The sequence below is a fragment of the Taudactylus pleione genome, unplaced genomic scaffold (genome assembly GCF_031769625.1).
Source record: "Taudactylus pleione unplaced genomic scaffold, aTauple2 ptg000026l, whole genome shotgun sequence".
Lineage (NCBI taxonomy): Eukaryota > Metazoa > Chordata > Amphibia > Anura > Myobatrachidae > Taudactylus > Taudactylus pleione.
In genome coordinates, this window is record NW_028284428.1 from 41,608,298 (window position 1) to 41,680,386 (window position 72,089).

Sequence of the window (72,089 nt, forward strand, 5' to 3'; positions counted from 1 at the left end):
GCAGAATTAGCACTTATCCAGCTTTAATATGCATCATACAAAGTGTATTGTGTGTCGTAATTCCAGCATGTACAAGACCAGGAATCACAGTAAGCCATTAGATGCAGCAGTAGGGCCATCCTGCCTGAGCTGAATGTTTTTATTTTAGATGTGTGCACCATTCCAGAGTATTAGAGCAAGTCCGGGAGTCTGGGGGAGCGGAAGAATAACCTAGCACTGCCCTGGACATATATGTACATATTGGGCTCTATAGCAGCACATCCTTAACAGTACATGTTTTCCAGATCTCCTAGTTGATGCACAGGTTATTTATTAATAGCTGATACATGTGAAAAGATCCACAGGTGGTATTATTTAATTTGTAATACTGAGAATAACATGCAGCACTTGTAAAATTCTATTATATTACTATTTCTATTGTGGTCATGGTGAGGGCTGGGGAGTGGGGTTTCCAGGCAGATGGAAACCCCCCCTGCGTTTGCCTATGGTCTGGGGAGCCCCCAAGCGAGAGGGGCCCAGGACACAAGCCCCCCCTTAATACAACTCAATGATGAAGCATTGTATTTTATCATTCAGCATGAGGAAACTATAAATGCCAAAACAATTGACAATTATTTAATGACACCTGTGTTAATAAATGATTCACGTTTTTGTACTTCATCTTTGATTCCTAACAGTATCTTCAATTATTGAACCTGGCAAGGGTGCAAAATGCTTTCCTAAATATACCATTGTATTCCTGGACTATTAGGTAAAGGAAGTTATATTTGCATTCACTTGTGACTCCCTATGACAAGGGAGTTGGAACAGGGATTGTAGGAGGCAAATATATGCAGCTAAAAGTACAGTAAGCACTTGTTAATGTAAATTGCAGCATGGCCGGCAAAAAGTCACATACAGTGCATCCAGAAAGTATTCACAGCGCTTCACTTTTTCCACATTTTGTTATGTTACAGCCTTATTCCAAAATGGAATAAATTCATTTTTGTACTCAAAATTCTACACACAATACCCCATAATGACAACGTGTAAAACATTTTTTTGTGATTTTTGCAAATTTAATAAAAAAAACCCCTAAGAAATCACATGTACGTAAGTATTCACAGCCTTTGCTCAATATTTTGTTGATCCACCTTTGGCAGCAATTACAGCCTCAAGTATTTTTGAATATGATGCCACAAGCTTGGCACACCTATCTTTGGGCAATTTTGCCCATTCCTCTTTGCAGCACCTCTCAAGCTCCATCAGGTTGGATGGGAAGCATCGGTGCACAGCCATTTTCAGTTCTCTCCAGAGATGTTCAATCAGACTCAAGTCTGGGCTCTGGCTGGGCCACTCAAGGACTTTCACAGAGTTGTCCTGAAGCCACTCCTTTGATATTTTGGCTGTGTGCTTAGGATCGTTGTCCTGCTGAAAGATGAACCGTCGCCCAAGTCTGAGGTCAAGAGCACTCTGGAGCAGGTTTTCATCCAGGATGTTTCTGTACATTGCTGCATTCATCTTTCCCTCTATCCTGACTAGTCTCCTGCCGCTGAAAAACATCCCCACAGCATGATACTGCCACCACCATGCTTCACCGTAGGGATGGTATTGGCCTGGTAATGAGCGGTGCCAGGTGTCCTCCAAAGATAACGCCTGGCATTCACGCCAAAGAGTTCAATCTTTGTCTCATCAGACCAGAGTCCTTCAGGTGCATTTTGGCACACTCCAGGCGGGCTGCCATGTGCTTTTTTACTAAGGAGTGGCTTCCGTCTGGCCACTCTACCATACAGGCCTGATTGGTGGATTGCTGCAGAGATGGTTGTCCTGCTGGAAGGTTCTCCTCTCTCCACAGAGGAATCCTGTAGCTCTGACAGAGTGACAATCGGGTTCTTGGTCACCTCCCTGACTAGGGCCCTTCTCCCCCGGTCGCTCAGTTTAGATGGCCGGCCAACTCTAGGAAGGGTCCTGGTGGTTCCAAACTTCTTCCATTTATGGATGATGGAGGCCACTGTGCTCATTGGGACCTTAGCAGATATTTTTCTGTACCTTATCCCAGATTTGTGCCTCGAGACAATCCTGTCTCGGAGGTCTACAGACAATTCTTTGGACTTCATGCTTGGTTTGTGCTCTAACATGCACTGTCAAGTGTGGGACCTTATATAGACAGATGTATGCCTTTCAAAATCATGTCCAAACAACTGAATTTACCACCGGTAGACTCCAATTAAGCTGTATGAACATCTCAAGGATGATCAGTGGAAACAGGATGCACCTGAGCTCAATTTTGAGTTTCATGGCAAAGGCTGTGAATACTTATGTACATGTGATTTCTTAGTTTTTTTTTTTTTATTAAATTTGCAAAAATCTCACTTCCGGTTCCGGCTGCATGGAGGAGTGAAGTACTCCGTGTTGCTCCCTTCCTCCACCGGCTATAATCAGCAGACAAGACGGATTTTCGGTCTCTATTATCAGACCCATTCGCCCCTGCAACACACCGGGAGGTCTCCCCTCAGCATGGACCTATTTGTGACTGGCCATCCACCGCAGAAAGCCCCGCAGCAGCAACAACAGAAGCGCCGCGCTGATAACAGCATGGCGCCGGACGCTGAATTACAGGCAGCTACACCGGCTTCTAAGAAAGCGGCAGCAGGTCATGCTAATGCTGACTCACCACAGGTACGCCGTGATCCGGATACCCCTGTCTCTTATAACGAGGTGGTGAAGGCAATTCAATCTACAATGTCCCCCCTGTTAAAGTGTGCAGTGACAGAAATCTCAACACAGCTACAGCACCTGACACACAGAGTTGCTGACACTGAAAATCGTATAGGGTCAATCTGCCATGACCTATCTGATGCTCAATATGCTATCCAGAGATTAAAGAAGGATAATTTCCATCTCTGGAATAAAGTTGACGACCTTGAAAATAGGTCTCGCAGAAACAATACAAGGTTAGTCGGTTTACCTGAAAGCATTAGGGCTCCTCCCTATATCAGTTCCTGCGTAACACACTTCCATCGTGAATAGAGGAGGAATGCCGCAACCTAATAATAGAGCGGGCTCATAGAGTCGGTCCCATCCCAAAATCCAACGACAGCCGCCCACGTGTGACGCTTTTTCGATGCATGAATTATCAGCATAAACTGGCATTTTGGACTGCATCCCGCAAATCCAAATCCATTGTCTGGGAAGGAAAAAGGCTTTGGGCCTGATTCAGAGCCGGACGCTCTGACCAGAGCACTCGCTCTGAATCAGGGCCCTCCTCCATGAAAATGGAGCGGCCTCCTGGCCGCTCACATAGCTGTGGGTGACCACCCACAGCATATGCGAGCGGCCAAAAAGATGGTCGCGATGGTCTTGACCATCGCGACCATCGGACTTGCGACGGAGACCCTGCGGTAGGGTCTCGCTGCCGCAAGCCCAGGAGCGATTTTGGCTCTATCAGAGCCAAAATCACTCCCACTGACATCACTAGTGATGTCAGTGGGGCCGGCTTCAGACAGTAGGCGTTCCCATGGGAACGCCTCCGTCTGGCAGGCACGCCCCCGGCACGCCCTCCAAAGGGGGCGTGTTGTCAATCAACATCGACAGCACGCCCCCTTTGTGCGAGACCCGGAGCGATGGGAAGCCCGTCGCTCCCCGGGTCTCGCGCATGCGCACGACGGAGCTCCCTCCATCGTGCGCATGTGCAGTGGGGAACATCGACCCACTTGCGAGCATACTGCCGCTCGCGAGTGGGTCTGAATGACCCCCTTTATCTCTTCCAAGATTTCTCTGTTGAATTAACAAGAGCCAGAAAAGCCTTCTCCCCAATTTGCTCTACCCTTATCAAGGAAAAAAGAAAATTTGCGCTAATATACCCTGCCAGGCTCCGCATCTTCCGAGGGGACTCACACGTGGATTTCACTAATCCTGAAGACGCACAAGCATATCTTAGAGAGGAAAAACAGTCTGGCACGTCAGACATCGCTGACCCCGCTTCTCCCCCTCATTGAGTTGTGTCTGGACACTCTTATCAACCAAATATAGCTAGTCTTTCTTAAGCTCTTTGGATCCAGTGATGGGAAGGTCATCTGCTAACAATTGGAAAATCCTTTCTGCATCCTGCGGGTTCTGTATATATCCCGTTTATATTCAAAATTTATATGCCAATTCTTTTCTTATTTTTCTTTTCTTTCACCTGTTATGATGACTTTTCTACAGTGTACTTATAGATGTATGATGTTCCATGTTGGGGTAACGACCTCCTATATGTAGATTTATGGCTTTTTATAGCTTCCATATTATTACCTGTTCATTTAATCAGCCAGAATGTGTTGGGAGCAATACCAGGATAAGAATTACTATGTGTTTTTCAGTAAGTCTAATTGCATTGATACACCAGAAGTTATATTTCTTCAACAAGTTTTGGCTCTCGCCACTGTTGGGAGCTTTATGTCTTTTAGTGTGTTCTTCCCCCCCTTTTCTTTTTTTGAGTCTATGTTGTATTGTCCCTTTCCTACTGTTTCCTCCTCCTCACCCCATCACTTATTGCATGATATTTGTAAAGGGCTATTTTATTTATTGACATCCTCCACATTAATTCCGATCAATGTCCCAGCTAACATTTGGTACTTTGAATATAGGAGGTATAAATTCCCCCTTTAAAAGGAGAAAATTACTTCTCTATTTATTTCGCAACCTAGACATCGTTTTCATCCAAGAAACACACTTGGTGCACTCAGAGACTAATACATTGCAAATGTTGGGCTGGTCAATTTTAGCAGCTACCCCTTTTAACTCAAAGGCACGAGGGGTAGTCATATTAGTTAAAAAATCTCTCCAAATAACAGTATCTTCTACAGACGCAGACCCAGAGGGCAGATACGTTATAGCTAATATTTCCTACCTAAATACTTCATATATCTAGTGCAACGTATATGCCCCAAACACCTATTCCAAATTGTTTTCCCAAACGCTTATATCCAAATTAATTCCGTCTATAGATCTCCCCCTAATTGTATGTGGAGACTTTAATTTGGTATCTTCTACCATTCTAGATAGATCACATCATACTTCTCAGAGCAGCACCACCCCCAAACTCGGCATACCCTGATTTTCTTCAAGGTTAAATTTGATTGATGTATGGAGAGCACTGCAACCCATTGATAAGGAGTTCACATGCCACTCATCGGTTCACAACTCCTTTTCTAGGATAGACTTCATATTCATATCCAACTCGCTATTTCCCAGAATTTCTGACACAGTGATAGAACCAACAGCATTATCAGACCACGCTTTGGTATCGACCTCTATTCATACAGCCATTGAGAAGGGTTCTTATTCTACCTGGAGATTCCCCTCACACTTAGCCCACTCTACTAAGTTCAAATCTCGTTTAGAATCAATTTGGGATGAGTTTAAAAATAATAACACTTCTCATGCCACCACCGACCCCCTTCTCTTCTGGCAAACAGCCAAAACGGTTATACGTGGAGCTATAATCTACTATGTGTCCTCGATTCACAGAAAATATGCCTCCTCTTACATAATCAGGCAAAATGCCCTTTCGGAAGCGTTTCAAACAGGGCCAGATTATAGGGGGGCGACAGGGGCAGTCGTCCCGGGGCCCCCACACCTAAAGGGCCCCCACACAGCAGCAGCAGCTGCACAAGAGCAGGCACCGTTATTAAGCCCCACCCACCTCGTGGCAAAATGCCGCGATTTGCGGATCAATCGGCTGGAGGCGGAGCCAGTATGATGCATTTCCATTACAATTGTGTCATTTGGCTCCGCCTCTTTCTGATTGACCCGCGAATAACGGGCAAAGCGCGAGGGGGTGGAGCTTAATAACATGGTGCCTTCCTGCCAGGTCCCCTCTCCATCCACAACATGCAGTGCAGATGGTGCAAGGTAAGTGTGTGTGTGTGTGTGTGTGTGTGTGAAATGTGTTTGTGACGTGTATGTATGTATGTTTGTGTGTAATGTACAGTATGTATGACACATGCATGTGTGGTGTGTGTATATATGTGTTTTTCTGTCTGAATGTATGTAGGTGTGTGTAAGTATATAAATATATGCGTGTGGTTTATGTGTATATATAAATATATACAATTATATTGATAGGGACCCCCACAAAGTTGTTGCCCCAGGGCCCCCTCAAACCTTAATCCGGCCCTGGTTTCAAACCTTTAAGTCTCACCCGTTACCTGCTAATAAACTTAAATACCTAACCGAAAAAACATGCTTTGATGAATTTTTACAAAGTATGGGAGACCGGTACTTATTTTTTGTCAACCATAAATTCCATAATTTTGGCAATAAAATGGGATGTCTCCTGACCAACCTATTGAAAGGGAGACACACTCCAATGCTAGTTAATCCTCTCAAAAAACAAGATGGTACATTCACCACTTCTAATGCCCAAATTACTTCTATGATGCGTAGTTTTTATGAAACTTTGTATTCGCATTCACCCCATTCTCCTAACCTAGTTAATACTCCTACGTCACCGACTCATGAATCCCAAATTTGGCAAAGTATTCCATATCCACAACTCTCGCCAGAGGCTGCCCAGTCACTCATCACCCCAATATCCTCGGCTGAAGAAAAATCTTAAACTTGCCAAAGCCCCTGGCCCTGACGGCCTAGGAGGAGAATTCTATAAAATTCTCTCACCACAAATAAGTGATACTTTGGACTTGGTGTATAACCATATCATTGTATCTAAATCTCTCCCATTGTACTACAATATGGCAACCATAAAAGTCTTACCCAAACCGGGTCGTGATTTAGCTTTACCGGGGTCGTATAGACCTATTTCACTTTTAAATTTGGACTATAAGATCTTAACAAATATATTATCAGAAAAACTCAAACCCCTTTTACCCTCCATAATCCATACAGATCTGGTTTTATAAGCAGACGCCACTCAGTAACGAATGTTAGAAGGGTCCTAGGAATAATACAATATATCCAACAATCTCAAAACCCTGATACTAACCTCATCATTTCCCTTGACGCCGAAAAGGCATTCAACCTAGTTTTATGGTCGCATCTACATCATACCTTACACAAATTTGGATTCCCACAACACTTCATAGATATAATTCAAACGCTACAGTGTATCATGGAGCCCAATCCCATATAGTTTGTAACGGGTACAAATCCACCCCATTCTCCATCCAAAAAGGCACCAGACAAGACTGCCCCCTATCACCCCTCCTATTCGCTATAGCGATAGAACCCCTTGCAATCGCTATATGCTCAGACCCTTTAGTAACAGGCATAGTGGTGAGGGACACCGCACAGAAGGTCGCTCTCTTTGCAGACGACATGCTGCTCTTTGTGTCAAATCCATCAACCACTATCCCTGCGATTATGCACCTATTGAATTCATTTCTGGATACAAAATAAATACAGACAAATCGGAGATATTACCTCTATCAGGTTCCCTTGATCTATTAAAACAATTACCAATGCTACATCAATTCAAACTTAGTACTTCTAAAATTAAATATTTAGGAGTCCAAATCCCTTCGGGACTCTCTCAACTATATAAGCTGAATTTTGCAGCAATAATTTCCAAGGTATCACTATTACTAGATAGCTGGAAACTCCTCCCTATATCTTTATTAGGCAGGGCTGCGGTGATTAAAAGTATAAATTTCCCTAAAATATTCTATCTAATGCAGATGCTCCCTATTGCCCTCTCCAAATCAGATATAACTCATATACAAAATATGATTTCTAAATTCCTATGGCAAGGTAAACTCCCCAGAATTGCTATATCTAAATTAAAATTATCTAGACCGCAAGGGGGACTGTGAATCCCTGACTTCACAGCCTACTCATCAATCTTCTTCCGATATATTAGTGACTGGCTCCTGGAACAAGCCACATATACTGACTTGCCATTGGATCTTGCTCTACTTGCCCCGTACTCCCCAGGAGCACTTCTCCACAATATACCCAGGAACATGCCGCCCCATATCCTAAACAATGTAATTTTTCGAGACACATACTACTCATGGCTGTCAATAAAGAAACTAGGCAGGAATCACCTCAATACTCCTCTAATACCCCTTCGGGGAAACACTGCTTTCCCCCTTCTGTCTGGCAACAAATTTAAAATCTTGTCTGAAAAAGGTCTCAGCAACATCTCCAAAGTTTTTGACCTGGGTGGAACAGTAATGCCCTTCTCTAGTCTAAAAACTACTTATTGTATTCCCAATCGGGATTTTTTTATGTACTTACAATTGAGACACTATGTTCAAACCCTTCCTCAGGCCCTACCTCCTCAAATACTAACAGATCATTTAGTCTTGATACTCAAACATATTTCTGGTTCTTCGTATAAGACAAAAATGCTATACTCTATTCTAACAAACCTCCTTTCATCATCTCTATGGGGACAAAATGAGTGTCCTCTGGAGTAGGGAAACCGCATTTGCTCCCACATCAGAAGAACTCTTCCTACATTACGACAGCTCTCTACGTATTCTCCAGTCCTCCTACTTACAAGAGGTACACATTAAAGTAATCCACAGAGCCTATGTGGCCCCTGCACAGAGGAAACACATGGTCATCTCTGAGTCTGGTCAATGTACGAAATGTCATATGTGTAATGCTGGTTTTCTCCATTGCTTCTGGGACTGTTACAAGATTAGAAAATTCTGGATAAAAGTGATCTTTTATGTCAATTCATGTTTTTCTTTAAACCTATATTTAGGTAAACTAGCATGTCTCTGTTTAAATTTTAAAAACTGGGAGCTTGGAGTGAAGAGGAGAAGCCTGATCCCTCTTCTCACAATTTTCCTTACCATAGCTAAAAAAGTAATTCTAAAACATTGGATATCTTCTTCATTCCCGTCCCTTGCCGAGGTCCAACAAAAAATTATCCAAATCCTATAGTTTGATAGGCAGTCTGCCTATATTGAAAATGGAGTAATAAAATTTTACCGTAAATGGGGCATATATATATATATATATATATATATATATAGACACGTTACCTCAACAGTCACAAGACCATATATTCCATATATTTCACTCTACTGATTGGTTTCTTCATAGGAAAATTGTATTGGAAATGTAATTGTATGTTTTGTTTAGAGACGCTCTCAAGTGCCAACGACCCGACTCAGTCACTTGTTATATTTCATGCTCAATACCTATGTCCTAGATAAATATAAGTGCTTTGTTCGCAATTCAGGACATAGGGGAATAAAATAAACATATATATTTACTATGTCCCTCTTTCTCTCATGTTTCTTCCCATAGTCATGTCTTTTGTTCTGCTCTGCCCTCTTTATTTCTGAACATTAGGATATGTAAGGTTCTATATTGAAAGTTCAAGGAATTTGATATCGCATCTTATTACCTACTTAGATTTAATTTTTGCATGGACATGTGGTATGATTTCATGTGTATTGTTCAAATCGATAAGATGAACATGAAAATCAGTGTCTGTAACACTTTATATATCTATAATTTGTATTCTTTATTGTAAAACTTTCAACAAAAAGTTATTACAAAACATTTGCAAAAATCTCAAAAAATTTTTTTAGATGTTATCATTATGGGGTATTGTGTGTAGAATTTTGAGGACAAAAACTAATTTATTCAATTTTGGAATAAGGCTGTAACATAACAAAATGTGGAAAAAGTGAAGCGCTGTGAATACTTTCCGGATGCACTATATACGCCTGTTTGCAAGGACATGAGTACTCAAATACTGTTGAAAGTTGCACACTGATGATGACAAATGCAGACCACGTCTGATTCGTTGACTGTGTCTAAGTCACACATGTTAATGCAAATTAAAGTGCTACAACTGCAATTTAAAAGCAAAATTTTACTGAATACTTCTTTTACAAAATGATGTATGTCTACTACTCATTTTAGGAAGGGGAAGGCTACCCATATTATTAGTGTTGATTTTTATAAAAAATTATGTTTATTTGTGTCTTGTTCAATTAGCATGTCATGTGCTCCAACTGACTTGGGTACTTGAACTCTGAAGCCATTGACTGTACTGTGTATTGTTTACTGCGATTTTTAGCTTCTTTTGTGGTTACATTAAAGTCACACATCCTGTTGTAATTCTGGTGTTGTTTGCAGCCCCATAGGGCTGGTACAATAGGCGGGCGCAGAAGCTGGCACAGGTGGTAGAACAAAAATCTGCAAGTCCGGGATGAGATTGGCCTGCAACATGAGGTGCCATTGCCAGCGTTTTCCATGGCATTTCATCTTCCCCCTCCGTCGCAGCTAATTTATTTGATCCCCAAGATTGCAGGAGAGAGGAGTGTACTTAATGCAGCTCATTTAATTGCAATCCAATGAATCAGGAAATACAGGATTAAGTTGACATGTATGAAAAAATTACATGCCCATATTGGGCAGGCCCAGCGACATGGGGGTACAAAGTGTACACCTGTCCCGGGCCCCGAGGTTCAGAGGGGCCCCAAAGTTTAGGGGCACAAAATGGGGCCTGGCACCTAATAGTTATGTATAAACTAAATAGTGTAGCTGCCCGTCTGGCGCAAGCAGGCAAAAATAAAAAATCAAGCCGTCCCCAGCAACCCTGGCTACCCCCGTCAGTTGGACCGGTTCATTTTGGTACTACGCAGTACACATTATACGGATAACGTTGCAACGTCATTGCTGAGCTGAGCGCCGGCCCTTACCTGTCGCTGCGGGCAGCCCTGTAAACTGAAGAGGAGAAGGAGCAGAGCAGTGAACAGTAAGGAAACACTCACTGCCAGACAACCCCAGACGCAGCAGTGCCCCTGAATGCCTGCAGCCAGGTGTCAATGAAGAAACAAGAGTGTGAATGTACCACGTTGGACATGGTTCCCAGCGGTTACTAGTGTGGTCACTTCTATCTGTATATGGTGGGGTAAGTAGGCTGCTTTTTTACTGTAGGATTTTTTTGTCTATTCTGTGCACTATTTTATTGTCTTGAAAACGGTGCAGGATAGCATCGAAAACGTGATTGCTTAAATTTCTCAATACAAAGTGATCTTTCTATGCAAGACCTGGAGTGCCGTCTGTTTTACTTTCAGTTTGTGCTTGGAGCATCCTGCTTACTTCTGGACAGGACACCTTGGCAAATGTAACTTTGGATATGCGAGTGCCAGACAGCTCCATTTATACCATCTACCCTCTTGTGCTTTTCCTTACTTTAGTGTAATTTACTTCTTACTCACCACTAGGGCACCAAACACTTGGTTGCTTATGCTCTGTTGCTTATCTGGGTGATATGGTCGCTAATGTAGCAATATATATTATCCATGTCCTGTATTGTATTGTTCTGTAAGTCGCTTGTCTACAATTTATGTACTTTGTAAGGCGCTGCGGAACACTTGTGGCGCCATATAAATAAAAGATAATAATATATATATATCCTCCAAAATGCGGCACTCATGGCAATAAATCACCCTGACAGAATCAAAAAAACGTTTCAGTGCTTGTTTAACAGGATGGCCATCTATCTATGTGTGAGCGCGTGGCATGTCTAGGGTGCGGGTGGGCACAGGGGACAATATTTCTATTGCCGGCCCTGATATTGAGTGATGTGGCAGATTATGAAAACTGCAAATCTAAAAGAAAACCAAATTGGTAAAATCTGTATCTCGTCAATATACACTGGTAAACAGTCTATGGGCACGATTCTATTCAACGCGATGTAAATAGCGCCGGGAGTGAGCTCCCGGAACTATTCAATACACCGCGCTGCCAAGTCCGACTAATGATTTCTTCTCTCATCCTTCCGGGTATGAGAGAAGAAATCCGACAAAAGTCCCGGCGCGAGGCTGTTTTCTGGCCTTTGCACCTGGAAAACAGCCTCGCGCCGGGAAGTTAGGTCAGGGAATGCCCGTTATTGCGCCTAAACACCCTGTTTAAGGCGCGAGAATGAGTCTTCCCCGACCTAACATCGCGATGAATTGAATAGCTTCGGGAGCTATCTCCCGGCACTATTTACATCGCGTTGAATAGAATCGTGCCCTATAGTTTTTGTAAATCATTTTTTTATTGAAGTTTTCACAATAAACAGTAAATGGTACAGCAAACAGAATAACAAGTAGTGACAGGTTATCCAAGTCTTTGCTGGAAATCATACAGAGCAAAATATGTCGGGGAACTAGCTGCAAACAGGTCATAAAAGTGAGGACTTACAGAGGAGGAAAGGTAACTGCTGGTATATGGGGTGACAAAGAGACTGGGTTCAGGTAGTGGGAGAGGGTGACCAAATGCTGGAAAACGTGTTATAGTGACTGTCGGGGAGAATATGTTTGGTGGTTTTGTTTTTTTTTCGTCTAGAAACCAGCGAACTGTGATGCGCCACCCTAAGGTGATGTACATGCGCATCACATACACAGCAATCTGTTATCACAACAAAGAAAGCAGCATATAACCATGTCTAATGACAGTGTAGACGCGTTATGGCCGCGCCTCCTGACAAAGACGTCATCCTATATGCGTCACACCATCCTGGGTTTCTCTCTGCAACAGCAGCGGCGCCGGCACTGGGTGTGTGTGTGTGTGTGTGTGTGTGTGGTCGCGGTCCCGCAGATGGCTGGCCAAGTGGCTCTCGCGAGACTCGCGCTAGCTGGGGATAGGCGCGTGTCGGCTCAGACTGCCCAGAGACAAGAAGAGCCGCGAGCTCAGCCAGGTCCTAGATCTCCCTCACACACACGCACGCCATCTCCGTCCCGCCCACTCTCCTGCGCCGACAGTACGCGTCGACGTCACTCTCACGTCGTCTCTATTTAAGAGGACGGCCCGGCTCGCCCGGGCGTTCAGTTGGGAGCAATCTCTCGTACTGTACGCGTCGCAAGTGATCGTCATTGCACTGATATACGAGCGGCAACAATAATCCAATCTACATATTTATTGTGACTTTTTTTGTAAATTGTGAAACGTTACCGAGTGTGAGAAGCCCGAGACCTCCGTAATCGTCATTATCCCCCGTCATCCGTACACCGAGAGACAGCGACCATTTTCCTGCTCGAGGGATCCCGGCTTCCTTACCGCTTAGTTATGAGTCATGTGGCCGTCGAAAATGTTCACGGTCTAGACCAGCAGGTGAGTGTGTGGGGGAGGGGCGGCGGCCGGGGCAGCGGAGCAGACAATGGCGGCCTAGTCTGGCGGTGAGGCGCCTGTGTGCGCACTTACATACTACCCCAGACGGTCACCATCACCGGGGGGCGTCCGCCCCAGCGCTGTCGTAGGGAACCACTAGCAGCCTCCGTGTCCTGTCAGAAATCTGCGCGGGGCCGCCCGGGTGCGTCATCAGGGCCGGGCGGGTGAGTCACTGTCCGGCGACCTGGTGACGCAGTCCCGGGGATGGCGCTCGGCCCCCGGTTGGTGGCTGTACCCGTTTAGGACGGGGTGACTGATGTGCTGCCGGTGAGAGGGAGTGATGTGGAAGTCGGGCCTGGCTGTCGCATCCTCACAATGGCGGCCTTTGTGAGAGAAAAGGGGGAGGGGGAAGACACGCAGCCGGGTTACTCATCCCACATCCCCGCTACCACGCTGGCCGCGGCTCCTAATATGGCTGCCGGCTCAGCTCCCTCACATCCATCGCGGGCCCATGCCCAGCCGTGCGCCCCCGATCCTCCGGCTGGCTTCCCCTTTACACATGTTGTGCGTCTTAGCTGGCCGACATTGCTGTAGTGTAAGGCGGTTTCTGTGTTATTGCCCTCAACGCTTTACATTGTGTTTGCCTTAGTGACGTATTTTGCCTTTAGGTGCTATGTAACTGATGGTGAGGCATAACTTCCTGTCTAGGCAGTCGTGTTCCCTTTATATACCACCTATGTGTTTTTATCACTATAAATCTAGATGCAGTATACCTCGTACATCTTGCTGGTGGTCTCATATGAATGACACTTGTGATCTAAACTCATACAACCATCACGATGCAGTGGGAAGTGGATAGATCCCCTTCAAGTTTTGTACCCTGACGTCATCAGCTACTGTCCAACGTCATTCCTTACCATCCACATGGGCATAGAGGGGGCATATAATATTCATAATAATAAAACGTTTTAAGCCTGACCTAACTTAAACTTGAAGTAACATTTTATATATTCTTCAGCTTTTTCATAATCTGATTAGGATCTGGGCCCTCTAGTGAATCAGCATCATGTTTAGTGTTGGCACCACAATTTATTTTTTATACAGCTCCCAGATACTGTCCACATTTTTTTTTATTTTTTTTATTTTCAGCTTCTACACGGACAGAGTGGACGCAGGTCTACTCTCGTGTTCAAGCGACTGTTCCCGCCCGAACATCGCGCCCTTGCTTTTATACTGGGGGAGGGATCTCTGCCCTCCAGCCTGACACCACCCTGTAATGTGGTGGGCCTGAGCTGCATCACCGTACATCCTACTACCTGGAACTCCCAAGCCCACCCCCCCCCCCCTCCCCACAGGGCATGCGGTGCATTGGGCCGGGAAGTGTCGGGCGTTAGCTGTTTCTTGTTGGGTGGTGTGCCCGCAAAAAGACTGGGGAGAACACTGCTATAATAGATCATTAGGTCAGTACTCTTCAACTGGTCTCAATGGGCTCGATTCAATTGCCTGCAATATAAATGGTGCCGGGAGATAGCTCCCGGAGCTATTCTATTCTGCGCGGTGTTTAGTCTGAGAATGCCCATTCTCGTGACTAAACACCCTGTTTAAGGTGCGTTAACGGACATTCCCAGACCTAACTTACCGGCGCGATGCTGTTTTCTAGGGGCAAAGGGCAGAAAACAGCCTCGTGCCTGGACTTTTGTCGTATTTCTGCTCGCATCCCTGGAGGGGTGCGAGAAGAAAACCTTAGTCGGGCTTAGCAGCGTGGTGTATTGAATAGCTCCAGGAGCTGATTCCCGGCGTTGTTCACTTCGCGCAGAATAGAATCGAGCCCAAAGCCTCTAGGGATGCTACATGCTGCCAAAACTGGTAAATGCTTTTTGAAGTGTACAGGCCTTGTTTTTTGGTTGGTGTTTAATAGGACTTTTAATTGGACTGTTAGACCACATTTACAAAAAAATGTTATATTACTATAACACAACTTTCCCTAAATGTACCCAGTAAAAATAAATGGCTAATATTACAATTTAATGTTTCTGGAACGGTAACGTGTCTTAGACTGAAATGAGATGCTGAAAGGGACCTTTAGCATAGTACGGTCACTGTAGTGTTGATGCTTGCTGGTGTCATGAATGGTCAAAATTTGAAAATGAGTACCTCAAGCTTTCAGCTAACTATCTGGTTTCTCTTGTCGGGTGCGGTCAGCTGCTAGCGCTCAATTTCAGCTCGCTGCCCCAGAGGGGTGCGGGCTGAAATCGGCGAAAAGTGTCCTGTTTGGGCGCCCAAACGGCACTTTTCGCGATCGCGCCCAGCACTTTGGTCGGGGTTAGCCGTTTTACGCGGCTAAACCCAACCACTTTGGGTGCGATCAGCGTGAAACGCTGGCACAATTGAATAGCGGCCTGCGATTTCCTGTCACTTTAGACGTGATATGCGGGCCGCGAGATCAATTGAATTCCGCCCTGTATGTCTTATATTAATAGACTGCATTATTAATCACTCTGACAATGCTGCATCATGTATTCTACTGTATGTGCCCAGTAAACCTTTAACATCCATGTATTTCTGTTGGATCTATTAAGTGGCAGTCTTGCAGAAGTATATTTTTCAATATGCATCCATTTTGTCTTGCATGTACAATCATTACGTCTTCCATGTATCTTTAGTTGCAATTCCAAATCTATCCAGTAGATGTCTTGTTTACTGTTTTGAGATATGCATTGCAGTAAAAATCACGAAGCAATGTAGTTTAAAGAATAACCTCTGCAGTATTGGATGGTGAGCCATGCTGTTTCAACTTGAATATTTTACTCTGCAGCAAAAGTGTAAACAAGGCTGTTAGTAGTGTTTGTGTTGAGTAATGAGAGTAAGCTATTAAATTACCTTGTTCTCACTTTTTCAGTTTGCTGGCCTAGACTTGAATTCTGCTGACGCAGAGAGTGGTGGCAGTTCAACTAGTAAGTATCAACACCTATTTATGTAGAGCTAGCGTATTTCTATGCATTTTACAATCGACTATGAAATGTTAATACAATAAGGGCTCATTTCAATTGAACGCGCATTAAATAGCGGAGGGAGGGCGCACCTGGAGCTATTCAACTCTGCACACTTAAGGATTTCTTCTTGCATCCCCCAGGGGTGTGAGCAAAAATCCAACAAAAGTACAGGTGTGATGCAGTTTTCTGCTTAGTGTGGCAGAAGCAGCAACTCGCTGGGAAGTTTAGTTGGAGAATGCCCGTTCTCGCGACTAAACACCCTGAACGGGCATTCCCCGACCTAACAACGCGCAGAATTGAATAGCGCTGAGAGCTCCCAGCGCTATTTCATTCACGTTCAATTGAATCGAGCCCTAAGAATGGTTAAGAGTTAAGAGGGCCTTATTTACAATCCACTGACAGGAGTTTAATAAATGAGATTAAGGTCTACAAATTGCTAAATGATGCAGCTTGATTGCAAGAGTAAAAAGTTATTGCTGTGCTGTGATTCAGCTACACTGCAGTGTTGGTCTGGGGTCAGAGGGCTGAGAGTGTCGAAAGAGTAAGGGACATAGCCAATTGGCCACAAGGTTTTTCTCTGCAAAAAAAAACATTTTGCGGACATGACCAATTTGCTTTTACCTTGGGTATGCACTCTCCCGATACTTGCGGTATCTAATAGAAAACCAGTGGCAACATTTTTATGGCCAAAACCCTGTGGTAAATTTAAAAGATTGTACCCCCAAAAATTGGCTAACAGTAATGATTCTTATTACTGCCCAAAATATAATTTGTTCTTTGAAAATGCAGCAAATGGATATGTGCATTTTTATTCAATTAAAAAACTGACAAAGCAAATGTTTCTTATTCCAAACTAATAAAATGAAATTTAGTAGAAAAACTAGATTTAGTGGTAACTTTAAACCATTTAGAAAATAATAAAAATGAAATATAGAGCAAGTTTTCATTTAAATTGCTTTAATTTTTTGGGGTTGCATAAAGTAACAAAGTTGAGTTTGGGGTAACTTGAAGTCATTATTGCTGTTAGCAACCAATACTGACATGTAATTAACATTTCACCTGCAATAATATATGCTCCTAAATGTGAGTTTGTTTGTTTGTTTTTTGTTCAGTGTATCAGAGGTTTTTAGAAAGAAAAGCTTATGGGTGGACGATTCAATTCTACCATTGGGTGCCTTAACTAATGGGCACCTGACTGACAGCGGTTTAGCAAAGTGTCTAAACCTGTCTAAAATAGTGATTTGGGTGCCATAACTCTCAATTTCTGCTTGCCACCTTAGGCGGCGGGCGGAAATGTCTAAGTAACAATGAAATTGCTCCGTCAGGTGACTGATAAAAGAATTTAATTGCCCCATGGAGGCTATATGGGTGGTTCATTAATGTTCTTGCTGAAGAGGTACTTTCAGGGAACACTTGACTGTTTGAAGGCTAAAATAAAGTGTAGTTTGAGGTATGGCATTTTGTAGACCTAGTGAATGTAGCCCAGAATGTTCTGTAACTGAATGGGATGAGTTATTGGGCTCGAACCAATTCAGCGTGATGTGGAATAGCCCCTAGAGGGAGCTATTCAATTCAGTACGCTGTTTGGTCCAACGAAAGGATTTCTTCTCGCACCCTAGTGCCGGCTGCGAGGCTATTTTCGGCTTAGGCCCGTATTCAATTTGGAGCGAAAAGCCGGAATCTGCAAAAGTTTAGCTGATTACGTAATTTTGCTAGGCAGAACAGTATCGCCGTACTCAACTTGAAAGACTTTCCGCCTAGATGGAAAGTCAATGCAATGTAATAGGCGGAACAGTTTTGCCTATGAATAGCAGGCGGAAAAAGTGCAGAATTGGGGTTTTGGGGTGTAACATTGCGGTAACACCTCTGCAGCCTTCAGACAGTCCCCCAAAGGTAAATTGCGTAAATGTAAAAAGAAAAATAGCTTAACACTCCAAAAAATCACTTTCAATTTGGGGGCGAAAAAAGATGTTGGGGGGGACAAAGTAAAAAACTAGCGAACTAGACTGGGGGGGGGGGGGGGGGGGACTTAGGTGTAGTATGCCCCCAGGAGTGTTATTTTCATTGCAGGTGCCTGATGTAGATGGATTTTTCACTTTTTTTTTTTTTTTTTAAACTTTTCCAATTTTAAAATATGCTGGCCCCTATTTCACGTACCCCAAATTTGCTGGGATAAGTTATTTTCAGCAAAAACCTCCTGAATACTATTCTGCACCACTTGTACAAAAACACTATTTAGCAGCTATTGAGCCTGTTTAAAAACACCAAATAGCTTCAGCAAGCCAAATTGGGGGTAACCATAGCTAACCCCCATGTCAGAGCATCTTTTGGGGGGTGTCAGGCTGATTTCCCCAAATCTGACATGACTTTCCGCTTGATTAAGTTTCGCCGGGTCCCGTTTTCGTGTACTGTCAAATTGAATACGGGGATATGCGGGCAAGCGCGCAATACTTTTCCACCTGCAAAACAGGCGAAGTAGGCGAGAAGTCCGAGAGGCGGAAAAGTATCGCGGGTCTGCTCAAATTGAATTCGGCTTAGTGCGGCGCTAACAGCCTTGCGGTGGCACTTTGATTGGAGAATGCTTGGTCTTGCGATTAAACACCCAGGTTAAGTCGCTAGAACCGGCATTCTCCGACTTAACTGGTAACTGTCGGACCAAACAGTGCGCTGAATTGAATAGCTACGGCAGCACCCTCCCGGGTCTATTCAGAATCGCGCTGGATTAAATCAAGCCCAAAGAGTCTGGATGAGATGAAGTATTGCATGGGAGATAAAGTAAAGAGATGTTGGTTTTGTTTATGGCCGTGTATGTAAATTGGTTATTGAAATCTGTAATGTACAGGCAACCAATGGTTGGAAGTGGCAGAAAGTTGTGAGTCAAGCAGTCTGGCCAACAAATTCAAAATGGATGACGAGAATTAATCTTGTTATGGGAATACTAGTAAGAAGGCTTTTTGAAGTGTATGGTGGAGGTTTTATATCTGTATGAAACAAACATGATTTGGTTTCAGATTGAATGCAGGCAGCAAAGCACAAGTCTGAGTCAAAGTTCACACCTAAGCAGTGAACTTGAGGGATAGGGTTTATTGTTGATGTTAGGTTGGTAACTTCAGTTATTTATTTATATGGTGCCACAAATGTTCCGCAGCGCCTTACAAAGCACATAAACAAGTTGTAGACAAGCGACTTACAGAACAATACAATACAGGACATGGATAATACATATTGCTACATTAGTGATCATAACACCCAGATAAGCAACAGATCATAAGCAGCCAAGTGTTAGGTGCCCTAGTGGTGAGTAAAGCTGCATACACACAACGATTTTTTTAATGAACGATTTGAGTAAACTATTTTTTCCCTTGAAAAAATTTACTACAATCGTTTACCAAAGTTTTTCATTTACTAAATGTCATGAACAATTTTTATGAACTACAAACGATTTTTGCATATTCCCTTAATGAAAATCGTTGTTGACAAGTCTGAACGACAAACTACAAACGTGAACGCGCATGAACGATAATCGTTCATCGTTTGACTCAGAAAGTGAACGATTTTTGCCATCAATTATCGTTAAACAATATCGTTTAACGATAATCATTAAAAAAAATCGTTGTGTGTGTATGCAGCTTTAGAAGTAGATGAAACTAAAGTAGGGAGAAGTAAAAGAGGTTAGAGGGCCCTGAGCTTACATTCTAAAAGGGGAGGGGAAGACAAACAGGGATGACACAGATGGGGAGGAAGGTGTATGTATCAGGGAGTTAGAATGCAGCTGGAAGGCTTTGCAATCCTTCAAATGGGCTCTCAAGACCCATTATTTCATCAGAGGTGGAGAGTCTGATGGGGAGTGGGAGAGAGTTCCAGAGGTGGAGGGCAGTGCGGGCAAAATCTTGGAGGCGGGAGTGGGAGGAAGTAATCAGCTGGCATAAAAGGCGGTGTGCATTAGTTGAACGAAGAGAGAGGGTGAAGGGAGATGAGATCAGAGATGTATATGGGGGAAGATTGGGTGAGTGCTTTGTAAGTGAGCGTGAGACCCTTAAATTGGGTTCTAAAAGGGAAGGGGAGCCAGTGGAGGGCTTGTAGGAGAGGGGAGGCAGATGTAGAGCGTTTGGATGAGTCCAGGATGACTCGGACAGCGCACTTTGGGGCTAGATGAGATAGTTATACCATCAATTGATAAAGAAATAGTGGAAAGTGAGGTTATGTGGGAGGGTGGGAAGACTATCAGCTCTGTCTTAGACATATTAAGTTTAAGAATTCGTTGGGACATCCAGGAAGAGATGGCAGAGAGACAGTTGGAGATACGAGTAAGAAGAGAGGGGGAGAGATCAGGGGAAGAAATGTAGATTTGAGTATCATCAGCATAGAGATGATGATGGAGGTCAAAAGAGCTGATGAGTTCACCTAGAAAGGAAGTATAGAGGGAGAATAGAAGAGGTCCAAGAACAGAACCTTGAGGAACACCTACTGTAAGAGGCTGTGGGGGGGAAGAGGAGTCATGAGAGGAAACTGAGAAAGATTGGTCAGAGGTAGGACGACAGCCAGGAGAGGGCAGTGTCACTTAGACCAAGGGAGTAAAGGATATGCAGCAAGAGAGGGTGGTCCACAGTGTCAAAAGCAGCAGAGAGATCAAGGAGAATGAGAAGAGTAGTGGCCCTTAGATTTGGCAGCAAGGAGGTCGTTGCTGACTTGTGAGGGCAGTTTCATTGGAGTGGAGAGAACGGAAGCCGGACTGAAAAGGATCAAGGAGGGAGTGGGGAGAAAGAAAAGTGGTAAGGCGTTCGTAGACAATCCGCTCAAGGAGTTTGGAGGCAAAAGGGAGGAGAGATGGGCCGGTAGTTAGAAAGAAGACTAGGATCAAGGGTAGGTTTTTTAAGAATGGGGGAGACAAGGGCATGCTTGAATGCAGAAGGAACAGTGCCTGATGAGGGGGAGAGGTTAATGAGGTGGGCAAGCTGGGAGCAGGCTGAAAGAGAGGAAGTGGAGGAGGTGGGAGGGTATAGGCTCAAGGGGGAGGTGGAAGGGGGAGTACCGGATAAGGGCCATGACTTCCTCTCCAGATACAGGGGAGAAGGATGCTAGAGTTGGTAAAGTTGATTGGGAGGGGTGATCTGGGAAAGGAGGAGGTAGAGAGCTGGGGGACTGGTTGGATATGATGTCCTGACGTATGGAATCAATTTTAGATCTAAAGTAGGTAGCAAAGTCAAGGGCAGAGAGCAAGGAGGGGAGACTAGGAGGGGGTGGGCGTAGGAGGGAGTTGAAAGTGGTGAAGGGACGCTGGGGATTAGAGGACTGAGAGGAGATGAGGATCTTGAAATAAGACTGTTTAGAGAGGGAGAGCAGCATTATAGGATGAGAGCATAAATTGGAAATGGAGGAAATCTGCCATAGAGCGTGATCTTCTCCACTGTCGCTCTGCGGTTCGTGAACACTTTTGCAGGTATCTGGTGCATTTGGAATGCCAGGGTTGAGGAGTAGATTTGCGAGTGTGAGTAGTGATTGCCGGAGCAACCGAGTCCATAGCAGAAGTAAGGGAGGCGTTGTATAGGGAAGTGGCTTGGTCAGGACAGGAGAGAGAGGATAGGGGAGAGAAGAGTCAAGCAGGGAAGAAAAGGAAACTGTCGATAGCGTCAATGTTACGCTTAGTGATGGTGGCTTTTGGAGGTAGAGAAGGGGAAGGAGAGAGGGACAGGTTAAAAGAGAAGGTGATGGTCAGAAAGTGGGAAAGGAGAATTGGAGTGATCAGAATTATCACATTGGTGAGTGAAGACCAGATCAAGCAAATGGCCACTCACATGGGAGGGTGAGGAGGTCCATTGGGAGAGACCAAGTGAAGATGTGAGGTTGAGGCGTTTGGAGGCAGAGGATTCTGTGGGTATATCAATTGGAATATTGAAGTCACCTAGGATAATGGAGGGAAGGTCTGAGAAGAGAAAGTGAGGGAGCCAGGAAGCAAAGTTCTCAAGGAACTTGGAGGGAGGGCCAGGGGGACGGTAAATGACAGGTGTACTGGGTGGAAGAGGCGTAAGGCATGGACTTCAAATGTAGAGAATGTGAGGGTATGGGTTGGTAGTGTTCCCTCTAGCTCCGGCAGCAGGCAGGGCGCCGGAGCTAGAGAGGGCAATGTTGTGCGCGCGCGTGTCCAAAAAGGGGGCGTGGTTACGAAAAGGGGGCGTGTCTATAAGATGCGTCCCCCTTTTCGTCATACTTGGGGGCGTGCCCGGCACTTACGGACATGCCGGGCTGCCCCCAAGCGCTGCAGAAAGGGAGAATAGACGCCGGGCGCATGCTTGTCCACCCGCGCGACACTGCGTCCCGCGGGCGAGAACGGCTCCCGCAGGCTGTTAGGGCAGGGCGCTTTTTGCCCTCCTCCTGGAGGGCATGGTGCTTTTTGCCCTCCAGAAGGAGGGCAGGGCACCGCGCCCCGCTAAAACAGCCTAGCGGGAACACTAGGTTGGTATGAGTAACCAGGGGATAGGAGGACCCCAACACCACCACTATGGCGACCCCCAGGTCGTGGGTGTGGGAAAAGGTGAGGCCCCCAGAGGAGAGAGCTGCAGGAGAAGTGGTGGGACAATTAACTGTTGATTGAAAAATTGAGTTTGAAGTAGCTATATCCAAGATAAAATGGCAAAACCTATCTGAGGCTTAGGTCGGCACCGATGGCAAGCATACTGGAGTGGATAGGTTTATTTGGGTATCTTCCACATATAGGATGCTGAAATCCAACAAAGCTAGCTATTTTTCCAAGAGATTGTATAGCTGTTCTCGCCATGGCTGCCTTGATGGGCACTCCGTCTGGCATATTTCTAACTCTGCTGTGTGGTTTGCAGAGTGCAGTGGAGGTGTAAAATATTCCCTCCAGGAAGTCACAAGCGCTCTTCCAGGCATAACACCATAGAGTAGATTTTAAGGACTGTGGTTTGTTAGCTGGGTAGATGGGGAAGAATTTGTGGTGCTTCCTATGATGCCTTCATTATCAGAAGTGAAACGAGCTGGTTGCAGAAATCCCAACATACAAATCGGTAAGCATGCTGGCTTTTCCCAATGCATTGTTTTTATATTTTTTTTGGGTATGGTTAGTCAGTGAGTGGCATAGAGGAAGGGGATGTGGTGGGCTGCTGCCTGCCTCCTGTGAGCAGAACCAGTTCCCTAAGGCATCTGAGCCTTGTGGTATTTCAACTGATAAAGGAAGAGGATCCAAAGAAACAAGCTTTAGATGAGAGATTTGATGAGTAATGAAAACAAAGGTTAGGGCAGTGTCCTGAATACCCAGGGCCTGTAGTGTTTGTATAGGAAACATGTTAATATAGTCAAATGATAGATGCAGGAGAATTGTGAGCAAGGACCAAAATCATTGACTACCTTAATTGTATATCTGAATTGTTGGAGACTAAAATGGATCCAGTAGGTCAGGTGAAGTTTAGACAAGCCTCTCAAAGTATAACATTTAGCAATAAACCCACTTTTATAAATTTTTCTTCTAGAAGGGCGTTATATTCCTCCTCACTTAAGAAATAAAGAAGCTTCAAGACTTGGTACGTATATTCTCATCTTGTTGAAATCATTACAGTACCTGCTTTTCACGGATTTAAAATTGGACAGGTGGCTCAAAAGGAATGTCTCCATTTAATCTTCCCTATACCCACCCTCCACTGTTAAGATGTTAGGTCAGGCAGCAAAGCCTGTCAGTTACCAAGAGGGTGGGAATGTTGAGAAGCAGATATATTAAAAGCTATTTGTTGGCTTACATTTTCTATTCTCACAATGTTGTTTTTCAGTTGTTCAGAGGCTGGTAAACTGTTCTGAATGATTTATTATCATGTAGGTTATCCAAGGTGTCAGTACCCAGCTGTAGATGTGTATAAGGGCTACGGTGATTGGTGGTCCCAAAGAAATGGTACGGTTGGTTACCTGTCTTGGTGTGTTGGCTGCACAATAGCTTGGCCTGCATAAGCTAGCCATTGAGCTGTCTGAATTGCAGTGGAATTCTAATTAAATTGCTCTCAATTTAAATTGATTTCTTCTCTGCACACTCCTAAGATGTTGTAGCACTCCACTTCATGGCTTAATTTAGTATTTCATGATGGTGGTTTTTTTTTATTTTATTTTTAATGAACCTGCATTTGTTCTGTGATTGTCATTGTTTCTTGTAATTTCACAATGGTTTTGACAGACTCCAATGCTTGGGTTTGTAGGGTGTAACTCTCTGCTGCATTCTCTTATGTTTGATTTTTAACAGTTATCAATCATTTTAACTGATTTTTTTACATGTGAGAATCTGGCATCAATGAAGTAATACTAATGTGCATGTAACATGCATTACACTGGGGTTTATCAGCTTGCTTTAGCCTGCTTTTAGACACTAGTTAAGTGGTTGGCTTGGGTGATTTGTCAACATGTTGCGTCCTACTAAAACTGCCTGGCACAGCCAGCTTTCTCTGTATACACATTCATGTAATACTAACTATTGTTTTTCTTCCCACCCCCACCCCAAGATTCAAACTGGGATTCTGGTCGGGGAGGAAATGGCTACATAAACGGAGCTAGTGATGACCGGGTGAATGGGTGTGATCGCACTGGATACAGCAGTAGGGGTTCTGGTCGCACTGACAGAGGTATCTATATAATTTATTAAAAACAGTGATTGGTATACAAAAGGGTACCTTATGTACTAAACTGCTGTCCCCATTAGTAATGTCCACCCTTATTCCTTAAGTTGCTGAGGCTGCAGAGTTGGCAATTATTTTGTACAGTTGCCTCACATTTCTTGCTAAAAGATTCCCCTAGTTCCAGAAAGTTTAGTAGCGAAACTAGATTTTACCAAGGAGTGCTTATTGAAGTCTGTATCCTTGTTCTGCTTCCCCTAATGTTAGGCACATGTGTGTGTGCGATGACCTCACTGCCAAGCACACTTTCCAGGAAGGAAATGCTCACTAATACATTACTTTGATATGTTTACTTTTCCTAGATATCCTGTATTCTGCTGATGTACTTGCTCTTCAGTCATGTTATATCTATAGGAAAATACCCTCTATCCTTAAGGGGGTTAAACATCCATTTAACCCAAAATTCATTTGAGAAGTGCTACTTCAGTTTTATTTTAAGCAGTGTTTAAATTGCACACCAGATTTCTTCTTCATCATCCCATTGAAAGACACCTCAAGTATTTGCTTTGGGTGTGATGTACTAAGCATTGTATTAGCGATGCGGTACGTCTCACCTGTCTTCGGGTACATACCACGGTGCTATATGTAAGCCAGAGGTTCCCAAACTTTTTTGAATCGCGGCGCCCTAGATTATCAGCATTTTTTCCATGACACCCCGTGCCAAAAGTTTCTTGAGAAAGACCTGCCCTTTGCGATGCTGCTGGGCAGAAGGCCGCGGGGGCTCATGGGAGGCATCGGACCCCTCCCAAGGGGGTGCATCCCGAAATGAAGCCCATAGGCTTCTATTTGGTAACGCCAGCTGAAGGTGGCGTTACTAATCAGGACACGGCTACTTTATACATATGGTGAATTCAGTAAAACCCCTGAAAACTGCATTTTTGGGGGTTTTACCACATTTTACAATTTAGTACAGCTTTGCCTTTATTAGAACGAGATTGCAGCTCGAATATTAGAGTGCAAAAGATTTAAAGACCCAGCAAGGCATTGTAATTTGTACATATAAGTGAATGTAATTAGGTTGTTTATGAAGCAATTTAGATATTTACCAAACTTTAGTTCTTGAGTACCCAATTCTTGTTTGCTCCCATCATCCACCTATGCTTCCTTGTATCTTGCATTACTTTTTTATATACCTTGTCTGTTTTTATGTACAGTGTTCTGCTACTTGTCTGTACTTGCTTGTTGGGCCTTTAAATCCTATATTCTTACAATGGTGCTGCAGATTTAGGGGCCAATGTATCAAGCCGGTACTAAAAACAATGCAGGAGTGAAATGCCGGAATCGGCGAAAATTTTGCCGATTAACGTAATTTCGCCAGGCGGACAAGTATCGCTGTAATTTTGAAAGACTTTCTGCCTAGGCGGAAAGTCAATGCAATGTAGTAGGCGAAAAAATTTCTCCTATGAATAGCAGGTGGAAAAAAGTCCAGAATTGGTGTTTTGGGGTGCAACATTGCGGGAACCCCCGTGCAGCCTTCAGACAGTTCCCCAAGGATAAACTGCGTCAAATTAACCTTAACACCCCAAAAAATCACTTTAAATTTGTGGGCAAAAAAAAATTGGGGGACAGTTAAAAACTAGCTAACTACACTCCAGGGGGGTGCCCAAGTATGCCCCAGGTGGGTTTTTTTTTTTCATTGCAGGGGCTTGCGGCAGGTGGATTTTTCACGATTTTTTAAACTTCAGCAACTGTAAAATATGCTGGTCACCATTTTCAAGTACCCCAAATTTGCAGTGATAAGTTAATTTCTGCAAAAAATACTCCTGAATACTATTCTGCACCATTTATAGAAAAACTCTTATTTAGCAGCTATTGAACCCGTTTAAAAACGCAAAAGCGGGTGTAACCATAGCTAACCCCCATGTCAGAATCTTTTGGGGGGTGTCAGGCTGATTTCCCCCAAAACTGACACTACTTTCTGCTTGTTTCAGATTGCTTACAGGGATACGCGGGCACGTGTGCGATACTTTTCCGCATGCGAAATAGGCAAAATCCGGAAGTCGAAAAAGTGTTGCGGGTGCGAATCAAGTTGAATACAGCTCAGTGTGAATTGGCACTGGAGATCACAGTACCTGTTATCAATGGGGACTACGATCTCAGCCCTATGTACTTAACTCCAAAAAGTGAAGCTTTTCAGAGTTAGCACTGTTGGTTTACACCATCTGCAGATGGTGTAAACTACTGTAAGCTAATGGGGGTTCCAGGTGCAGGATAGAGAACTTTCAGACTTCCCTGCAGTCCCCATCCGGCTCCAGAAGCTGACAATGTGAATGTGGTGTCAGCTTCCCTGGGGATATAATTTGTGGGGATAGCGGTTAGATATTTTTATTAAAAATTTAAATATCCCTGATGAGTTAGGTACATAATAATCGTGACCGTACCGCTTAGTCTTGGCTTTCAGTAATTGTGCTGAGGAAAGTCAGGGCATTGCATCATAAGAGAAGGGCATACCTCTGCCTGAATACCTAACTATGTTCAATGTTAAATGCTGCAAGTAAGAATGAGGGGCCAGACACAGGACACCTACAACACAGATGCACAATGCATGATTCATCCACATCAAAAGAATTGTCTACTTTGGTTCTAACTTATTTTTTTTGTTATCCCCTTAGGCTTTTATGACAGAGATAATAACTCTGGGTGGAATTCAGGCAGAGACAAAGATGCATACAGCAGTTTTGGGTCGCGCAGTGACCGTGGTAAATCAGGTTTATTTAGCGATAGAGGAAATGGAACTCGGAGGTGAGTTTGACTAGGTCCCCACCCCCCCGTCCATCCCCCATGTTGATGTAGATATCACCTATCCATTTTGCCTTTTAGCTTATCTTAGTGTAAAGCAAAATAGAGAAAATAAACCCCAGCAGTTTAATTTTTATTTTGCTTGTGGCCATGCAGTTTCTAAAGTGTAGCTAAAATATCTAGTAGCACTCTTGCATAGCATGCTTTTATGATTTTTTGATTAGTAAACACAGGTTGCACATATAAAATAGAAATAGTCTGATCAGGGCAATTCATATGTTTTATTACACCCAACTCCTGTCTAAAGTGACAGATCGTGGGGCGATATTCCATTGATAGATTATTGTGGTGATTGCACCCAGTGGTCTGGTCAGGTTTAGCCGTTTTACGCGGCCAAACCAAAGTTCTGGGTGCAATCACAAAGTGCTTTTTGGGCGCCCAAACAGGTCACTTTGTGCATTTCAGCTTGCCATGTTTGGGGGTTGCGATATGAAATGCCAGCATCGTGGGGGGGGGGTGAATGCTGCCGGCGAAAACATTTGAATTGCGCCCTTTGTGTAGATGTTAAGCTTTCCTCTGCCACTGCAAGCCAGCTGGGTAGGGATAAAAAAATTAACAGAACGGTTAAGGATTTTGCAAACACTTTTTTTTTTTTTTCTTGTGTGAATAACATGTTTCAATTAATCTGGCAAGTAATCTTTGCTTTTTCTTGTCAAATCTAAATTAACACTTCAGATTTCCATTCCCAACAAGTTTTTCTCAAGTGTTTTTAGGCATCTAGTTCAGTTTTTTTTTTTTTTTTTTTATATATATTTAGAAGACTTAATGTAATAAAGCTTATGTTTGTGCATCAATATTGGAGGTAATGTTTTGGGATTTATTTATTTTTTAAATGGTGGCTAAACACGTTGTGTTTTGTGCACACAAGTAAGGTGATCACATTCCACTCCCAATAAACCTGAGGGGTAGTTCTCTGTGCTGTTCTTGCACCTTGGCAACGAGAGCATAAGCTGGTAAAGGACCTGTTGCACCTCAGGTAAGCTGTCACTAAATCATAGAACCATTGAGCTGCAGTGTATGAAGGAGGAGCACAACCACCTACTTCCCACAACTTTTTGCTTATACACTCACACTTGGCACTTGTTGCAGTATGTAGTAGCTACCTATCAAATTTTGAAGGTTATTGAAATTAAAAAATGATCACTTTGTGTAGATCTGATGACCGTCGTACAGATGGCTTTGATGGTGTTTCTAATCGTGGTGACAAGAGTGCGTTTGGTAGATTTGATCGTGGAAACAGTCGTTGGGCAGATGAGAGAAATGATGAAGATGATTGGTCAAAACCTCTTGCACCAAATGACCGTGTGGAACAGTAAGTATTTGGTAGTGTACTGTGCTTCGTGCATGTTTGCATTTTATTAACCAGATCACTTCTATTTTCCAGAGAACTTTTCTCCGGAAGCAACACAGGCATTAACTTCGAAAAGTATGATGACATTCCAGTTGAAGCAACAGGCAATAACTGCCCTCCACATATCGAAAGTGTATGTATTTGTACTTTGTAATGCAACTTGTGTTGCGTTTGGACTTTGTGTTGGCAGAAATACTTTGGCGCAGCACCAATTAACTGCAGTTAGGCACATGCAGATACATTTGTCTGGTATGTTTTTTACCACTTTATTTCTAGTTTTTCCTCCTTTAGTAGATGGTATTTTTTTCCTGAATAGATTCTTCATACACTTCCAGTGTAATGTAATTTTTTTTTTTTTTTCCTGTCAAGTTTCATGATGTCAACATGGGTGAGATAATTATGGGAAATATTGGACTCACTCGTTACACCCGACCAACTCCAGTACAGAAGCACGCTATTCCCATCATCGTAGAGAAGAGGGATTTGATGGCTTGTGCCCAGACAGGTGATAAAATATTGACAACTGCAGATAGGGTGTCTTACAAGTGCAGCAGTATTGTCTCAGCAATGATGGTTTCAGAAGGTAGCAAGATTCCTATATTTAGAGACTTGCAGTAGTAGACCATACAAATTTACAGCCTATCCTTACTTTGGCAGTCCTGCTGGGTAAAGTTGTTTATAGACTGATTTTTATCAATATCAAATTTGAATAGCAACATTTTACTCAATATATTAGAGCTGCTTTATGTATTTATAACTTACTATAAATTGTTATTGGTTATACTGTACAAGTTTCATTTGGTTTAATTGTTAAATTTACTCTTATTTTTAGGTTCTGGAAAAACTGCAGCATTTCTATTGCCCATTTTAAGTCAGATATATGCCGATGGTCCTGGAGACGCAATGAAGCACTTAAAGGTATTTTGACTCCTAGGGGGCAATTCAATCTGTTTTACTGCAGTGACTTCTTTTGGGTGCCTGACCGGAGCAATTCATTTGTTCCTGCTTTCAGGCACAAATTGCAGCAACTGCACACACATTCTCTCAGCCTCTTGAGGTGGCGAGCACAAATGTGTGATAAGTCAGCACTTTGGCGGTGCAAAGAGGCTAAGCTTGTGCTTTTTGCACCCAAAGTCAGTGCTCCTGGGCAAACTTGCGTCCTAACTGAAGAATAGTTGGAAAAAAAATTGCCTCCACAGAATTGAATGGTCCTCAGAAGGGCATACATTTTCTTATCTAGGTATTGAGATTAGTGGGAGGGTTTAACTGCAACTTAAGGGGCATACACACATTGTTTTTTTTTTTTTTGAACGATTTGTTGATAATGATATCATTAATCGTTATAACTTATAAACTGAACGATTTTTTTAACTATGAACAATCACAAATGCAGACTCCCGTTTGTAGTTATCGTTTGTCCATTTCATACTGTCCAACATGACTATTTTCATTAAGGGAAGGAACATTTTGTTCATAGTTCAAAAAAATAATTCACTTTTTCAAGGGAAAATCTGACAGAAAATCGTTTGTTACAAAATCGTTACATGCGTATGCACCTTTTATGCTGGCCATACACAGTAAGATTTTCTGTCAACCATCCAACTAGTTGGTTGGAATGAAAATCTGGTAAGGTATGAAAGCAAATGACAATCAGTAATTTGCTCCCAAACGCAGTAAAATGGGCAAACTGAACAAATTGTTTGGAGCAAACTTTTAACAAACTTGTCTGAATGACCATTTTAATCTATTTTATGGCATTTAGGAGCAAATTGCTGATAATTTACTCCCATACGTTACCAGATTTTCATTCCAACCAACTAGTTGGATGGTCGGACAGAAAATCTTACTGTGTATGGCTAGCATTAGTGTTTAAGTTTTATTAAGTTTCAGTTGGTGTTTTGCATTCATAACCTTCCCTGTTATTCGCAGGATAATGGAAGATATGGCAGGCGCAAACAGTTTCCACTATCTCTTGTATTGGCTCCAACAAGAGAGCTGGCAGTACAAATCTATGAGGAGGCCCGAAAGGTGTGTCTGAGTCTCTCACACGTTGTTTTCCCTACCTTTTTTTTATTTTATTTTTTATTGGCATAAGTAAATAATGGTAACATAAGTTTGCCAGCTCTGATATCAATTGTTACAAACATGAGTACATGAAGATGTAGTGGCTGTCAGTTCTCATGGAAGTCAATAAATTGAACATGTCAACACCTTTACATGTTCTCACATCTCCCATTTGGGTGTTTTGGAAATAGACATTTAAGGTTGTCCTAAGATGGTTGAGGACTCTTTTTCAGAATTCCTGTGCCTGGGGACATGACCATAGACAAAGTTAAATGTGCCTGTAGAGCAGTATTTCAAATATTTGGAATCTGGATCACCCTATTAACAATTTTAATTTAGGAGTGTTCCAAGCTCTAAAGTTTTATCCACTCTCCACTGATGAAGTATATCAATTTGTTCATCTGCACAATGGCTTTTAAAATAAAGGAGAGCTTAAGACCTAAAGTAATCTTCGAATTTAGCTAAGCCTCTTGTCATTGTGGACAACTCCAGTGCAAGACTAAAAAAAGTGTAAATGAAAGACTAGGAGAGGTCTCAATATTTGCTCCCATTTTATTGTGTTGGAGGTACTGAAAGTCTTTTGTTCCTCAGTTTGCATACAGATCCAAAGTTCGTCCATGCGTTGTTTATGGTGGAGCAGACATTGGGCAGCAGATTCGAGACTTAGAACGAGGTTGCCACTTGCTTGTTGCTACACCTGGCCGACTTGTTGACATGATGGAACGGGGAAAAATTGGGTTAGACTATTGCAAGTAAGTGAATGTTATGGTTTTTCTGTGTTAATATCCAGTCTTATGAAAGCTAAAGCGGCTACATCCAATCTGGGGGAGACTTCATGCAACTTCCTCAAATTACATGATTTATCTGTAAAAATACAAGCATCTTTCAACAAACTTTGTTCTTGTGTTTCATGGTTTTAAAGATTAATTCAAATTAATCCTTAGATATCTAGTGCTGGATGAAGCAGACAGAATGCTTGACATGGGATTTGAGCCTCAAATTAGGAGAATTGTTGAGCAAGACACAATGCCTCCAAAGGGTGTTCGTCAGACTATGATGTTTAGTGCTACCTTCCCCAAGGAAATCCAGGTACACAAATGCAAAAAGTATGACCTGAAGCTTCAATAAGCATAGAAGGTCCTAAGGAACTTTTTTTTTTTTCCCCTCAAGATTCTTGCTCGTGATTTCTTGGATGAATACATTTTCTTGGCTGTAGGAAGAGTTGGCTCCACATCTGAAAATATCACCCAAAAAGTTGTCTGGGTGGAAGAAAATGACAAACGCTCATTTTTATTGGATCTTCTCAATGCAACAGGTATTTAAACCACTAAGCCTTAGGTGGCAGCTGCTCAGATGGGCTTAGCAGGCCTTTTTTGACCCTCTACTTTATTTTAGGAAAAGATTCATTAACGCTGGTGTTTGTGGAAACTAAAAAGGGTGCAGATGCTCTTGAGGACTTCCTCTACCATGAAGGATATGCTTGCACAAGTATCCATGGAGATAGGTCACAAAGAGACAGAGAAGAAGCACTTCATCAGTTCCGTTCTGGAAAGAGCCCAATCCTTGTTGCTACTGCTGTAAGTGTTTGCTTAGAGGTGAGGCATTTTTTTTAAACAAATTGTGTATTAACTAACTATTCTTTTTAAGGTTGCGGCCAGAGGACTTGATATTTCAAATGTCAAGCATGTTATAAACTTTGACTTGCCCAGTGACATTGAGGAATATGTACATCGAATTGGTCGTACAGGCCGTGTGGGAAATTTGGGTAAGCATTTTTTAAGCTTCTTATAATGGCATTAAATAGTTCAGTAAAAGTCTTTACAATTACAAATACTTGCACATGAATGCTTTAAAATTATGAATGACATGCTGTATTGATGACAAATGCATAAACTCATATTGCATTCTCCTCCTCCCCCCCGCACCCACAGGTCAAATTTTGCTAGAACATCCCATCTGGGTTTTCACATATGGGGTCTTAGAGGGTGCTGTTCAAGGAGCACAGGCACAAGTTGCCTCCCTTTCTACATCCCATAGGACAAAGTATCTGTTTCATGGAAACATATATATTTTTTTTTTCCCTACAAGGGCTGACTAAGCAGCTGTTTTATTTCCATTTGTGGACTTGACAGCTGCAACTTATCTCGTACTAATCTCAACTCTTCGTCCCAAGTGTTAGTTGTTGCAGACAACTTGCCACTCCCTGCTGTGGTGGCTCGGCAGACTCGCCCTGGCACAGGGTTGATCTCGCATAGACCATAGTGACCACAGATGCCAGTCTGCAAGATTAGGCCGCAACGATGCAAGATCTTAATCTCTAACATGTTTGTACGCGGGCAGAGGCAAGACTTCCAATGAACGACTTGTAGTTGAGAGCTATTCATCAGTCTCCCCTTCGAGGAAGGTCGATAAAGATAATCTAACAATACTGTGGCTTACATCAACTACCAAGGTGGACCGTGCAGATCTATGGCAATGGCAGCAACATGAAATATCTTCTGATGGGCAGAAAGGCGCCCATACTAGATAGTCAGTGTTCATTCCAGGCATAGATTACTGGGAATCGGTCTTTCAAAGCCGGTGTGAGATTCATCTTGTGGAATGGTCTATCAGCTTGTGGATCAATGGTCTGCAGGAGATGGACTTGATGATCTCGACACAATCACAAGATGCCACTCTACAGCATGCACAAGTAATCCTAATCAAGGCCTGTTTTACCATTAGGACTTAGCTTGGTAGGCTTTGCCAGCATGACTGTTAAAGCCATGATCTTCCAAGCTTAAGGGCCTCTGATCAAGTCATTCATACTGATAAAAGCCAGGAAGGCTTCCTAGGCTTCAAATTACCATTGCAGAGCCCATACTTCAACTTGGCACATCTGTCATTCCTGCAGGACAGTGAGCTGAAACTTCTTTTGCTGAAGGTTCAGCCTCTTCAGTTTTCAACCTGGATATCCACTTTGTGACCTGTAAAGTTCTTTTGTTGGCCATTTCATCTGCTCGACAAGTCTTAGTTGGTTGCTTTCTGGCAGTTCATGTTGTTTTTCAAGGAAACTGTGGTTCTGCGCACCACATCTTTTCAGCTTAAGGTAGTCCTCTTAACATGGATATTGTGATATTGTAATGCTGGCTATACACAATACAATCTGTCAAATTTGGCTAGTTAGAATTAAAATCTGCTAATGTGTGGAAGAAATTTACAATTGACAATTTGCTCACAAATACAAGAAAACATACAAATTGTCGCTCAGACAAAATGGTTAAATCAAATTAATCAATTTGAACAATCTCGTCAGTTTTCCAGTGTCTGGGACTATATGGTCGATTGTCGTTTGCTCCCAAACATTACCAGATTTTCATACCAACCAACCAGATTGGACATGTCTGACAGATAATTGTATAGTGTATGCCCAGCATAAGTGATTACTTGTCTTCTGTCAGCAGGGATGCTCTGAGCCACCTTGATCTCAGGGCTTTGCAGCTTTGTTGCTTTATGGTATACTGCAGAACTCTATATGATGTGCATGAGTTTGGACAGCAATTAAACAGTTGGTGACTAGATACATCATGGCTACCATCCGACAAGTTTTTCAGTAGAGGCCCCAGTTCCAGAACACCTTGTGGCCTATTCTACCTGATCAGTGAGTGCCTCTTGGGTGGCACATCATGGTGCCTCTGAAACAATTAATGCAAGGTGGCCACCTTATTGTCAATCCATTCTTTTACGAAGTACTAAATATTTTTGTAGCTAGACATCTGTTTTGGGCATAGTTTTGTGCGCAACCATAGCTTAAGGGGCAACTTTAGAACATCCCCATGTTTTCCATTGTGCCTCAGATTGGATATTCAAGGTTATAGGATTCCTGGCACTCACTAATCAGTTTCTCTCAGCACAGCACTGTACTCCCTCCCTTCCTGTGTTATGGGTTTCACTCAAGGGGTTTGGAACCTGTCTATTTCCTAGAGGGTCAAGTCAAAACTGAGGGAGGAGGCAGCCCATAAAATAGTTTGCAGTTGTGCCTGCTCCTTGAACAGCACACTCTACACTCCATGGTTTCCAGTGCCCCCATGATGGATTGAGAGATTGATTTGAGTACCAAAAATCCTATTGGAGTGGCTTTTATGCATTGATGATCCAAAGCAAGCGATTTTTGTTTTGAGATTGAAAATTTCCATTGTAGCCTAGCTCTAAACATGGCTTTAGCATCCATCCTGCAAGATCATAAAAAAACCTTAACTATATTTTCTTTCTTTTTTGTATTTGGCCTTATCTTGAATGATTTTTTTTCTTTTTTTAGGTCTTGCAACATCATTTTTCAATGAAAAGAATATAAATATAACAAAAGATTTATTGGATCTACTAGTAGAAGCAAAGCAAGAAGTACCATCTTGGCTGGAGAGCATGGCCTATGATCAACATCACAAGACTAGTAGTCGTGGTCGTTCAAAGAGGTATGCTGTCATGGAATTGGTCTCTTGCATGGAGATTTCAGTTCCTTTGTCCTGTATGCTTGTTTCTACATTTGTTTTCAATGTAGCCCATGTGTTCTAACTTTATATATATATTTTTTTTCTTCCTCCTTTTCAGTCGATTTAGTGGTGGGTTTGGCGCCAGAGACTACAGGCAGAGCAGTGGCGCTAGCAGCGGCTTTGGTAGCAGCCGTGGAGGTAGGAGCAGTGGTCATGGTGGCAGCAGGGGATTTGGCGGAGGTAAGGCATTTCATATACACAACTGGACTAGATGGTATCCATGGACCATTAATAGGACAGGTTTGAAATGCATACCGCAGCATATTTGCACTTTTAAGGGTTGTGCTGCAATTTTGTTCTAAAGAAAAAAACCTTTTTGTACTGTACAGCTGTTTTGCTGTACTTGCTAATATTTGCCCCAACCAATTCAACTCTGTACATAAACCACAATGTGATTGCAAAATTATTGGTTTTGATGTTGCAGTGGTTTATGGGTTATATTCAAGCCTGAACTTCTAATGTTCATGGTACAGTAAATTTCTGCAGTGTTATAGTTATTGTACTGACTGCTGGCCCACTGGAAGGAAGTGACATAAGCTGCTTCTGAAACAGCAGCACACATACCTTGTTGCTTTTCTGCATGGGAGCTCCCTGTTGTGGAGGCCAATGTATACACAGGAAACTTCATGCAGGTGTATTGTGCTGCTGTGCATGGTGTGGTTGTGTGTTAATGTCAGAATGCTTTAATATGACCATCAGAACTTGTCTAGGTGGTTTTGCCAGACCTTTTATTAAATTTGATGTACAATATTTGTAACAAGTTCATACTCAAAGATAAAATAACTACACAATGCAAATGCCATGGTCTACTTTTTGTCCCATCTCCTGCTGCTTATTTAACTGATGTTTGTTTTTACAGGTGGATACGGTGGATTCTATAACAGTGATGGCTATGGAGGAAACTATGGCGGAAGCTCACAGGTGGATTGGTGGGGAAACTAAAACTGTCTGCAACAGAAATGACTCAAGAAAGCTAATATGGAAACCACATGTAACTTAGCCAGACTATACCTTGTGTAGCTTCAAGAACTTGTACATTACCAGCTGTGATTCTCCACTGAATTTTCTTTTCAAGGGAGCTCTGGGCCATGAAGAAAACAATGACATGAAAGAGCCCTACTCTGAAGGTGTTGGAAGATTTCATTGCTGTAGTTTTGGATTAATTCCCAAGTCCACCCCTCTCCCAACAACTGCATTTATTTTGACTGAGGATAATTTGTTTGTTATGTACTGTGCCTTTAACTTTAGACAACTTTTTATTTTGATGTCCTGTTGGCTCAGTATTGCTCAAGACCTAAAATGCTATGATAAAATAAATCTATTGAACTTGGGCGAAATCAAACCTTGGCACACAGGTGTGATACAACACAAAACAGGAATCGTTTCATCCATGCATTAATATTACAAGGAAAAAAAAACTTGTGCAGTAAGCCTGCATTAGGGCTTCTGTTAACTTTGCCATTTGAGGCAAAAGACCTTGAAGCATATCAGAATAGTTTCTAATGTGGCAAACTGTACAAAGTTAAGTTCTGATTTGCTCACTCTATCCTGGAAAGGTACTTAGAACCTGAAGTCTTTTTAATAAGCCATTCCAGTCACATAGGTGTATGAGCCAGTTCATACACATGAAGCACTGTTTTCAGAGGACGCAATACAGCAATTCCTTTAACAATGTTTAGGCAGAAGAGTAACTTGTGAGCTAGCCACATATGGGCCGAACATTACAGGGAACGTTAAAACTATCTGAAACTTGAAATAGTTTTTAGGGGGTATCATCTTTAAATTTACTTGCGCCTGTCATGAAAATGTCAGAATGGCTGACCACAGCAGTATGTGGTTCTGTGACAGGCCTGGCTGATTTTGGTCTAATAACGCATGCTAGTGTTAATGTTTTTTGGTCAAGAGGGTATGAACAGGAAGAATTATGCAGCAGGCTTTATTTTAATGCAGATTCACATTACTCTGTTCAAGCTGCGTTGAGAGGATTTAAACATACTTGGCTTACAGTAGACTTTGTAAAATGGCTCCAGATGAGTAAATTGAAATCTTAAGATCAATGGTGGAAAAAATGTACATGACTGCACAAGGTGTAATATCTGCTAACGTGTGCAGTTTAGTCAGTTTTAGTTGCATAGGTTTCCATTGTATTTAGTATGTCAATGCTAAATCTGGCCAAAGAGTAATTCCCACCTTCTAACATCTCTGCCACTTGAAATTTAGCTTACTCTAGATGTAGTTGAATTTTAACAACTTGGGTGGCATAGGGATGGCAAAAATCTAAAGTGCAATAGATTTCACAAGTGTTTTGTGCCTTGCTCTAAAGCTTTTTGTAGGTGCACTTGACAGTATTGAGGTCATTGTTATGGTGCTATTTAAAATATAGATGGCCCTTGTACATTTTTGCCCATAACTTTATACTAAACGTCTTTTATTGCACATTCAAAGAATTTTTATACAAGTCTTGTGTACGTGTCCTTAACCTCAAATCTTATTTTTGTCTCTTAGCGATGGCAAAAACACTGCTTAGTCTAGGGCAAGATTAAGACTTATTTGGGACCATGGGAATGATAGATGGGGAAGCAAACTATTTTGCACACAATGGATTTCTAGATACTTTTTGCTGCTAGTTTTGTGTAATATTTATTGAACATTTTGACAAATATTTATTTTTGTAAGCCTAAGTGATTCTTTGAAAGCTTAAAGAAACTTGACCAAAAGACAGTACAAAAACACTGGCACTTGAATGTTGAATGTCAACGTATGCGTGAAATTATATATTTCGGGGTAGTGTGAGCTTTTAATGTTAAGTAATATTAAACTCTTAAGTCAAATTAAGCAGACCCAGTATTGGCTGAGCAGCCATAACTTTCTGGTGTAATTAAAATAAAATTGGCAATTTAAAATTAAACATGCCAAGGTTTTGATACACTTGTCTTAAGATATTAATGAAACACTTCAGAACACTGATGTGAAGTGTCCAGATTCTCAGATGTTTGTTGCGTGAGTTTTGTTTAGTTGTGTGGTTTAATTTTTTTTTATTTCAGTGAATGTCTGGCACATTGCAATCCTCAAACATGTGGTTCTTTGTCATACTGGTAAAATTGGTGACTTGTGTCCTCAATGATTACATATTAGCAAGTTTTTTTTTTTTTGTTTTTGTTTTTTTGGCAATACCTTTTTAACAAGATAAGGTTCATAAATTTATATGCAAACAATAGATTTGAACTTGCTAAATGTCAATATTGACCCTCAAGTCGCTCTAGTTTAGTAATTGCTTATTGTACTAGTTTAGATGCTTAGCACTGCATGTGCTGTGCATTACTGGTTTTATTAAAATAAAAGTTAATTGGCAAACAAAAGTCTTGTTTTATTTTGGGATGTTTCACTTTCATTAATAACGTGTTACCTGCATCAATTCATTTATAAAAGGGTTACCTGAATCGGTCCACTGCATGAAAGCTTAAATAAGCTTTCATGCAGTGATCACTTGCAGTATGGTAACTGGGCTCAGTTATGATCCTGCATATTCTTGTCAGACTGAACTGTACTTTCTTCACACCATTATATGAAGTATTACCCAAGTATTACCCAACTTATGATCATCACGCAATTGTAATGTCTTATAGAATTCATTGCATCTAAATGGCCAGAATAAAGTTGTAGACTTGTGTTTTAACTACCTAGTTTTCAGAGCTAACATCTAGAGATGTTGGTTATGCTATTCTATACATCATTCTTGTATGCTGCCTGCCTATTTTCATAATGTTGCAACTAGAAATCTGTTAAATGGAGTGACCACTTTGACATTTGTCTATATATATGGTAGCGTGGAGTGTTATCAATTCATAGCGTAATGTATTGCTAAATGGAGTTCTTTTATAAAGTGGAGTGATATTGCATTCTAGTCCATTTCCCAAAACACATCACTTAATGAATTTTTTTAACCTATAAGATTGCTTGTTCAAGATGATTTTTGCTAATGCCATGCGGACTTGTGTAGCTTGAGCTTTCACCACTGTATGGGAAGCTCATTTGAATTCATGGTGCCAGGATAAAAATGTCTTTCTAAAGAAACCTGGTGAGACTATATAGCATTTATTTATGGAGGGTCCATAGGAATCCACAGATACCTTTATGGTTTAGGTGGAGGTTAGGACCAGACGGTTAAAGCTATTGACTCCCAGAGTGCACTGGTCCTACCCCCTGCCCCCCTATACCCCTCACCTAAGCCAGAGATCCTTTAGTTATTTCTGATGTCTGCAGGAGTCAGACCACCATTTTAGACAGCGGGCTGTTAGGCAGCCCATAAGCATTTTATTTATTTGATTTTATTAGTTTATTGATTCTACAAGTGGAGTGTTCGGCATCAGACTGTCTTGACACGTCTGTGCTGAGGCTCAAACGCTTCGGACGTCTTAACTCCAGATCCGTCTGGTACACTCGACTGGCTACCTGGGGAAATTGCTAGCTGGCCCCGTGGGATGACCATTGACAAACTCTGACACTTGACAGGTAAGGCAGGTTACAGCTTGTGGGCAGTCTTTCCTCAGGGGACAGACCGGAGGACAGCTGAGTATGTACACCTGGGAAGTCCATGTGCTCCACTGAGGCCACCAGGGTACATATGGTGTGGGGAACTAGCATCCCTGGGGTCAATAAGCCAGGGAAGGCCAGCTTTCCCTGTTTAAGTGGCACCTTCCCCAGCTCTCTGATATTCTGCAGAGGTCTTAAGCACTCTGAGCTGCATTTCCTCTCCCGCCGCACCCCCTCAGATTTCCGGCGGCCATCTTCTCCAGCACAGCCACAGCTCTCTAGGAACACGGTCCGTGTCACCCTACATACCTTTCCCTGGAGCCAGGTTATGTAGCACTATTGCCTACCAGGCATTGCAGTCTGAGTAGTTGTATTTAGTGCCAACATTTTTCTGCTTTGTATGCGATCTGCTAGTGCTGTGTCGATATTTCCTATACTGTCGAACTTTGCCTATCACTTTCTTTCTCTGGGTACCAGACACCAGTATTGTATTCAGGAATCATATATACTTAGTTTCCCACTGGAGTTGTGAAGTTATTGCATACTGGGACAGTTGCACTACACAGTGCCATATGTGCTACAGTTCTACAGCTTTATACAGGCTTGAACTAGCCATTTACCTTTCCTTGTGTTAAAACAGTAGTGGTGATCTGCCTCATACTGTTGTGCTATATTACCCTTGCCTGAGTTAGACATATTGCAGAGTAACAGAATTGCTGCTGCACCCATATTACTCATGTAAGTCATGTGCAGCAGGATTGAATGAGGAAGATTTAATCCAAGAGGGACTTTGCTGTTATAACACATCTGGCCCATTTGCTGCTCCTGCCCAGGAGCTCCATTGGCTTCCTTAGGTGCTAGTCACTTGTAGACTGCCTAACTGTCCTGGCAGTACTTCCTCCTTTAGGCTTGCCACAGCATGTACAGGCTGTAATTCCCCCTATGGCAACCCCTATGGGGTTGCCACAATAGGTACAGGCTATACCAGTACCTCCACAACAGGTACAGGCTATACCAGTACCTGCTCTGACCGCTACCCTAAAAAGGATGCTTCTCAGGACATGATTTCCCTTGTGTCTCACATTAGGGATGCAGCCTCCTACATAGGGGGATGTTGCACTGGATGTAAGTCTTTATAACCTCTGGAATATCGTACAGGTCAATGTCCCGTCGCTCTCTGGCTACGGTCCTGGAAGGCGGATGCAGACTCTAAAAAGGCCTTGGAATCGCTCCCTTACAATGGGGATGTTCTTTTTGGACAGGTTTGTCACTACTTTGGCGGGCTCTAAGGTTCCTTTTCTGCCTTCTGCTTCAGTTGCTAAATGGGCAGTTGTTCTATTAGAGGGTTTCGCCCCCAAGGCAAACCTAGGGACCAGTCCTTTTCTCAACAGCAGGCTTCCGCTAAGTCAGTCAGACCTGGGCCTCTCTTTGGGGGATCAACTTCTCTTTGCCCAGCGCTGGAGTCTGATCACCTCAGATGCTTGGGTACAGGAAGTGGTCTCTTATGGGTACGCCCTCTTTCCTAAGACGACCACCCCACCAATTTTTCCACACGGGCCCTTCCTCGAACTCAATCAAAAGCCTGCTTATACAACAGGCTATTCAGTCATTACTGCAGGCGGGTATGATAGAGGTACCAGAACTATCTCAGAGGGACAGGTTATTCCACCTTGTTTCTGGTTCAGAAGCTGAATGGGGCTTACTGTCCTATTCTCAACCTCAAATCCCTGAACAAATTCATCAGGGTGCCCAGATTTCAGATGGAAACCCTGCACTGCATAGGACTAGCTATGGAACTGAGAGACTTTATGGTGTCACTGGACATTCAGGACGCTTACCTACATATACCTTTAGTGCCTTCCCATCAGTTCCAGACTCTGCCCTTTGGACTTTCTGCAGCCCTATGGGTCTTTACCAAAACTATGGCGGTCATGGCAGCTCATCTCTGTTGTCAAGGAGTCAGGCTGCTACCATACCTGGACGACCTCTTGCTATTGGCACATTCCCCAGAGGTTCTTCAGCAACACCTTCAGGTTACCATTGCCTTTCTGCTAGATCACAGCTGGTTAATCAATTGGAAGAAATCCTTCCTGGTTCCTTCCCAAAGAATGGCCCATCTGGGGGATCTTCTAGATGCTCAGGTTCAAAGAATCTTCCTGACAGCGGACAAGATCTCCACACTGCAACAACGTGTGCGCAGGCTACTCCACAGTTGCCGAGTGTCCATTCACTCAGCGATGCGGGTCCTTGGTCTCCACCTTTGACATTTTGGAATACGCCCAATTCCACTCAAAACCCCCTGAAGCTCTTAATCCTCTTCCAGGTGGAACGGATTGCCTCATCGTCTGAAAGACTATGGTTCTCTCTCCAAAGGTTCGTCTGTCCCTCGCATGGTGGTTACAGCTGTCTCGCCTAACCAGAGGTTGTCCCGGACTGGGTGAGTCTAACGACTGATGCTAGTCTCCGGGGTTGGGGGCGCGGTGACCGGCCCGCACTCTTTTCGGGGCCGTTGGACAATGGTTGAGACAACCCTACCGATCAATGTGTTGGATCTCTGAGCTGTATACAAAGCTCTCACTCTGGCACAGCATATTCTTCAAGGAAGGCCTGTGCAGGTACAGTCAGGCTACTGCCGTAGCATTGTCAATCTCAATCACCAAGGAGGCACACTCAGTCGAGCAGCCATGTCAGAAGTGGCTCACATTCTCACATGGGCTGAGAAACCTCTTCCGGAAATCTCGGCTGTGTTTATGCCTGGAGTTCTGAATTGGGAAGCGGACTTCTTCAGCCGGAAGTGTTTTCAACTTCCAGTAGACAAGTGGGGTCTCCCAGAGGTGGATCTCATGGCCTCTTGACACAATCACTAACTGCTGTACAGATCAAGGACAAGGGATGCCGTGGCAGCCTTTGTAGATACATTGTCCATAAAGTGGAGCTTTTGGCTGGCGTACCTGTTTCCTCCAGTCTCCCTCCTTCCTCTAGTTCTTTGGAAGTTCAAACAAGCCGGGGGCGTGGCCTAGGAGCGCATGGCGTAGCATGCAGGGTGAAGTGCGCTCCAGGTCTCAATCATCCGGACATCTATCCTGTTTTTTCCCCCGGGACCCAAAACTAACTGGCTGGCGGTGGAAGCTGTGGTGATACTCCTGGCCAACCGCTGCACCATGCTGTTGGTGCTGACGGAGACTTCCTCGCTTGGGGCCTCCTGCTGGGTCTGGCTGCGTGACATGCCGGCGGTATCTCCGTCGTGCTTCACTGAACACAGCGCGTCTGAGCTGCGCTCTATACTCTTGGGCTGCTGACAAGGTGAGATCACCCAGGGACTTTGCTAGAAGAGGGCCTGATGAGTGGTGCTGAGACACCACAGTGCGGGCTGTTAACCAGATCACGTGATAGGCCGACGCCATTTTCCATCAATAAAAAGGGTCTGCCTGAAAACGCTGGGGTGCCTGGTGAATCATCCGGAGGTACTGTGCTCTCATCTCCCTTGAGCTCTGTTGATACCTTTTTGAAGCCTGGGTATCCTATTTTGCCCTGCAAAGTGTGTTGTATAGATCACCTCGTGTTTTCTGCCCTTTCTGTGTATAAGCACATAATTGTGCGGACTGTACTATCTGCATATAAACATGGTGAAATGCCATCATCCAGCTGCTGCAAAATTAGTACAATATGCTAGAGGTTCTGCCACTCAATCTAAAGTTGCTGACCATGGAAGTGAATCCCCTCCTGTTTCGCCAGCTGAGTCTGCAGCCTCGGTCTCGGATACCCCCTCGGATGTTGCAATGCAGCGGGTCATTGATGCAGTTACGGCATGTGAAACTCTACTCTCAGGTCCGATTGGACTTTACCAATTTTATCAATCGTTAATACATCATGATTTGCAATGTGTCAGAGAACGCGTAGTTCGAAACCCGCACTACCCTAGAAGATCAAATAACGCCTTTGGGTGTCAGAGTTGGATCCCTGGATACACAGGTGCTAGCGCTCCAGAAAAAGCTGTTGGACATGGAGGGGCGGCTGAGAAGAAATAATGTGAGGTTCGTTGGACTGCCTGAAAAGGAAGAGGGCAATAATCCAGAACAATTTATTGAAAACTGGCTGACTGACACTTTCGATAAAGACCCTTTCTCACCATATTTTTCAGACGAGAGAGCTCATCGTATTCCTTTTAGGCCCTTGCCACCGGGGGCCCCGCACGCTCATTGCAAAGCTCCTTCACTACAGAAATCTGGATGCTATCCTTCGATTGGCCCATACAGATGGTCCTCTGCAGTGGAGTGGGTCTCTGAGTTCCGTGTTTCCAGATTTTGCCATAGAGATCCAGAAAGAAAGGGCACAGTTCTCAACCATAAAAAGGCACCTGAGAGATCTCAACATACCTTATGCCATGTTTTATCCATCCAAATTGAGGGTGGTTGCTGATGGAAAAACTAAATTCTTTGCATCCCCACGAGATGCAGCTCTGCGGTTAGACCGGCGAGACTCCCGTTAGCCCAAGACTGAACCTTGTATACCTCTTTTCTGCTGATGTGATTTTTTTTTTCTTTTTTTTTTTTTAAGTCATTACAACTATCAAAGTCCGTATGTATACGAATATTTGAAATATGACTGATGTTTGTATTGCTAAAACATGTAATATGCAAATTTTAATTTTTATTGTATGCTAAGGTACAAAGAATATTCCTAACAGAGAGTTTATTTTTCTGAAGTCCCAGGTGCACATTTATAGACCTGGAGACCTCATTTGTGTTAAGCCTTAGGGCCATTATATTTTTTGCCCTAGTTACATTGTGTAGGTAGTGGAGTAGGGATATAATTACGCAGGCTTAGTTGATTACTATAAGACGTAGGGGCTAAGAGAAGGAAAGGGGTTTTTTGTGTTTGTTTAGTTTAGGGATGAGGTATGCCGTAGTTCAGCCACCCCCCACCCTGTATACCAGCCTGAAGAGTGTAAATTGTTGGGAGTTTTTTTTTTGTACTGATTTGCTTCTGTATCTATAATTGGCAAAGTTTATACTATCTGAGAGCTGGAGGTCTGATCTCCCCATTATATAAATATCATAATAGTGTAAGATGACATCACTAAATGTTAATTTTTTATTTTGGAATGTTAGAGGATTAAATGACAAAATCAAGCGCTCTTTGGTCATTAGGCAAATTAAACAATATGCAGCGGATGTTATTTGCCTAATAGAAACACACTTGGTTGGAGGACGACTGATGCCATTAAAGAAACCTTGGGTGGGTTGGGCGTATCACTCAACTCATACATCAATGTATAGGGGGGGGATCTCGTTACTGGTTCGTAAATCAGTCCCCTTTGTACTAGATCAGATACAAACCGAAGTGTGGGGTAGATATATTTTTCTAAAGTGCAGAATACATTCTATGTCATTATTGCTCCTTGCGATATATGTCCCTCCCCCGTATTCGAATGAAATCCTCAAAAAGGCAGTTGAATTCATAGCTAAATTCCCAGGATTACTGATGGTGTGTGCCGGTGACTTTAACAATGTAATGAATTTGTCATTAGACAGACATGTTAGCACACAACTGGCTGGTAGAGAGCGGGAGACGGTTTGCGAACATGGTCAGTGAGATGGGCTTACTTGATGCATGGAGGCTTACCCACATGAAAGGCAATACTCATACTTCTCTCTTACTCATAGATCATTTTCTAGAACTCCCCCATAACCGTAGAAGAGATTGAGTTGGCCATTAACTCCTTAACTCCTCCACTGGCAAAGCTCCAGGGGTGGATGGGATCCCTCTTGAATTGTACAGGAAACATAAAGCTTTTTATTTGCCTTGCCTGCTTAAACTCTTTAATCAAATATATGAATATAGCAAACTCCCTGACTCTATGTCAGAAGCTCTTATAATTGTTATACCCAATCCTGGTAAGGATGTTTCCTCTACAGATTCATACAGGCCCATATCATTACTACCCACTGATGTTAAGATAATAGCAAAAGTTCTAGCTACTAGAATTAACCAAGTTATACTACAATTAGTTCACCCGGATCAAACGGGCTTTATGCCTGGCAAATCGCCATCGTGGTCTGGGTCCCCCAGCATACCTCTCCTCCGTTGGTAACAGTTCTGTGTATGCAGCGCTGTGTCCTACCAGGCCCTGTGTCTGCGTAGTTGAGGATCAGCGCTGATAGTGCAGGAATTGATTTCTTTGCATTGTATGTGACTTCTGTTAGCGTCTGCTGCCTGTACTTTCACTTTCTACTGTCAGCCATTTCACTGTCCCTGCTCTTCTTCTGCTAAAGCCCTTGCGGTGCGGTGATTGCAGGGTGGTTCTCCCACTATACTAACAAGTATCAGTGAGCGGGGTCACATACTTACCATCATGTCTGAGAGTGACTTTCCTCTCCAGCTTATGTGTACTACGTGTAATTTACCAATAGCGTTATTTATTGGCGCGGCCAATTACTGTCACGGCTCCGGTACAGGAACCGCCCTGGGCTTGTTTCGCCAAAGCGCTTACAACCCTAGTGGGCCAGTTAGCTCCGCAGCCTGCGTTTTCACAGATGGGATTGTCCCAGCAGTCAGTGGTGTCGTCACCCATGCAGGGTTTCCCGAGACAATTGATGGTACCCCACACTCTCCCTATTTCCCCTCCCCAGGTCTCTCAGGAGCCTGCGTGGGTTAATTCACTGACAAGTTCTGTACAGCATTTGTCGGACGTGTTACAAGGGGGGTCTGTGTTGCGGCCACATAAGCGGCCGGTGGCGTCTTTGTCCGCTCCTTATGAGGATGACGACGGGACGTCTGATGATGGGGAGATTCTGGATCTTTCTGACCAAGAACCTCTACGTACTAAAGAGTCGGACGCTAAGTCCAAGGTTTATATTCCTGGCCTTATTCGGGCAGTCCACACGGCTTTACTGATTGAGGATGAAGATCCTCCGATGTCCAAGTCAAAATATGCCTTTTTTAAGGATATTAAGGGTGACGCCACAGTGTTTCCTCTTTTGGGTCAGTTAGTAGACCATTTAGAGGAGGCGTGGAAACACCCTGGTAAACGGTATCAGCCTCAGAGATGCTTGGCGGTGGCTTACCCGTTTGCGGACAATTATTTTTCTAAGTGGGAATCCCCTCCACAGGTGGATTCTCACGCCTGGTCCGAAGTGCCACGTTGCCCATGCCCTCCATGTTCTCCTTGAAGGATGCTACGGACCGTAAGGTGGAGATCTGCCTAAAGTCCGTTTATTCCCTCGCGTGGGGGGGGTGGGGGCAGCCAGGCCGGCTATGGCCATTTGTTGGGTAGCCAGGGTTACATCAATGAAGCGGCTTTAGATATCAGTACCCTAACTTCTCGGATTTCTTCGGCAGCTGTAGCTGCTCGTCGCACCTTATGGTTGCGATCTTGGAAAGCGGACACTGATTCCAAAAAGGGCTTGGAAGCTTTGCCTTTTAATGGAGAAGTCCTATTTGGTCCGGATCTGGACAAAATTGTAGCCACGCTGGCGGCAGCCAAATCTGCATGTCTCCCGTCTGCTGCAGTTCCTTCCAGTTCAGGTACGTCGGCCTTACAGGGCCCAGGGTAGGCCTAAAGCACAGTCTTTTCCCTACAGGCTGGCCCCAAAAAATCGTCCAAGCCCCGGAAACAGGCCTGGAGTACCAGACGTCCGGCCCCTAAGTCAGATGACAAGCCTGCGGCCTGACGGTCCGGGCCTCCCTTTGGGGGATCCCAAAGTGGGAGGCCGCCTGCTGCAGTTCGCCCAGTGTTGGTCGGTAACCACGACAGACAGTTGGGTTCACGAGGTGGTTTTTCACGGGTATGCCCTCTCCTTTCGGCACAGGCCCCCATCCCGATTCTTCACCACGGGTCTTCCATCAGACCGGAACAAAGCCACGGAACTGCGGAAGGTTTTGCACACTATGCTCCAGGCTGGAGTTATAGTGCCTGTTCCATTTTCCCAGAGGCGCCTGGGTTTCTATTCCAATCTGTTTTTGGTGCAGAAACCCAATCGGTCATACCGTCCGATCCTCAACCTCAAAGCACTCAACAAGTCCTTGCGGGTGCCGAGGTTTCGGATGGAGACCCTATGGTCCATCATTCTGGCGCTGGAACCTGGGGATTACATGGTGTCGTTGGACATACAGGACACTTACCTACATGTCCCTATTCTTTTACGCCATCAACAGTTCCTCAGGTTTGCAATCCGCAACGATCACTTCCAGTTCCGGGCATTCCCTTTTGGCCTGGCGACAGCACCACGTGTGTTCACCAAGGTTATGGCGGTCATGGCGGCTTCCCTGAGGCTGCAGGGAGTCTGCATGTTGCCGTACCTAGACGACCTTCTGTTGGTAGCAGGATCTCCAGAGCTCCTTCTACGCCACTTGGACCTGACGATTGCGGTACTGCAACGGCACGGCTGGTTAATAAACTGGCAGAAGTCCACCCTGATGCCGCCTCAGAGGATTCTACACCTAGGAGCCTTATTGGACTCCAGACAGCAAAGGCTCTTTGTGATGGGGGAAAAGATCTCTGCCTTACAGTTGAGGGTGCGCAGTTGTCTGCAGAGTCGCCGTGTGTCTCTGCACTTGGCGATGAGCTTACTGGGCTACATGGTGTCAGTATTCGACATGGTGGAATATGCCCAGTTTCACTCCAGACCTCTGCAGCAATTGATCCTGTCCAAATGGAATGGACAGCCTCAGAGTCTCAAGTCCCAGACAGTGGTGCTCACTCCGGAGGTTCGCCTGTCCCTAGCCTGGTGGTTGCAGATGACCCATTCTCAACAAGGGTCGTCCATTCTGGGTGGCGAATTGGGTCTTGTTGACAACGGACGCCAGCCTTCGGGGCTGGGGAGCAGTCAATGGTCCACACTTGTTACAGGGCAGATGGACTCAGGCGGGAACAGAGCTTCCAATAAACATCTTGGAGCACCGCGCGGTTTTCAATGCTCTCCAGCAGGCACATCGGGTTCTCCAAGGTCACCCCGTGCAGGTCCAGTCGGACAACGCCACCACCGTGGCCTACATAAATCGTCAAGGAGGAACCTGAAGTCGGGCGGCGCTCGTAGAGGTGTCCCGAATCCTGGTTTGGGCGGAGTGCAATCTCCCGGCCATATTGGTAGTATTCATCCCGGGAGTCCTAAACTGGGACGCGGACTTTCTCAGTCGCCAGGACGTTCATCCAGGGGAATGGACTCTGCACCAGGACGTCTTTCAACTTCTGGTGGACAGGTGGGGTCTTCCAGAGATCGACCTCATGGCATCACGGCACAACAAGTTGTCGGTGTACGGGTCTCGCACAAGAGACGAAAGGGCATCTCTGGTGGATGCTCTGTCCGTCCAGTGGACGTTCCGGTTTGCTTATCTATTTCCTCCGTTTTCTTCCACGGGTAATCCGGAAATTCAAACAGGAAGGAGGGACGCTCCTGTTGATAGCTCCCGAGTGGCCCAGGCGCACTGGTTCTCAGACCTCCAGGGGCTGTCCGTGGACATTCCTCTTTCGGTAGCCGTTACGACCAGACCTACTGTCACAGGGTCCTTGTCTTCACCCGGACCTGACTCAGCTGTCTTTGACGGCGTGGCTGTTGAGACGGCCATGTTAAGGTCCAGGGGGTTTTCCAGCTCTGTAGTGCAAACTATGCTAAGGGCTTGGAAACCATCTTCTGCAAGGATATACCATCGTGTGTGGCATACGTTCTTCCAGTGGTGTCGGCCGAGAGGTTATGCCCCTCAGGTGTTCCATCTGTCTAGAGTGTTAGCTTTCCTACAGGCGGGACTGGACCATCGGCTTCGCCTTGTGTCTCTGAAGGTGCAGGTGTCTGCCCTGTCAGTCTGGTTCCATCGTAGGATTGCTGCAATCCCTGATGTGCGCACCTTTATGCAAGGTGTTCTTCGGATTCAGCCACCTTTTGTTCCACCAGTGGCGCCTTGGGATTTAGCTGTGGTCCTGAGGGCTCTCCAGGGACCACCGTTTGAACCACTGGGCTCAGTGGACCTTAAATGGCTGACAGCTAAAACAATTTTCCTTCTGGCCATTGCTTCGGCCAGATGTGTGCTCTCTCCTGTAGACCCCCTTTTCTGATTTTTCATAAGAACAGGGCGGTGCTGCGCACTCGTCCTGGAATCCTTCCTAAAGTTGTTTCAAGTTTCCACATCAACGAGGAAATCGTTGTGCGGGCATTCAACTCACCTGACCTGTCAGTGGGTGAGGCCACTTTGGACGATGTGCGGGCCTTAAGGATTTATGTTGACCGCACTTCTTCGTTTAGGAAGTCGGACGCCTTGTTTGTCCTCTATGGCTTCCGTAAAAAGGGTTGGCCTGCTTCAAAGCAGACTTTGGCAGGTTGGATTCGTATGGCCATTTCAGAAGCTTATCTTCATGAAGGCCTTCCGGTTCCATCCTCTGTGAGGGCTCATTCCACTAGGTCTGTGGGTCCTTCGTGGGCAGCTCGACGTGGTGCCTCTGCCGTCCAGATCTGCAAGGCTGACACGTGGTCCTCTGTCCATAACTTTGTGAGGTATTACGCGTTTGACACCTTTGCCTCTCAGGATGCTTCCTTCGGGCGGCGGATTCTCCTTTCAGCACAGGAGCGTCCCCACCCTTGAAGGATACTGCTTTGGAACATCCCCAAGGTATCCTGTGGATACCCTATGGACCCTGATGTAGAAAATATGAGATATGGTAAGAACTTACCTTTATCTCTAGTTCTACGAAGTCCATAGGGTTCCACAGGACTCCCACCCTGTCGCACCTGTGCTGCAGATGGGCTTTACTCTGGTCACCGGTTTTTCCGTCTCCCTCTGGTGAGAATGTGATTCTTGTGTGTGTCCAGATCTTTTTTCTCTCTCTTCCTTCTCCTCCTCCGGCCTATGGCTTGGTACGTAACTGAAATGCCTTGGCTCGGGGGCGAGGTATAGGAGGAGGACCCTAGTGCATCCTGTGAGGCTGAAAACTTTAACTCTATGGTGCCCGATGCCTGACGTCATCACCTATACCCCAAGGTATCCTGTGGAACCCTATGGACTTCGTAGAAATAGAGATAACAAAGGTAAGTTCTTACCATATCTCATATTTTCAAAATATACAGTTTCCATGCCGCATGTTTTAAGTACTATAGATACATTTGGTAGATACTCCGGTCTATGTGTGAACTGGGACAAATCCTATGTGCTTCCATTTGTAGATCCTGGCCCAACTGATCCACTGTTACGTTACTCGCTACATTGGGTAAATTCTTTTAAATACCTTGGGATCTGGATTGCAAAGGATCCCTCAAGGTATCTACCCCTTAATTTCAACCCCCAACTGGGATTTCTTAAAACTCGAGTCTCTGTTTGGGGCAAATTACCACTCACTATGACAGGCCGGGTAAACATAGTTAAAATGGTCGTACAGCCCAAAATACTCTATGTTCTTCATCATTCCCCAATATATATTCCACAGTGAATATTTAAACAGATTGATGGCCTGCTTTCCTCTTTAATCTGGTCTAGTGGGAGAGCTCGAATCAAAATTGACACATTGACTAGACGTAGAGATTCAGGCGGTCTGGCACTGCCCTCGTTTAGATTATACTACTATGCCACGCAATTGGCACATTTATGGGAGTGGTAGACTCAATGCTTAATCATATCATGGCTGAGAGCGGCACGGGTTTGTCTCCGGTTCAACTACTCCTCAGTGATAGCTTGATAACTGTCAAAATGGACTTGTTTAAACAAGCTGTAATGATTTGGAGATTGGCCTTGCAGATTCTAAAGGTGGAGGGATTAGATCCAGATGCTCCGTTAGCTCACACAAGGGCGCTTTCTGAGCTGCAAGTTGGGGAAGTATAGGGAAGATGGGGAGTGACATCTATCGGGCAATTATATCGGGAAGGATATTTGAAATTTTTCAGCAAATTCAGGAAGAATTTAAGGTCCCTGTGGAATACTTTTACAGATTCCTTCAACTTAGACATGCACTTAATGCTCAATTCAGAGGAGCTCCACTGCTTCTCCGTGACTCACCGCTTAAAACAATGATGACATCGATAGGTTCTTGCCGCCTGATTTCTATTTTATATAATACATTTTTGGATGGGCATCATGCATCTGACCTAGCGCATATCAGACAAAAATGGGTAAATGATATTGGTGCACTCTCTGACGAGGCATGGCAAGTAGCCTTGGCCAGTCCACGCAATGCCACAGTGTCTGCTCGATTTCAACAGATACAGCTGTTCATACTCCACAGAGTATATATGACACCTACTAGGCTATACGCAATTGGGGGTAGGGCAAACATGCAATGTCCCAAATGTAACTCAATAGAGGCAGATTTTTGGCACCTTATATGGCAATGTCCAAAGATAAATACTTTTTGGCAAGAAATATGTCGTATTATATCAGACACAGGTATACCACAGGATGTCCTCACTCCGGTGTCCTGTGTTCTGGCTAACATTGAAGATAAGTCTATTGGTAGATACCCTAAACTATTTGTAAACAATATGTGCATGCTCGCTAAAGTGTGCATAGCGAGGGAATGGATGGCACCTTGCGGCCCGAACATTAATGCATGGATATCGTTGGTAAACAAAGTAGTTTCACACGACAAATATGTGTTTATAGCCAGGAAGTCAGAAAAGAAATTTCTTAAGATATGGTCTAGGTGGCTTGAATCGACGTATGCTCGTCATGCCAACTAAACTTCTGTTGGTGTTTAGCGATAGTTTGTTGAATCCCGATGGAGAATGGCAAATGTCTGATATAATAATTTTACATTTGTGTGATGATTAGCTGAGATTCATACGACACATATATCTGAGGCTTGTTTGATCGAAATCAATCCCAAATGACCATCTTAGATCCTCTCAGAAATTGTTTTTTCTATATATCATGTGTTGATGTTTGATTCTAACAAATAGAGGCCACGTCCAAGCTCTCTTTGAAATAGAATATACAAATTTATTGTGAATTAACAAATGTCAATATATTGTTTTTACAATGCTTCAACACTGTCAGTTTAACTTTATGTCTGTAATTGTTTATAAAAATCAAGAAAAATGTATTGAATTGAAAAAAACAAGACAGAGGCACTGTCCTGCTGTCTCCAGCATGGCCCAGATGACATTGGTACTCGGAAATTCAGAACCTCTCCATTGATGCTCCTCTTTTGGTGCCTCAACGGCCGGAACTGTTTTCTCGGTCTCCTATCTTTGATGGCATGGCTCTTGAGACATCTCTCTTAAGATCTAAGGGATTTTCTCATGCTGTAGTACAGACTATGCTCAGGGCACGTAAACAGCTTCTGCCCAGATATATCAGTGTGGCATACTTCCAGGGGTGTAGCGCCAGACGTAATGACTCAGAGTTTTTGGTGCTCTAGAATCCTTGCCTTCCTTCAGGCTGGACTGGAACTTGGACTTCTCCTGGCCTCGCTGAAGGTTCATGTCTCTGCTTTGTCTATCTGGTTCCAACGCAAGATTGCTACACTACTGGATGTTCACACCTTTGAACAGGCTGTTCTCTGCATTCAACCTCTCTTTGTCCTTCCAGTGGCTCCTTTTGTTTTTGCTGTTAACCATTTGAGATCCAGCAAATTTCAGCTTTCTTCTGGCCATTGCCTCTGCCCGAAGGGTGTCAGACTTGGGGGCACTGTCATCGCCCTTTTTGATTTTTCATCCAGATAGGGCGGTTCTTCGTACTCGCCCTGGTTTTCTTCCCAAGGTGGTCTCTAAATTCCATATCAATGAGGAAATTATAGTCCCCAGCCTTCTGTTTACCCAAAGTTTCGGCTGGGGAGGCTTCCTTGGATGTGGACCGTACCAGTTCCTTTTTAGGAAAACAGATTCTCTATTTGTTCTCTATGGATTCCATAAGAAGGGCTGGCCAGCTGACAAACCAACCCTGGCTAGATGGATTCGTATGGCTATCTCTCAGGCCTACTTGCACTTGGGTCTCCTTGTGCCAGCTACCATCACTGCTCATTCCACTCGCTCTGTGGGATCTTCGTGGGCAGCTCGCCATGGCACCTTGGCTGAACAGCTTTGTAAGGCGACCATGTGGTCCTCTGTCCACCCCTTTCTGCGTTTCTACGCGTTTGACACGTTTGCCTCTCGGGATGCTTCATTTGGACACTGGATTCTCCTGTCAGCTCAGGAGCGTCCCTGCCCTTGAATACTGCTTTGGGCTAAACTCCAAGGTATCCCTGTGGAGCCCTATGGACCCTGAAGAAGAATTTGAGAGTTATGGTAAAACTTACCTTTTTGTTAACTTTCTTGGAAGTTCATAGGGTCCACAGGGCACCCGCACTGATGCCCTTGGCTTCTCTAGGTTGGTATTCCTGGTCACTGGTCTCCGTCTCCCTGGTGTGAGTTTCTTCTGTGTTCCAGTTTTTCTTCTCTCCAGTCCTCCTCCTGCCATTGGCTGACTAACTAACTGAAGGGCCTCTCGCTTAGGGGTGGGGTATAGAGGGAAGGACCAGTGCACCCTGGAAGTCAACTGCTTTAACGGTCTGGTTCTAAACCCCAATGTATCCCTGTGGACCCTATGGACTTCGAAGAAAGAGTTAACTAAGGTAAGTTTTACCATAACTAATTTTCCCTCTATTTCAAGCAGAACAAAAAAGATTGAATAAAGTTCTGATTTAAAATATTTTTTTCTAGCATGGACTTTTTAAAAGATTTTAAATCTAAAAAATAGTTGATATGATTAAGCTGTAATATACCACAAATGTGGAGCACTTAATATGTTGACTGTTTCCTTAATGCTTTTCAATCTGCATTGGTCTATTGTCTGATGGACTAGAGTAAGGCTTGCTCTGTTATCAAGACTTTCAACCATAATACCATTTCTCCACACACACCTGGCATTGCACAGCTGTGATATAACACTATAATATAAATAGGGAGCACTGGGGTCTACAGGCTCATTGCTAAAGTTTGGGCACTTTGAATTTTCTTCCAAATCTCTAAGGCTCCTATTATATTACCACCATATCCTACTTAAGTGGTGTTGTGCATTCCAGAGTCAGTGGACACCTTCAATGGCCAGAAAAAGAGTTGTAGAATTGCTAAATAGGGACATTAACCCCTATAAAGTGTATCTAGTGAAAAATAGTTAATATAAGGAAGGAAATGGGTGTGTAAGTCAGACTATCATTAATCAAAAAACTTTTGAACTATTTGGCTTGAGGAGCTGCACACTTTATAATCTAAATGACATATATAAGCCATAACTGGCAGATACAAAGAAATGGTTGAGAGCCTTATGCTATTGTAAATATTATAAAAAGTAAATAACCAGTTTCATGGTACAGGTAGGTTGCTGTCACCGCTTATAGATAAATGCCATAAACAGTGGATGGCACCACTGGGTACTCTAAGGTTAGAAAAAATAAAAATAATGACAAAAAGGTATCTGCTTTTGGGACAGAACCTCAACTTAATAGTTCTGATGCCTGCATCAGAATCTCTGAGAACATCCAGTGAGCACCAATGGTTAGAGAAGTAAAAGTATGAACACTGTCTGCACACCACAAAGGGATGCAAATTGAACAATGTGTCAAATGAGGCTGTAGACTTTGCTTATTACGAAGTACCTAATTTTAATTGATTTTCAAGGGGATAATGTGTTGCAGCCAGCTAGATGCAGTAGTCTTGCAGTGACAATTTTCCTTGTTAAATAAAGGTAGGATGGAATGCAGACAGCAATATAACTATTACAAATTATTCCGTTAGTCATGCAGAATATTTGGTGATTTGTGCCCAATTGAGTATACTGCAGAGGGGAAAATAAGGTACTTGATATAGAGTATAAAGCTGGGTACACGCGTAAAGATTTTCTGTCCAACCATCCAACTAGTTGATATGAAAATCTGGTAAGGTATGAAAGCAAATGGCAATCAGCAATTTGCTCCCAAACGCCGGAAAATGGACAAAAACTGTTTGAACAAATTGTTTAGATCAAAAATTTAACAAACTTGTCTGAACGACCATTTTTATCTGTTTTCTGGCATTTAGGAGCAAATTGCTGATCATCAGGTGCTGGAGCTGGCCATTGAAATCTAGTTCTGCTGTGTTATTGCAGAGGTATTTGTATGGGAGTTGTCTTGCGCCAAAAAGCATTATAGTGGGAAAGTACATTTGCAGCCATAAATTAAAAAAAAAAAAGAGCTCAACTCTCTAGCTTGTAGAAAGTCAACAAAGTAATGGTGTGAGTTCTTGCATTCTACAATGTGTTTCTAGGGTTATCAGTCTTGTAGTTATTTGATCAGGTTGTGTCTCCAAAAGAGCCAAAGAAGATAAAGAAAAGTGAAATCAATCATCGTGTATGTTTCCCTAACTTTTTTTAATTTCTATAATGCTGTCTGCAGTAGAATATTTTATTGGTCACATGGTACCATAAAGCAATCCTCAATGTGGATCCATTGTTTGTCTATCTCTGTTCCCATAGACATCACTCCCTGTCTGACTGTCCTCCCAGCTATTACTCTACCGGTGATCCTTCCTATTTTGTCTTGCTTGAAGAAGAAACAGACGCCTATAGCATATCTCCTGAATACTCTCATTGCTTTTCCATAAACCGGACTTATCACCAGGCCTTCACCATCACTCATTTCCTCAATGGTTTGTCAGGCATACTCTGTGTTGGTCAGTTGGTGGATGATGGGGAAGTATGCGCCTTCTCTGCTCTCTGTGAAACTTCGTCAAGTCACAGACTAGCTCTGGTGTTTTATGCAAGCTCCTCAAGGTGGCACTCCTTGTCTCAGACGCCTCCTCCTTTTGACTTACTTTGCACTACATCTGGAAGGTTGTCATACTCTTTCAGATATATAAACTATGTGGCTAAAGACCAGATTAGTTCTATATCCCAGTTCACTTTGCTATTGCAGGACGAGCTTGGCCTCACCATCTCGGACCGTCTGTGGAAAGAACACCAGTATATAAGAAAATCTTTGACCACTAAGTCTTTTCGGTGGTTGAGACTAATTTTAAATTTCTGGTGAGATGGTACAAATGTCCCACTGTCCTGAGTAGATGTACCTGGCCCTGCCTAACTCCTGTTGGTGGTGTGGTGACGTACTAGGTTCTCCTGTACATATATGGTGGGAGTCCATAGTAGTCGTAAGTTTTGAGATGCAGTGAGTAGGATCAGTACAACGTTGGTTGGGGACTGGACTCCATCTGATTGGGGTTTAATCTTATAGGCTGGCTTGTCTCCAAGTACAAAAAGTCCCCGATCTCAGGGCCTGATTCAGCAAGGATCGCAATTGCAAAGCTGCACTCCGGCAGCTTTGCAATTGCGATCCTTGCAGATATGGTAATGCAGCAGGAGGCATTACGCCTCCTATGTATTACTTATCCGAGCTCCGTTGACCAACGTGGGAACATCAGCCGGCTAAGGTGACCCATGGGGGTCACGCAGCCGGCCGCCACAGTTTAGATGAAGAGACCAGGAATCTCCCACCAGCTGACAGAGATCCTGGCCTCTTCCCTCTCCCCCAGCGGTGGCGACATGCCTCTGTTTCGGGTAACGGAGACAGCCGCCGCTCCCCCCCTCCCAAACGGCTAACTGCTTTTAAGAAATGTGAGAAGAAAGAAACAATGGAGAGTGCTGTTCTGGAGCCAATAATTAAAACAATGAACTGAAACAGACACAAGAATATAAATCAAATATATCAATTTACTTTAGTTCGTAAGTTCTCACAAGCAGAGTTTTCCTCCTTCATGCACATTTCTCTCCCTTGCTTATACCATCATCTCACTGCCAATAATGGATTCAGCCAGCACTGTTTAGTGGGTATTATGATGGGATACGTTCAATATTCCGGCAGACGGGATTCCGTTGGTCAGAATGGAGGGCGCCGGAATCCCGACACCTGTCAGAATCCCGGCACTGGCATCCCGACGGTAAGTAAAGGGGGAGGGCTAGGATACGAACTGACAGGTGTCGTTATCCTAACGCTGTTGGGATGTCTGCATTGGGATTTAGAATGCCTGGATTCTGAACACCAGCATCTCGTACCCATTGTGGTGCCATATAAATGGAAAATTCATCACTATTGCATGAGTGTTCAATTCAAATTGCCAGTGTCTATGTGGAGCAGGTATTAATCTGACACCACTATTTACACAGCCAGCAGACCATTTTCTATTTATTTAAATAAAATAGTTGCAACTTGTGCCCTGGACTGCCACCTTGTCCTACTCCTAGGTACACCACACCTATATTGATTGAACCAAAGAAAAAACAGTTTGGAATAGTCCACAAGCGCTGTCCAAATCAACATATATTATCCAATAAATTTTACTCCAGTTCTCTCTTCTATATATTCCAAACCAATAATGTCTAACAATCTTTCATCTTCCGATAATAATAATGTCTAACAATCTTTCCGATTCTTTTCAACTGTCTCACTGTACCATGGACAGCACTCAGCAATGGTGAGTGAAGTTCACTGAAATGTTTCTTTAATATTCCACCCCAAATTCCCCAGGTACCCATGGATACATTTGATTGCATCTGTTTGGCTGCAGTATGCTGAAGGGTGCGAGGTGATGGAGAAGTGAAGACAGCGGTCTTCCTGCCTCTTCCTCAACAAACCTCATAACGCCATCCTGAGAATGCAAAACCCGAGCTTTCTATCTTTCTATGAATCGCTCTCCCATACTGCTGTATGGGGTAGTGATTTTTACACTTATCAGGGACAGCGCTGGAGAAATCTTAGACTTCTACATGGTAAACCCCTTTTTCGAGTAGGACTTAGAGCTGAAAGAGCTGTTATCATAGGTGGATCGTGTAACAGGACTTTTCACTTCATGAATAGAGCCCTAAGTAGTAAATATCGATGCTCTAACCTAGATGTTGATATGTAGAAAATGTTTCACCAATTTTGGTTATTGGTATTAAACTTAGTATATAGGTGTGTATCAGAACATAATGAATATCAGGGTGTGAAACTGTAGGTACTGGCCTACTCGGCACTCAGGTACTTATATTCCACACTGTAATTCATTCAAATTCAGGAAGTGTTGTTCCAAAGTATTGCAATCATTTGTCAAGCTGACCAATTACATCATGACTGGTCAGTCCCCACACTGACACTCAAAAATATGAGCATTGCCTTGCTTCATTTGGCTCTAACTATCGCACAGATTTTAAGTACATATTATGCTTCTTCCATGGGTTTAGGTAAAGAGACAGAACCACACCCAAGCATATTCATTAATAAGCACCTGGGGAAACAATACATCTACGATTGATTGGGGCAATTCGCCGTTCCGTAGATGTCAGTGTAGTGTAGGGACTGACCAGACCATGACGTGGTTGGTCAGCTTGACAAATTATTGCAATATTTCAGAACTAACATTTGCTTAATTTCAATATATTACAGTTTGTATTATAAGTAGGTGGGTGCCAAGTTTGTATGATTTTTTTTTTATTTAAATAGTGTAGTCACATACAGCAATTTTGAATTTACGGTCATGATAGTCTTTTTTAACCAAGGTCTTATAATATTGCCTTGTAGATGACATTAGTCTTTTTATCTCCTGATGTCAGCACAAAAAGATTTGGTTTTGACGTGACACACAAAGGGCCATGTGAATTTGCCCATAAGATAAACAGTCTCCACCTAGATCAACTCCAGCCACGTTAAGTGCCTGTCCACTCTTACAAGGAATTGGACTCGTTTGAAATAAAAAAATACCTTTTCACATAAATTAACGATAAATAAAGGAAAACCTGAAATTCTGTATCAGTAAACAGGTCTCACATCAAGTTTTCTGGAAAAACCGGATAATACGAGTTAATCTCTACATGGTATAAAATAAAGTCCATCATTGTGATATATCTTTAACGGTTTAGGCAGCGGTACTCATGGCTCAGTCATCCAAAATAAAGCCTGCGGATAGTGTATTTGCTTTCAACGTTTTAATATCTTATTTCATATTGCCATCAGGTATGTATATAAACATAAACATCTGATATATACGAGAGGTGTTTTTTTAGAACACAGACCCCCCACATACCCACCTTTTCAAAGAGGAGGAGGATCAGGAATCACCAGAGGGGTGGGGGGTGGGACAAAATGAAGGGGCAGAAAGCCCAAAATTCTGAGTTAGTATTTAATCTGTCTACACATAAAATCACTGAAGACGAAAAATCTGTCCTGGCCCTTGGTTTATCATTTATTCCCACCACCACTCATAATTCTTTTGATTGGGTCGTTGATAATTACCGATTTAATCGAAAACTGCGTTTACGTGAACATTTTGGTGATTCACAAGGTTTTGATGGTGCTATGAATAAATGTATAAAATCGAGTACGTTTGACCCAGTTTCTTATAATCATAGTATTAAATCATTCGGTGTGATATGAAAAAATTACATACTTCAAAGCTCAAGTATTATAATCTGACTATTGCACAAAAGAAGGCATTGACGTCTTTACGTAACAATGAGTTGATTACAATATGCCCTGCCGATAAAGGTGGGGCAGTGGTTATACAGGATTGGTGTCAATATAATCATGAAATACAGCGTCAACTTTCTGATAATAAGACCTACATCAAATTGGATTCTAATCCTACTAAGTTTATTAAATCCAAGATTGATGCTCTGATTGAGATGGGTGTCATGGGTGAGTGGATTGATAACAAGACTGCTGATTTTCTGAGGGTGGATCACCCCATCACACCCATTTTATATACACTGCCAAAGATTCACAAGAGGCTGGAGGACCCCCTGGGTCACCCTATTATCTCAGCGAGGGGCTCATTATTACAACCCTTGGCATTATTTGTTGATCAGTTCCTCGAGCCTCTTGTGAAAAATGTTGGCAGCTACATCCGAGACACCTCGGATTTTCTTGAAAAGGTGAAAACAGTTACATCGATTGCGCCCCATATGTGGCTTGCAACCTTAGCTGTACAGTCGCTATATACTATAATTCCACACAGACATGGTATTAATATAGTCCGTGACTATTTGGTATTAGCGAAACAAACTAAACCACCTATTGAATTTTTGATCTCATTGATTGAGCTGATTCTTGGACAAAATTACTTTATGTATGGGTCCGATTATTACGCCCAAATAACTGGCACAGCCATGGGTTCTAATTTAGCGCCTTCTTATGCTAATTTATACATGGCGGCTTTTGAAGAGAAATATATCATCAATTGTTTTAGTGATAAATTGGTTAAATATTTATGATTTATCGATGATATCTTTATCATTTGGTCTGGCACTAGGTCTGAATTTGATTTAATGATTGAACATCTCAATTCTTTGGCAGAACCAGTCAAGTTTACTTCCAATATTGACATGCATTCTATTGATTTTTTGGACGTATCGATATTCAAGGACAATGACCAACTTGGTTTTACACTGTTTAGAAAAATTACTGATCGAAACACGATTCTAAGGGCTAATAGTCAACATCCCGTGTCCCTTAAAGAGAGTCTTCCTGTGTCGCAGTTTTTGCGAGTATTGTGGATTTACTCCTCAGATTTTAAATCAAAACAAGTTGAGGAAATGAGGCTGCGTTTTCTCGAACGAGGGTACTCACCAAAAACTATCAATCCGGGTTTTAAAAATGGCTTATCGAAGATTTTCAATGCCAACGGTCTCTAATCGTGCGACGAATAATCCAGACTGGTTGGTACATGTTACCACTTTCGATCATCTATCGTCAGCCTCTGGACAGAGTTATAGGAAATACTGGCCTTTGGTCACTACTGATCCAGCACTAAAGATGGTGAAATGTCCACCTCCAATTGAAGCCTACAGAAGGGGGCCCAATCTAAGGCAAATTTTGATGCGCCCTATGATGCAACCACAATGACCAGGTCCTGGCTTAACACCACGAAGGCTGGATGTTTTAAATGTGGTTCTTGCATCACTTGTCGGGCAATGATAAGTGGTAATACGTTTCCCCATCCACACAGTGGGAAAAAGATTAAAATTAGACATAAACTCCTTTGTATAATGGACCATGTAGTGTACTTCCTCACATGTCCGTGTGGTCTATATTATATTGGAATGACCACCAGGCCCTTTCGAGAAATGATGGCCAATCATCGGACTTCCATTCGAGTTGCCCTAGAATCTAGAACAAGCGATAAACCAGTCACTAAACATTTTTTGAACCTTGGACATCAGGTCTCGTCCTTGCGATGCATGCTAATTGACCATGTCCCAAAATTGATCAGAGGTGGTGATCGGGAATTAATACTTCAAAAACGGGAAGCACGATGGATTTATAATCTGAACACGACAGTTCCCTGCGGTTTAAATGAGAATAATCCGTTGAAAATATTCCTAAAATTATGTTTTTTCCTGAAGCCTTTATTGCCTTCTTGCCAGTATACCTATATTGAATACTAATATGGAACACAATGTATTTATAGCGTTTTTTTGTTATGCTAATTTTAATTTTGGTTATGCTATTAAGCTATAGTTGTTTTGATATTTTCTTTCTTATATAGTGTGGATTTCTTTATTATTATTTTTAATTTTTTTATTTTTTATTATTTTCACTTCAGTGTATATTTTCTTTTGTTCACTATATTGGTGTTTAATATTATGTTGTATTTTATAATATTGTGTTGAAACGTGGGTTTGTGAAAACTATGGTACACACTATATGAGCCCCTTAAGTCTGGTTTCATGGATCAATAGTTTAATTATGCAGCTGCTGTGTAGAAAAATATTTATGATATATTATGGTTTATCGCAATGTTCCCTGAATAACTAGATGGCAGGACACCATATTTTTAGGTTTGGCAGTCGCTTGTTTGGCCAGTTTGATATCTTTCTTAGCAACAGTATTACACTGATTGAGCCTCAGTGTGTGCTGATAGTTTTGGCGATGCGATACCTAGGTAAGTTGCCTTATTCGCTAGCCTTACAGTTTATTTAGCTACAGCTCTATGATGATGATTGTCATGGATGTGCAGTTATCCGATTGGCTACCAAGATGTATTGCCAAGTGGTAGTACTATATGAGCGTGGCTACAGCATTGCGGACACTTCTGGAGATGTGACACGCATTCAAGCCGCTTGACCCGCAAGCTTGACTGGTTGCCTAGTTACACAGCCATAATGATGAGTGTCTGACATGTCGGACACTTCCGGGTTTGGTGTTTGATCTAACAATGCAGCTTTGTAGTATTACACGTGGTGTGTCATTAGCTGCTATTGCGACAGCATTCATAATGCCAATGGGGAGGTGTTCTGTGTTCCTGCCCTCTCAGCTAACGGGTGTGTGTCTACATTGCTGTAGAGTGTGATGCAGTACTTCAGGTGAATTCTATTATAATTAGTGTAATTGAACTAATGCTGATCTTCCAGGCTTTATAAGTGAGCTCATGGGGTATAACCAGTATGCCTTTTGTCAACATGCTGGATATCTGTCATTGCTGATGTGTCTTGATAATGACCCTTAAGGGTCGAAACGTCGACTATATTGATGGTAGAATATCATTATTTGAATAAATCCGATTGAATCATTATTCTTTAGTGCGGTGAGTCCCCTCATTCGGCTATTTATTTAGCCTTCTTGGATATTTATTGGAGTACCTGTTTGGCCTCTCTCCCTAGTGGAGCACCCTGCTGAATGACTATACTAAGGGATGTGAGTGCTGTATTCTTCAATTTTTTATATATATATATATATATATATATATATAAGTAAAAAAAGCTCACAGTGCAATAAAGTAGCCCGTGGAAAAATGGTGTTGGAGGATCTACCCCAAGTGATTCTCTACGTATATAATTAAAAAAATAGAAATATCACCATATGAATTCTACAGGCACTGAAAGATACATCAATTCTGTGTCAAGGTCTAAAACTTCTTGCGATATCCTCAAGTTAGACCCAAAATAGAGAAACATAGGCAAATAATAGTGAAGTACTGTATATCAAAGTAGAATGGATGCTACCCAAAGTAAATGATGTACTCCTACCAGCTGTTGTGGACTGCAGTCGCTTATTAACATAATTCTCCCAGCAACTTCTTTTACTGTTCCATTAGGTGTCATCAGTTGTACATAAAAATCAAATGAAATAAAAGTATATAGTGTAATATAGTTTTAATAGATTGACAAAAAACAAAACCTCTCTCACCAAGTGTCAAAGTCTACATCAAGTAGACACAGCATAAATTAATACATTAATGTTAATCCCATATATGACGATACAGGTTATGGATAAATCTCTCACCAGATGGTAATGTCCACCAATGTAGACAATTGGGCATAGGTAATGAATTCCTCAGGCAGCCCCAAAGTGCATGACCAAAGATAGGTTCAGAAGTGGCATCTCGCGGCGGCGGAAAGATGCCTACCCCACAGTCACGGCCATCATTCCTCCAATATGAGTCTCCATTACAAAAAGGGATGCCCTCAAAGGAAATAAAAAATGGAAACATTAAGTAAAATTAGATATATTCAAGATTAAAATCCAATAAAAACCTCAATAGCATATAAAGAAAAAAATCATCTTATTAATAAAATAAGATTATTTTAAGAACCATTTAATTTCAAAATCCTTATTAAGACCATTAGGAATTAAAGTTTTAAAATTAAAAATAAAGTTCATTTCTGCTTTTGCAAAAACTTCAGTTGTATTAGTAAATCTACAACCCGTATTGATTTTTTTCAGCCCATAAAAGTTAATAATGAATCTACTGTCACAATTGTGAACATCTTTAAAGTGCTTCGATAGTGCATGCATTTCCAAGCCTTTTTTGATGTTTCTAAGATGTTCACCCAATCTTTTTTTAATGATCTCGTAGTTCTTCCTATATAAAATTTGTGACAGGCGCATTCAATTCCATAAATAATATTTTCAACATGACAGGTAATAAAATCCTTAAGCACATGTTTTTTGTTATTAATAATCACCTCTGTTTTCTTATTACCAAAAGTATTTGGGATATTTTTGCAGCCTATGCATGTGCTGCATCTATAAAAACCTTTTGATATGACTTGAGTCAATTGTGGTGAAGGTGGATAAAGGCTTTAAACTATTTTGCATTTTAAATTCAGTGCTTTTCGGAAGATACAGGTGGGTTTCTTAGGTAAATCCTCTCCAATGATCGGGTCCAGATGGAATTATATCTAGCCATTTCTAATGGTGGCAGCTTTTCTGATTGATATAGGTCCTGGAATCTGTTGGTTTCACAAAAGTTCTGGTCTTTACTTTACCACCTTCTATATAAATTGTAAGATTCAGGAAATTGGCAGACAGTTGACTGATTTCAAAATATAAAACAATGTGATTATCATTAGTATTTAGGTAGGTACAAAAATCATTTAAAACACTGCATTTTCCTCTCCAAATAAATAGAATATCATTGATATATCTTTTCCAAGACACTAGGTTCGCCCCATATGGCTTCCACGTTTTTGAATAAAAAACTGATGTTTAAAAATAAAATAGTTATTATGCAAAATAAAATTAATACCTTCCAATAAAAATTCTTGAATGTCTGTCTTAAGTGAAGATTTCAACATTGTACTTTTAATGGCATCTAGGCCCTGTTGATGGTTAATAATTGTGTATAAAGTACACGGTCACCAAAAAATAATCTTGCCATGCTATATCTCAAATAAAATTCACAATGTCTTGCATATCTTTTAAATGAGACGGATTGGTTGAAACTAAGGGCTGTAGAAAGGAATCAATCAGATGGGATAAGTTTGCAGATGGAGAATTAATACCGGCGATGATAGGTAGCCAGTACATGATGTGTGGGGAGGATGTGACGCACCTGCTGTTATGGAGTTCCAGTCTTATTCGTAACCTGTATCATCATAATTTATGGTATGTGTCTACTTGATGTAGACTTTGACACTTGTTGAGAGACTATTTGGTATTTGTTTTTTGACAACCTATTAAAACTATATTACACTATATACTTTTATTTCATTTGATTTTTATGTACAACTGATGACACCTAATGGAACAGTAAAAGAAGTTGCTGGGAGAATTATGTTAATAAGTGACTGCAGTCTACTTATTCAGTAGACCACAACAGCTGGCAGGAGTACCTCATTTACTTTGGGGAGCATCCATTCTACTTTGATATACTTCACTAATTTTTGCCTATGTTTCTCTCTCTTTTTGGTCTAACTTGAGGATATCGCAAGAAGCTTTTGAGCTTGACACAGAATTGATGTATCTTTCAGCGCCTGTAGCATTCATATGGTGATATTCCAGTTTTTTAATTATATATATATATAAAGCAGAAGAAAAGACCGGCACTGCAAACATATTATTTGTTAAAAAAAAAATTATTTGTTAGCAATGTTTCAAACCCCCTTTCTCAAACCAAAGCTCTGAAATGTTGCTACATATTGTTAATAAATTCATCATGTTTATGCAAATAATATGTGTTGGTCTCTTTTTCTGCCTTAACTATTAATATTTGACTTACCCAACTTTGGTACCCAAAATGAGAATAAAATATTTCTACTTTGAATGCACATTCCGGTCTCCATCCTCCACCACTCCATCCTCTGTTGTGTCTCCATTCTCTGTGTTGCGTCTGTCTCCACTCTGTCCAGCCTCATTCTCAGATACATGATGTGCTACTGATTCAAATATTATGCATTGCTACTCTGTTGTGTGAGGGGGCTGCCAGATGCATTACGCATGCGCAATGGATGTGGAAAACACTGCAACTGGCACAATCAACGGCTTTTAGGGACTGCATTGACTGCAGCCGCTACAAGTCAGGGAAGGCCGACGGAAAGGCAGGGAAGTGACTTCCCATTCTCTCTGCTAATTGCAGTCCGGACTAGCAGTCCCAGTGAGTAGGAAACACCTCCCACTGGGACTGCCTATCTGCCGTTTGATTCGCAGTTGGTACTTCCAAAATGAAGCCATTGTTAGGGAAGACAGTGCACAGACTCACTGGTTAACTTCACTGGGGATGGGGGATTCTACTGCAGTCTCTAGGAAAATGTGCCGCTATATATATATATATATATATATATATATATATTTATTCCATAGACAGAAAACCTTATGGTTTCACATATCCCATTAAGGCTTCTTAGACATGGTCTGAAATTTCACAAAACCTCCCGAATTTGTGCCAATCAAACTAAAAAAAGCAATGACATGTTCCTTGCGCAATACTGATATGGTATGCCATCACACCCTATGGTTAACTGCAGATTCAGCACTCTCACAGAGTGAGATTGCTAACACTCACAGAATGGTGAAGCTGCTAAATCACGGAATTGTGTGCTCATTGGAATACACACATGCAGTCTATGCAACTGAGGTCTAGCAGTTATGTGGCATACACATCCCACTGAGTGCCCACAATCTTCCCATTCGTTCACCAAAACAATCCCACTGGGCTCCAACATACTAGATACATCCATCTCATTCAGAATACACATTCAGCTCCCTAATTGCTAAAACTATCATACTCTGGACCATATTCAATTCCCGGTGAAAAGTCCCGTTCTTTTCGCATGCAGTACTTTTTGACCACTTTGCTGGTTTTCAATGCAAAAAAGTATTGCGCGTGTGCCCGCTTTTCACCATATTCAATTAGAAATCGGTAAAAATGGGAGCCGGCAAAACTGTAAAATGCGAAAAGTCCTGTCAGATTTGGGGAATACAGCCTAAGACCCCCCAAAAGATGCACTGACATTGGGGATCACTGTAGATGCCCCCGAACAGCCCTGTTGAAGGTATTTGGGGTACTTAAATGTTCACAATAGTTACTATTTAGTGTCTTTGCTTAAGTGGTGAAGAATAGCATTTAGCAGTTTATTTTGGTGAAAATAAGTAGTCCCAGCAAATTTGGGGTACCTGAAAATGAGTGCTAGCATATTTTTAAGTTGCTAAAGTGAAGATTTAAAAAATTTAAAAAGTCCACCTTCCGCAACCACCTGCAAACTTAAAAACACCTGCCCCATACTTGGGGACCCCCTTGGAGTCGATTTCGCTAGTTTTTAAGTTTGTCCCCCAACTTTGGACTTTTTCACCCCCAAAATGAAAGTACTTTTTTGGGGTGTTCTAAAGTATTTTTTTGACACATTTTACCTTTGGGGTACTGACCAGAGGGTGCAGGGGGGTTTTCAGAAGTTTGCAACCCAAAACTCCAATTCTGCATTTTTTTCCGACTGCTATTCATAGGCGAATCTTTTTCGCCAATTCCAATGCATTGTGTTTTCGCACCAGCGAAAACACTTTGGAATTGAATACAGAGGATACTTTTTCGTGTGGCGAAATGATGTCACTCGCGATACTTTTCCGCAGAAACTGACTTATTGCGGCTAATGAATATGGGCCTAAATCTATGCATGTACACTATCTGTGCCTCCATGTTGCTATCCTACAGCTGTGTGGTCTCCTAACTGTGCTAGTTCTTTATTCCCTCATCCGCACCAATCTGTCTTTCCCCATATGCGCTGCCCTGTCTTACTGTATTCGTGCCACTCTATTTCCTTCCATCTGCACCACCACCTTCCCCCTAGGCACACCACTTTGTCTTCCTCTCATCTGTGCCACTCTGCCCCCCCCTCCAACCATGGGAATCTGTCTTCCCCCCTATCCGCACCAATCTGTCTTCCCCAATCTCTACTGATGTGTGTTCTACCATTGTGCTAGTCTGTATTCCCTCATCCGTACCAATCTGTTTTTACCCATCTGCACTGCTCTGTCTTCCCACATCCATGCCACTCTGTACCCCCATCCACGTCGCTGTGTTTTCCCAAACTGTGCCACTCTGTGTCCCCTGCATCCACACACTGTTTTCCATGCATCTGAATCACTTTAGCTTTTTCCCATCAATGCTGCTCGATCTTCACCCCCTCTCCACGCTTATATGTCCCCATCCACACCGCTCTGTCTCTTTTCACATCCACTCCACTCTTATGCCATCTGTGCAGCTTTATCTTCTGCTCAGACCTCAGTTGCATAGACTGCATGTGTGTATTCCAATGAGCACACAATTCTGTGAATTAGCAGCTCCACCATTTTGTGAGTGACAGCAATCTCACTCTGTGAGAGTGCTGAATCTGCACTTAACCACAGGGTTTGATGGCATACCATATCTATATTGCGCAAGGAACATGTCCATTAAGGCGTTAGCCTTAATTATTCTAATTTCATTGCTTTATTTTAGTTTGAGTGGCACAAATTCTGTAGGTTTTGTGAAATTTCAGATCATGTCTAAGAAGCCTTAATGGGATATGTGAAACCATAAGTTTTTTTGTCTATGGAATTTCATTGCTTTTTTATAATTTATTAACCATCAGGGATTTGACGAGCAATCCGGGCCACCTGCAGGGCAGAAGTACAACAAATAGGTTCACTAACATGGGTGGAGGAGCAGACAGCACACAGGAGGTGTTTTAAGGGTGCAGAGGGAGAGATGGCTGTGGGGGCAAGCTGCAGCAGAGGTGTGGAGCAGTGGCAGCAACAGGGCCATGCACAGAAGCATCAGTGGGCGACAGAGGGACTCACTGGTGCTGGGCATGCACCTGAGAAAATCAAATCAATAAGATGCATGGACGTATCAGTGAGATCCATCCATGCATTGTTTTAAAAATGAATGTGTAATATAATAGAAAAATGACGTGCCCCCACAGCACAACCAGCATCGAGCTTTGGAGCCCCAGTGCTGCTTGTGCTAAACACAGGGGACAAATGAAGTAGGGGTTCCCTGTATAAAGCACAACCAGCACTAGGCTAATCAGAGCCAGTCCTGGTTGCCAAAATACAGGGGACAAACGACGTAGTGGTCCCCTAAAAAACTAATTTTCCCATAGAGGAATCCCGAGGGGGGGCATGGTGTTTAAGGGACTACACCTCAAAAGCTATAGGAGGTACGGTGCTGAAACTTGGCATGGGCTTGTAGAACTATCGCTTGGTAATGCATGCCAAATTTTAGGCCAAAAACATAAAAAATGAGGACTTGGGAGTAATCTAAATTTCCAACTGTCATTTTTTTCTGACACTCAATTAGGACCACTTTTCTGCTGTTCTCTATGGGGGATTTTTGGGAAGGCATAACTCAGTGTAGGGGATGAATTTAGACTTGGGGTTTGTTTTATTAGGTAGCTATTGTTCCAGGGTAGGGCCTTTTGGGGTTCAGGTAAATTAGCATGTTACAGTTTTTTAACTATTACCTCGTGAATCCACCATTATAGAGATAGGAAGTTTCAACTTGATGGGCAGCCTCAGTAGGAGTCCATCAGGTGTACTTACTGTGGCTTCACTTGGGTCCACCAAGATGGCAGGTCAGTGCAGGCGGTAGCGGTGGTGGGCTCGGGGGAAGGAAGCAGCCGTAAGTTTTGGCCAGAACCCGGGGGGGGCAGCAGGCATTAGCTGTGGCCGGGACTCGGGGGCATTAGTGGTGGTGCAGGCGGAAGGACCCGGGGGAGGTAGCAGCAGACAGATGAAGGCTCAGATCTGAAAGATCCGTGATACCTGCATCTGTGTATAAATAAACACAAAAGCATGGATATGATCAGTTAGACCCGTCTATGCTTATGTGTTTAAAAAAACCCTGTGTAAAAAATAATGGCGTGGCCCCACCCCCCCAAAAATAGCAACCAGCACTGGGCTTTGGAGACCCAGTACTGGTTGTGCTAAATACAGGGGACAAATGATGTAGGGGTCCTCCCGTATTAAGGACAACCAGCACCAGGCTTTTCAGAACCAGTCCTGGTTGCTAAAATATGGGGGACAAATGACGTAGGGGTCCCCCGTATTCATGGCAACCAGCACTGGGCTCTGAGCCGGTCCTGGTTCGGGAAATACAGGGGAAAAAAATGTGTAGGGTCCCCCTGTATTTACCAGAACCAGCACCGGACCCCTTCTAGCAGGGGGGTGATGCCGAAGCCAGGGGAGCCCTTTCACCAGGCCCCCCAGCCAAAGCATCAGCCCTGACTGCTAGTCAGCCCAGGCCAGGGATCCCTGGGGAGTTGGGGTCCCCCCTCTCCAGGGCACCCCAGGCCCAGGCTGATAGCCCGGGGCAATCCCCAGCACCCCTAGGCGGTGGGTGCCGGGCTGATTATGTAAAGTGTGGTGCATATGAAAATATAAATATTGTTTTTTGCAGTAGTACTACAGTTCCCAGCAGGCATCCCCACAAAACTGGTACTTGGAGAACCCCAGGTACCAGCAGACGGGGCATTAAGGGCCTGCTGGTACCCCTGCAAAAGAAATATAAAAAAACCCCAAAAGAGACAGTTTGTTTTAATATTTTATTTTTTTGCACCTTCACCTGGGGGGCGGCAGCCTTTAAGCTCTTTTACATGGTTGCCGCTTCCCCCAGGACTTCCACAACATCTTCACCTGGAGGGCGGTGGCCTTTAAGCTCTTTTGCATGGCCGCTGCCCATTCAGGGCTTCTTCGGCGTCTTCGTGATTCAGCTGGTCTTCTCTCCAGCTACCGGCCGACGTACGACGTACTGACTGGATGGCACCTCGCGCTGGCTTTATATAAGCCAGCTGATGGGGCGTGGTGATGACGCCACGATCTGTGATTGGCTCACGGTGGCCATCTTTGAATTTCAAAAATGGCACAAGGTGCCATTTTTTAAATGGGAGTGCTTGTTTCTCACCATTGAAGTTAAATGTGAGAACCACTCATTGGCTGAGAGGTGGAAGGCTCGCCTCTCTCAGCCAATGAGTGCTCCGAACCGGAATTTCTGTAATGAAATCCCACGGCGGAGCTGTCATTCGGGTAGTCCAAGGGCTCGCAGAATTGCATTTATTTTTCTAAGACCCTGAATTGCCTACTTTGGAATTAAGAGAACAGATCCACGCATAGGAGGAGGTGAGTAAGGAATTTTTATTACAGGTACTCCATTGGATTATCTACTGGAGAAGAGGGCAGATTGGCTACAGGGATACATAGGTGAGTATGTGAGATAGTGTCTGCATGTGTGAGTCCATGTATGTTTTAATAAAATTTTACTTTTCTACGGTGTGTGTTGTGTGTTTTTTAATATTGCTTTTGCTGTGGAACTAAGGGTACCAGCAGGCCTGTAATGCCCCGCATGATGATGCTTGTGGTTCTCTAAGTACCTGTAATAAAACAAAAATGGCTTGCCCCCCCCCCCAAAAAAAGAAAATAACCAGCACCAGGCTTTGGAGACCCAGTACTGGT

The 72,089-nt window shown here is 43.2% G+C and overlaps 1 protein-coding gene across 6 annotated transcripts; it reads left to right on the forward strand.

Annotated features, from left to right (window-relative positions):
- Positions 1-12,739: 12,739 nt before the first annotated feature.
- On the forward strand, positions 12,740-38,811 carry DDX3X (DEAD-box helicase 3 X-linked). Of its 6 annotated transcripts, none has more exons than XM_088451710.1 (19): positions 12,740-13,050; positions 15,947-16,001; positions 23,528-23,578; positions 23,869-23,940; positions 24,539-24,658; positions 27,322-27,451; positions 28,662-28,820; positions 28,893-28,992; positions 29,229-29,364; positions 29,692-29,777; positions 30,789-30,887; positions 31,515-31,675; positions 31,868-32,012; positions 32,094-32,238; positions 32,319-32,500; positions 32,571-32,688; positions 35,221-35,374; positions 35,511-35,632; positions 36,312-38,811. In XM_088451710.1, the coding sequence occupies exons 1-19, from the start codon at positions 13,006-13,008 to the stop codon at positions 36,392-36,394; spliced, it is 2,163 nt and encodes a 720-aa protein (XP_088307836.1). In that variant the 5' UTR covers positions 12,740-13,005; the 3' UTR covers positions 36,395-38,811. The 6 variants fall into 6 exon arrangements, with proteins under 6 accessions (XP_088307836.1, XP_088307838.1, XP_088307837.1 ...); XM_088451712.1 differs by having other exon boundaries at positions 35,511-35,590; XM_088451711.1 differs by having other exon boundaries at positions 23,531-23,578.
- The last annotated feature ends 33,278 nt before the right edge of the window (positions 38,812-72,089 follow it).

Bases quoted from the DNA above. Each gene is read 5' to 3' on its own strand.
- DDX3X (XM_088451710.1), top strand. From the start codon at position 13,006: ATGAGTCATGTGGCCGTCGAAAATGTTCACGGTCTAGACCAGCAG. The intron at 13,051-15,946 runs GTGAGTGTGTGG...TCACTTTTTCAG, and splicing joins TTCACGGTCTAGACCAGCAG to TTTGCTGGCCTAGACTTGAA. The intron at 23,941-24,538 runs GTACGGTTGGTT...CCCCACCCCAAG, and splicing joins TTGGTGGTCCCAAAGAAATG to ATTCAAACTGGGATTCTGGT.